Source organism: Cygnus atratus, chromosome 3 (genome assembly GCF_013377495.2).
Source record: "Cygnus atratus isolate AKBS03 ecotype Queensland, Australia chromosome 3, CAtr_DNAZoo_HiC_assembly, whole genome shotgun sequence".
Lineage (NCBI taxonomy): Eukaryota > Metazoa > Chordata > Aves > Anseriformes > Anatidae > Cygnus > Cygnus atratus.
The window spans coordinates 66,790,947-66,857,534 of record NC_066364.1 but is presented as its reverse complement, the minus strand read 5'-3'; the positions used below and the strand labels follow the sequence as shown (position 1 = coordinate 66,857,534).

General features: G+C 38.5%; 1 protein-coding gene across 1 annotated transcript; it reads right to left on the bottom strand.

The window, feature by feature from the left end:
* Positions 1 to 15,613: 15,613 nt before the first annotated feature.
* On the bottom strand, positions 15,614 to 63,304 carry IPCEF1 (interaction protein for cytohesin exchange factors 1). Its single transcript, XM_035538842.2, has 11 exons — positions 63,133 to 63,304; positions 58,586 to 58,636; positions 54,321 to 54,357; positions 53,489 to 53,658; positions 44,182 to 44,255; positions 41,386 to 41,457; positions 38,024 to 38,085; positions 34,739 to 34,827; positions 28,941 to 29,298; positions 19,593 to 19,783; positions 15,614 to 15,979 (listed from the first exon to the last, which is right to left on the bottom strand). The coding sequence occupies exons 2-11, from the start codon at positions 58,607 to 58,609 to the stop codon at positions 15,779 to 15,781; spliced, it is 1,278 nt and encodes a 425-aa protein (XP_035394735.1). The 5' UTR covers positions 58,610 to 58,636; positions 63,133 to 63,304; the 3' UTR covers positions 15,614 to 15,778.
* Positions 63,305 to 66,588: the final 3,284 nt, after the last annotated feature.

Below are 66,588 nucleotides of genomic sequence, written 5' to 3'. Positions count from 1 at the left end.
TTAATTAAACCTAAGCTCATAGTTTAGTGGCTAGTTCAAACTACAAAAAGCTGTCATAGACTTTACACAATGAATTGAAGCCATTGTTTCTTCTGTATTTGGAATGTAATGAAGCTCACTGGTAAAATCCTATGACTCGATAACGGCCTAATATTTTCAAAGATATTTTAGGTTTCAACAGTCCAATAATTAATTGAGCAATCTGACTGTAAATATTTTTAGCAGTACTAATGTTGTTGTAGGCATAATGGTCTAAGGATATGAGGAAGCAAATTTTATTAGCAGAGCATTAGCAAAAATAAGATAAATGTCTTGTTTTATTTTATTTTGTTTTTGTTTTCCAAAAGGCATGAGTGTCATTGGGAGTGCTGTGGAGTAAGTAGCATATTACACAAGTTATGTATCTTTGCTGTGATCCTTTAATAAAAAAAGTTTGTGTTTCCTGTATATTTGCACATACTATATTCAAAACACAGTATACATTGATTAGCATGTCATGCCCTATTTTAATAGCTCAGCTTTAGAAAATGCTGTGTAGTGCACCAATGCCAACACATCACCTTGAAGATTCATGGATTAATTATCTGACTGCTTTAAATATTTATGTTTTATTTTAAAAAAGGGACATGCAGATAGGTTGAGTTTTTTTGGTGGTGGTGGTTGTGGTTTTTGTTGTTTTGGTGGTGGTTTTGTTTGTTTGCTTGCTTTTTTTGTTTGTTTGTTTTTAATAAAAGGCATATGGGCAGAATTCTGTTTTGACATAAACTGTGTACATTCCTCTTGTGCTGAGAGGCTCAGCTCCAGGAGCCAGCTGGTGCAGGAGCCTGGCTCCAGTAACAGAAAGACAAGGTGAGCAGAGGGAAACTCTCTTCCTAGCTCCTGGCAGACTAAGAGGCTTCCCAGGCTCTTGAGTTGTGCTGAAGTATTCTTGTTTTATTGATTTTAAAAGTTCTGCCACAAGGTTGTATTTGAGCAAAACTTACATATTTTTTATTTGTTTGTTTTTTTCATGGAGAGGAAAAATAGTGAATAATGACTCTTAGGAATGACATTTGAGCAAGACAATATAAATATGACTCTGCAATAAGGAATAATAATGAACATCATTACTTCCATGACAGTTGTGATTTTACAGATTTTATTGCAATTGTTTTTTTCCCTAAAATGCTCATTGCCATTTTGAACACTTTTATGTGGAAGTCCATAGCAAAAAATGCTAACTTATCTATAAGCACTGTCAGTCAGACATAATGATTTGGGGAAAAGTCACAAATACCAGAGAAGTAACTTACTTACTATATCCAGAGATTCCTTCAAAATCCTATTTCTGTGACTCCGTGATGTCTTTGCAAGTCTTTGAAGACTATCCCGTAGTCCTCAAGAAGCATATCAGCTGACACCAACAATCCTACTAGCCTAATGACACAAGGCAACGGGATCCCACATCAAGAGGAAAAAAAAAAAAAAAAACTGCATCAATACCTATGTTCCATTTGTTTCAAAGACAGCACCTGGCCAGAAAATAAGTGAGCTTTACAGACATAGCAAACCATGTATGTGTTGGTGTCAGAAAAGGATTAGGAGGTAATGTGGGAGATACCACAGTAGGTTTGGTTCCCAAAGATACATTTGGATGTAGCTGACAGCCAAAATAAGTCAGTCCCCTAGGCCTGAATTGTGGAGCACAACCTGAACTGTGATGCCAGTTTGGGCAGCACTGGCAATTCAGCCAGCCTTCAATCTTTCAATGATTTTGTCAGCTTGAAAGAAAAGGAACCCTGCCACATGAGTTTAGAGCTTCCCTGATATACTGTCTACTGCCCAGACAGGCAGCAGCACTATATTCTGTTTATGATCCTAGGTACAGACTGTACAGACACTGTGCAGCTCCCCAGTAAGACACAGCTGACCTCTGGGATGTAGAGCCACCTGCAATCCCCAAAAGACCCACAGTAAAATGACTCATCAGATTAGGGACAGGACATGGTGTTTTTCTTATCATGGGGATCTTTACAACCATTCCCTATTCCTACTCTCTCTGTTACAATTTACAGTAAGGATCAGCACAATAACTATACATAAACCTGTATTCACCTTCTGATGCAGCATCAAATTAATTTCACTCCAACACACTCACCTGTGGCATTAGCATCCTAAAATGCGATTTTAGGAAGATGCAGAACATTTTTTTGATGTTATTGGACAGTTCAGAGACATTTTTGGATTTAAAATCTCAGGTTAAGTTCCTAAATGCTATCTTAGTGAGAAATATAAAGTTAGTATGGTTAAAGATGAAAGACAGGAATTTATTGTGCATTACTCCAATTAATTCATTCTAATCCAACACCCTTTTCTGAAGTACACACAAATTTGCACGTACCCACAGATTCACTTATTAATGTGCACATATTGGTTGTGAGAGAACAAAACATCTTGAGCTTGAAGAAAGGTGTGGTAAAGTCTGTAAAATTATTGAAATTTCACTTTTTTTTTTCTTTTTTTTTTTTTTCTGTATAACACTTTTTAGATAACGTGCTTTATTTCCACTGTTATTTTCATCATCATGACAGAGGAAAAAAGCAATGCTTCTCTTTACACTCATCAACTTCTCTGCAAAATCCCAGCAACAGACATCAATTGCATTAACAGAAACTACACATTTAAAAAGAACAATTATTTCTAGAAAGGAATAGAAATGGAAAGGAAAGCTTTATGTAATGAACAGAAGATTGCTGTTGTATTGGGCAAGAAGCAGCAGTAGGTTCACTGAGCTTGCACCAGACAGGAGGTAATACAGCAATTACAAAACAAGGACAGCAATGTTAAAGGAAAAAGGAGGAATAGGGTGGGGGAATTGTAGAGGAGAGGGGGAAGCTTAGTAAAACAGCATGTGGAGGTAACCCCCTCCATCATCTTTAAAATTTGCCATGATGGCTTTTAATTCAGTGTAGGTAATCCTGTTTTCATTGAATTTTCCTGCATAAGAAATTTACATATGCTGTTCTGTTGTGTTGTGTTTTTTTTTTCTCTTAGTGTTTCCTTTTTCTTTTCCTCAGTCACTTCTAAATTATGTTTTGTTGTTGATATATGTTTGTTCAAGACCCATAAGAGGTTTGTTGAAGTTTTACAGTGTTATGTAAAATCTATTGCTACTAGTGACCTGCATTATTTTTAAACAAAAACACACTGAGGATTTTTTCAAACAGGGTTTTGCTCATCCCTTACAGGCAGACTTACAATCTGTAGATTTGAAGACAATATGCTATAACCTTCTGTTAGGACTTTCTAACTAACCATTCTGCTAGTCTTTTACCAATCCCAAATAATCCCACTGCATGATGTAATCTCGTGTTGTTTTTGTTGGTGGTGGTGGTGGTGTGGGTTTTTTCTGTTTGTTTTGTTTTATTATTATTTTTATTTTTAAGGGGTGGGAGGGGTGCTATTCTTGATTGAATGAGCTTAGAGGACAGAAATCCCACGACATCCCCATGATAATTCAGCCCAAAACATGTATCCGCTACATATATTTTAAACAATGAAACTATTTGAATTGGCCAATGCTTCACTTCCTGTCTATTCTGATGCCTTTTCCTTGTTCAAGGACTCCCCGCTATCAGAAACCACTTCCCTGCTTATTGGAGTTTTTTTAGACTGCATTTGTAGTCAGGGATTGATTGTTACAGGGATAACTTTGATCTAGCAAATTCACTCTCCCAACTTTCCTTTGAGTAAAGTCAAGGCAGAGAGGCAGGTTCCTTCAGGGCAGTCCAGAGCATTTATCAGTGTATCTCAACTGAACCAAGATAACATTCAGCCTCACTAGGAAAAAGCAGGCTATTACAAAACCTCCTTAATTCTATGAATCAACTAAATGAACCATTTTGAACTTATTAATATTCTTCCTATAAGGCACAATTTTCAAATTTCCACCCATGATATATCAATTACTGTCAACTAGCCAGTTCTCAGTGTCAGTATTGGTGTAAAAATGAGAACTTGACCCAAAGTTTCAGCCATATACATGTCATTTCAGTAAAGTATTCATATACTATCTTCTGTCCTTTCTGAAAAATACATGGGGGGTTGGGAGGGAACTATATTCATCCAAGGATATTATTCCCCAAGGGCTTTATTTACTTTGTCAGCATCACACCAGTAGCTCTTACCCCTGTAATTTTTCACTATTATCTATAAAGGTGTCACAGTTACTTTGGTTTAGCTTTTTTTTTTTTTTTTCTCCCAGACCCACTTGGTATCTGCATGTATTAAGACAAACAAAGTTCAAATGAGTCTACCTTACCAAGATCAATCATTAAGAGCCAAAATAATAATGAACATTCAAACAAGAATTTAAACATGAAGTTGAAGCAAACTCTTCAATCTCTTAAAAAATAATTTGAAAAAAATAAAGTGAGAAAAAATATTTAAATTAAAAATATGTATATATATATTATCTATTCACATTCAAATTTAAAACTTTTACTGCAGTATATCCAGTAGACAGAAATATAGACAATGTGACTGTGAAGGTATAATTCTGCGGCTCCTTCTCCTGAAGATGTATTATACAGTGAACATGGAGTTTCATGGAGATTCTATGCCAACTCTAAGGAATAGCTTTCTTAGGAGAAATAATAATAATAATAATAATAATAATAATAATAATAATAATAATAAGCTTTGTTACTCTATAATGAACTTCATTAAGCCAGAGGCCATCAGCACAGAGGGAGGTTATAGCTATATTGCTAATCCTTCTATATCACTAATAGAAGTTCTCCTGTTCAGAGTTCATGCAGTGATGACACTTGTCTTCTCCATTATCAAAAAACTAACGTCAATGCATGAAATTCTGATTCATCACAAGTTGATGCCACCATTCTCTACTTCTTAATTGGTACATCTTTCAGAGTAAGAGGGTTTGACTGTCCTAGTCATCAGACACCAAAAATATTCTGATCCACCTTTTTCCCCCTCTGACTGAACGTGTAGAGAACTGGGAGGAATGCTTTCTTTTGATGCTGCATACTGACAGCACTACAAGAGAAAAATAGAGACTTACATAAAAAGAGGTTATGAGAGAAGACAGAAGTGCAGAAACACCTGAAGGATGCATCACTTACATGTGAACAAGAGGCCTTGAGCACCTCCTGTTCCATATTCTTTTGTCTTCTGCTCTCTGGAAAATGAGATACAAGGAAATACTCGAATTTAGAAATACAAAAAAAAAAATATTAAATTTAAACAGCCTGTATCACGTCTGCACTATTGACTAATCTAAGCAAATATTCTGTAAAAGAGGTTGATTACATGCACTCGCAGACCCATTAAACAGTGAAACAAAAATTGGGTTATGTATCCACAAATATACTGCTTTAAAAAAGAAAAAAAATAAAAAAATAAAAATAAAAAAACATTAATTTTTAGAAAATTCAGGAGCAGAAAAGGTTGAAAAATATGGTTCTGTGCTCAGATAAAATTCAGCAAAAATGTACAAGAGTACAAGTAGTTTCACCTTCATTTTATTTGTTAAAATGCAAGACAGACATGAGGAAAGAATTTTAGAAGTTCAAGAGAAACAACAGAGGGTTAAATTAGAAGCTTCATACCAAACAGGGGTCAAGTGTTGGCCTTGTTTCCTGGATTGGAGATTTTAGTATTGACATTCCCAATATAATGTATTTTCCAATCAGTTATTGGTCCTGCCGCATGCGTACTCAATTTGATCCTAGGTGACATGATTAAAAGCTTTGTACTAAAAAAAAAAAAAAATCATATATATATATATAGTTGGAATGAGTTTTTCATAGGAAAAGGCTCTCAAGAGAACTCGGTAGAACATTACAAATGTAGTTCTGAGAAAATCAAATATCTTAGACATGAGTCATTGCAAAAATTATTGAATTGTCTTTGGATAAATATAGCTAATCTTTTTTCAAATTAATTTACCAAAGCAATAGCCCTATATAAAAACCTTCTTTTGTTCAAAACAGTGAATAATAAGTAGCAAGAGGGACAGACACACCGCTTAGAGTCTGTGGCTGCAGGCAACCTACACTTGGGCAGGGACACAACTGAGACCACCACAGTAGTATTTGGACCACTGCAGCTGGCACGCTGTAGTTGATTTCCACAGTACCTGTGGAAATGTGTTAATTTACAATGAAGTAAAGAATTCATGAGTCATGACTGGGTTTACACCAGTTCAGCCGTATATGTTCTGCAATTGTACCTTCAATTGCATACAGCCATATTCTGGCTTCAGGAGAGACAAAGTCACACAAGGAGAATCTGGTTCATGGGGTCTAACTCTGCAGTCAGTTCATGGTGGGTATCATCATGTCCAGGATGAACATAATTTCTCAAGTCAGAGGAGATGCTTAAGAAAGAGATCTCTTTAACTTTCCTTTTTCCTTACACACCCTTTCTGCAAGTATATTGCCAGCAGCAACCCACATATGAACTGTCAGTACTCAAGATAAGAAAAATTCATCATTTTACCATTGACTGTCACAGCCTATGTTGGGAACTCTACGTTATCATCTATTTAATCAGTGGAGTGGTACTGCTGGTCTTAATTCACATTAACAGTCCTCTGTAGTATGCACTTCTCATCACAATGTTATAAACAAGGGTCTGAGTCACTGTGTAGGAGCAACTTAATCAAAATCTCATGTTGTCTGTGACTGAAAAATGAGCTTTGGTCCCTCAAATGTACATTCAACATTATCCTCTGAGCTTTCTCTGATGCCTAGAAAATAATCTCTACTTTTATCTCTCATTATGCCAAACCAAACCAAACCAAACACTACAGAAATGTTTTAGTATATCACTGCATCTCCTATCTTGAACTGATCCCATTTGTTTATGGAGGACCTAATAATACAGATCCTAAATTATTTCTCTTCTGAACCCTGAAAGAGTCTAAGCCTAAATTCAATCATGAACATCCCCTTAGCATATACCAAGGCCACAGCTAGAAAGAAAGCAAAGATAGGTGCATGATGCAGTGCTCTCTGTGACCTCTTCTATACCCAGTGTTAACTCAGATTTTCTCTGAAACAAAAGCTCATCTTAACTTTAAAATAATCACCCAGACCAGCCAACATGAGATACCCAAATACCTTCCTATATCTGGACTTTGTTCCCAGGGATAATTTCACCCTCAGGTTTTTGTATGAACAGTGCTGTTGCACAGACCCTGTCTTCATTACTCCTCTTATTCCCCACAGGACTGGCTTCCTTCCTTTGTTTAATGAGGGATATGCTTGCACCCCATATTCAAGGCATATACATCATTTGTGTCACTGTCTCCAAAGTGCTGATGTTTGTTTTCTGCCAAAGTCCTGAAGATTTTCACGTGCTTTTTCCAACTAGCATCAGCATCATCATTCATCCTTTTTCTTGTATTAGAAAGCCTGTTTTAAAACCAGCACATAAAGCACAGCTACCTGAATTGCCTCAACTTGTCATCAGCAAGATAAGCAGAAGAAATTATTCTGCTGTAAAAAAATAAAAAAAAATGATGCTCTTGATGAAATATCACATCAAGCTGGAAAAGTGATGAGCGTGTTTTACAGCAGTATGGAATTTTATTCATGACTCCTTCTGGCATTTGTAGAGTGAAATTCTCAAATTGCACAGAAAAGGACATGACCACCTGGGCCATTTTCATCACAGCTGTAATTTAGGAATTTAAGTGCTAGCCCAGGTGCACTGAATTTACCGTCTATAATAAAAATAAGAATTTAAGAAAAAAATAAGGAAACACACACCTTAGAAATGTACCCGCTACTTCTGCTAGAGTGCAAATAAGCCCGTAGATGACTGGGATATGGTTGCCATTGCAAGGACTAGGACACTGGAGATGCCCCTCAATTTTCAGCTGTCTTCCGGTGTCACATCATGATGGTGGCTTTTGGGTTTTATTAGACTGCACAGACATTTCATGATGGACAGAAATGTGCCACTGTCCTTAACAGCAGATGTAAACATTTTCAACAGAACAACCTCTGACTTCTCAGCCCTGATCTTTCAGGGTTGTCTACAGAACTGGTTTAACAATTTACTGGTTGAAATTCATGGATTTTAACTAATCAGATACTAAAAGTCATCTGCTCTGAGACATCAGTTTAATGGCAAGTTATGTATTTCCTCTAATTTCCCAGGTTTTGTTAGTCTGCACACAATAACTACCTTTTTTCCCCAGATTTACCATTGCTCTCTTCCTAGCACCTTCCTTTGCATCCCTGGTGTTAACTTCCTTTACCTTGCAGAACCTTTTCCCCCCTCAGACAGTACTGTGCTTGGATTTATTGCTGCTGCTTCAGATCTAGAGCAGGTTGGTGTGTCAGACAGCGTCTCTACCTTCCTACCTGCAGCAACCACTCTCCCCTCACTCTCGAAATTACTCTTCTGTAGGCGGAGGCCATCACGCCTGCAGCCTGATATTATCATCACTTCCCCAGTCGTGTAATTTTATATCTGCTTGCTGTATCATTAACAGCCAGCAGGCTGTGCTAAGGGATCAGTTTCCTCGGTCAGAAAAGTTTGCTGAGAACTGCTTTCAAGACAGCGTGTGTCCCCAAAGGTGCTACACAGAGAACCTGTTTCCTGCCAGACTGGCACCCACTCTGCCCAGGAGTCAGAAGAGGGAAGATATGTATTTCCACAACAAAATAAAAGAGCAGTTTGTCACTATGCACAGTATTCTGGGTATTATCATGGCTTGCATCTCACAATTTTAAATACCCCCTCGTAGTGACAACTAGGTTATTTCTTGAGCACAGGAAGATAATTCAGGAATTTTACCCTGACAGCTATCAGTAGATACTTTCTTCTACCAATAAGAAACAGCCCATGAAAATGTCAGAAGAATGACAGGCACTTTCCAAAACATGAAATAATGAAACAGGACAGGTCAGATGCCAGGAATGGGACTGGATAGCCCCATCCCCTCTGTGTCACCAGTAAACACATCATCCTCAGTCTGACTGGGAATGCCTGGATGCCCAGAGAAGCCCAGCACTTTTACAGATTTTTGTATTATTATTATTATTTTTAAGCACATAAAAACCAAATATCTGATTCATGATGAGAAACTCTATTCCAATTCTTATGAAACTTTGGAAATTGTTATATTTTATGCTACCACAGGAGGGTGTATATCAAATACCTGCAAAAAACAAGAGGCCTTACAAGCCCGTAAGGTGCTATTTCGTAGCTAGTGTAAACTGGTCCACCACTCCAAACTACTTTCTCTCCTACGTCTACAACAGCATACCTGCAGAAAGCATGCAAGGAAGGAACCTAAAGAAGTATAGTGTTGTTTTTTGTAGGGTTTTTGCAGGATTTTATCTTTAAGACTAAAAGAGGAAGCAGTAAGATTTGGCTCTGCATGAAACAGGGAAAGCAAAAATACAGTCTGAGATCACACCAAACCAGACATGAAAACTTGTCCGTCGGGTTGTCTTCACAAGCATGTGTTGTAGGGTAAAATGAAAGCACCATTTGCTGAAAGTGAAGCTACAGCTTTGTGGGAGGCTACATCAATCTAATGTCCTTCTCCTAAGCGCAGGAGGTCCCCCTCTTTCCTCCCGCATATGCAGCTCCCTCTCTTTTATGCTTTTGCCCACACAAACCAGCTGCCTCTCTTGTGATGGCTCTGGCAGGCATCAAATCTCTCCACAAGCCAATAAAATCACCATCACTGTAGATAATTATCCAGCTTGCTAGGTCTGTTTCTTGCTGGCTGGCTCTGCTTAGCTGACAGAGGTGCCAAGTGATGAGCAGAATAGCATGAGGCAAGCAGTGGGAGCATGTAGGAGGTTGAGGGAGCAGAGAAGGACAGGGACACACGTCTTTCAGGGCAGCTGAGCCCTCAGATGAGCTCACTTTTTAGGAAATACACCTCTAATGTGCTGCCTGCCTGGCTTGGCCAGCTAAACTGAAACATCTGACAAAGACCCCAGTCCTCTTTTAATTGAAACTGGCTTCTCTGAGAGCTGAAAAAATCCAGCAGTGTCCCACACCTCTTGGAAGAGACCATAAAGCATAGGGTATCCTTCCTTAAGGGTGGGACAGCAACCAATGAAATAAAATTAATTTAACAGCAGAGCTTCAAAAACTGCATTGCCAGACAGTGGAAGTCATTCCTCAGTCAAACCACTCATTGGCTCTTCCTGGTTCCAGATTACTCAGTTTAATATTAATAATAGTCCCAAGGAGAATTTGTTTTTAAGAACCAACAGTTTCCATTTTATTGTATAGCAGCAAACTAAAAAAAAAAAAAAAAAGGCAGTGAAAATTAAAAAAAAAAAAAAAGGCTGAGCAAAATGCTACTGCATTTCAGCTTTTAATTGACAAGTGCAAACATAAGGTTCTGGCTCTCCAGGATGTGTGCATCATTCCATTAAAACGGAGAGTCACACGTGTGGGCAACAAGCAGTGAAAAGGCAGTGCTGAGTGCAAACACTGTGCTTTGAGTATGCAACCAGTGATAAAATAGATTTAGCAGATAGAATACCAAACTGGTACTCTGTATATCTTCATGCTGCTGCAGGCCCTGCCCCTGCGTAGCAGATATCCTAGGAGATACTCCTCTAGGCACGTCTTTCTCGGTCTACACAGAGTCTAATGGAATAGAAACCCCATTCCTCTCTTCAATCAGTCTTCACCATTGAAAGTTTTACACAAGGACACTGCTATTATTATGCATATATGGCATTTCATCAGGTGAGTTATTATGCTAAGCGTTCAAGAAGTACCCGAATCTTTTGCTTGATTAGTGTTTGTCTTTACATGAGAGTTGGAGATGTTTTCATAATCTCTTTTCTTTATTTTTAGGTGTGAGAAGGTAAAGCAATCATAAGCAACTTCAAGAGCCAGAATAATGTATGTAGGTCTCAAGGCATCAAGAACACAGTGAACACTAGAACTCACGTGATTCCTAAGCTATGGTCTAATGATATAAGCTATTTGCCCTATAGAAATGCCTTATATCTACATCCTCAAAATGGATCTCATATAGGCCAGGTAGGGTATATATGACTGATACTGTGGTAACTAGAATAGTTTCCCAAGGAAATAGATTTTCAGCATTGTCGGTCAGTCATCTAAAGCCAACATTTCATGTTAATGCATCAAGGCTGATGACCTATCAAGGAATTACATGCATATTTCATTTTTAACTTTCTGCCAGCTTATAAGCCACTCCCTTTAGATTTTTACCAGGAAAAAATAAAATAGAAAAATAATTATTTTTCCAGAACAGAAAGATTTTGAATCATCACCCATAGCAAATTTCAAGAAATTTAATACTCTCTTCAACACCTGACAATCTTTTTTTTTTTTTTTTTTTTTTTTTTCAGTTTTTAAATGTCTAACTTTTGGCAAGCTTAGCTCCTGTTACTCTTATGCACAGAGACAAGAACTTCAGACTGATCATAGCTCAGAGCTTTTTGGTTCTGTTTTTTACCTAAATTTTTTTTTCAGTTAGTATAGAAGCTGATTCTTGAAAATGCAGGAATGTGGCAGCCTGGAGAAGACCAAAATGGGATAAATCTTCAAGTGTTCAAGTAATTGCTGAATGACATCTTAAAATGTCTGCTGCTTCAAAATGCCCCACACAAAACAGGAAACAGGAAAACTTTGTCTCTATTACTACAAGAAAACCACTTTGGTTTCCTGTTAACAGAAAGACATTTCTCACATAAATGAAGCAAGCCCAAGCTCTTGTTGCAATTGGTCACTCCTGTACCACCAAAACAGTAAAAAAAAAAAAAAATCCCCAAACCCAAACTTCCACCACAGCACAAGAATTTCTTCACATAAAAATTTTGCGTATATGGACTTCCTTGTTACTTTAAGAGACACAGAATAAAGTTTTTATATTAAATCTGTAATAGACATGTAAGTTCACAGACTCCCCTATTAGATACAGCATGCCCATATTTTTTTCTAGTTACAAAATAATTTTAAACTCCAAAATTCTACATAGTTTTAAATCAAACATCACCTCTTTTCTTCCCCTCCCCCTCTCCCTGTTGTCCTAAAAGAGCTTTTTTTCCCATAAGAAGGTTTCCTTCAAAAACAGAATAATCTGTAAAAAGTGGTTGTATCACATCATTTATTCCTGTTTTCAGTGAAGTCCGGGATTAAGTAAATTATCAGAACTACATGCAGAAACAATTTGCTAACCCAGCATGAAACCTTTCCCATCTTAGGAAAAGGAAATGTGATCCCATCTCATGCTGGTAGCTCATAAGATCTACACCACCAAAACAGAGAGAGATTTGATTTCCAGAAAAGCCACCAGAGACAGGCTGCAGAAACAGCTGAAATTAGATATCATAATTAGTTACTCCAAAGTCTGCATAGCTAGACTTACTGCACTAATGCAAAAAGGCTTTACTGATGGAGGAATAGCTGTGTGCATGCACACTTTCTCCTGAAAAGTACAAAAGAAGTCCCATGAGGCAGGCTGTTAAAGATTTTTGGACATTCCAAGGGACACAATTTCCCTACACTATGAGTCAATAATGGAAGCCTTCCAAATTCAGACCAGCAGAATCTATGCGTAGATACCATTTGCCCTAAATATGACTGAGCAGAGCACACAGTAGTCTGAGCTTCTCCTGCTGACGTGGCTCCCTGCCATATCATCTACCAGTTGTAGCTGTCAGATTGTGCACTGTTCTTCTCCAGTTGTGTCTTTCACATGGCTGCACAGCCCTTTGTGATGAATCCAGGTGAAAACCTTCATATTAATTAGCAATGTTGGAAAACTAATCCTATTTTACTACCATTTTCACTTTATGTTTCCCATGCTTTCCATTTGTTTTTGGTCTAAAAAGTAGCTGAAGAGAATGGGGATAGGCTTCCAACACTGCACTTCCATAAAACCAATACATTTTTCTTGAACACACAAGAAATTTCTAAAGAAATAACTGCATTAAAAGAACCCTGTTCAATAATTTTCTGCTCTTTTCTAAGAGGGTGATACAATTCATCCTCAACTGGATTCCAAAAGCTCAATAGCGACAGCAATTACCTACTGACCCTCTGAAAAGAAAATAACTTAAAAGTTATTTTAGTCTATTTAATCTCATCAAAAAAAATAGTAGAGTTCAGGCAGTCTGAGGACGTTTGTCTGCCTATGTATTTGGGAAACCTGTGCTTTATATCTTGATACGAGCACAGTTGTGGGGAAAAAAAAAAAGAAAAAAGAAAAAAAAAAAGCTGACAGTCTATACAGGCTGCAAAGTGCTCTCCTTTGTAGGGTGCAAATCTACTGCAGCAAATGGAGTTGGCTGGCTAGGATTTTACTCAGAACTGCAAGGCACTGACTAGTCTGGCTCAGTTCAACGGAACTCTTAAGCATGTGCTTGTTTTTAAGATCTAAGTAGTGAAGATGCTTTTGAAGAGAAATGGAATTTATATGACAAACTGCAGGGCCTGCACTTGTAAGAATAAATCTGAAGTGTACAAGCAACTTGACCTCCATTATTTATCAATTATTTAGCAGCAGGTAGTTGAAATTGAGAAGGACTATGCAGATCAGTCCTCACTCTCCTAATTTTCAGTGTGTGCTCAGCAGATAATCGATCATGTCAAATTCAGGGTGTATCCCTCTCTCACCTTTGAAAAATTATGTTCAGGAACAGGGTACTTGCAGACGCCCACTGTCAAGAGGGTCTTCTGAGAATAGTCAAAGATAAAATACTTTAAAATAGGCTCGCGTTTTAATGAGGAATTGCTAGAAACCAATTTATACCAGGTATTGAGCTTGCTTAATTTCTATCAATGTCCAGTTAGAATTAATGAAACGATAAAAGCACCACTTGTATGAAGATTTCCTGGAAATGTTAGCTCTTTAACCACCTTGCTTTTTGTGTCTGCTTCCCCATTTAGTTATTGTCACTCACTTCTAAGTTTCATCTAACTTCTGTTCCCCACCAGCAGACCAGCTCCAATTATTAAGTCTAAACCCTTTTATACCTGAGGCAATGATGCTATCCTGAGTGCAGTCCTGCTTCTGCATTCAACAAGGTTTCCCTGACCTTTCCCCTGTGATACCTGTAGCAAAGGAAAGTTGTTGAGTGTCAACAATGCCATCTCAACAATCAGATATATCACTTGGCAGGTGAAAAAGATTTCACATTACCAATAATACTATTAATATTTGCTTTCTTAATCAAGATACAATAAAACATATCATGTATAAAGACAAGTGAAAATGGCTGCATCTGTATAGTGTATTTTACTTTAAAAGATAAAATCTGTTGAATACCAATGACAATATCTTCACAAAATAGCCAACAGAAGTGCAAATTCCCCCAGTTCTTGTAGTGGCATTAATTGGAGAATGGTGGATTAATTCTTGCTTTTCAGAAATTGGCACTCTGCAAAGTTCCTCATACTTGCACACATGCTGAGGATGGGAGAAAAAAAAAAACTGTACCGAGAACAGTGATGCTAAAATGTAATGATCCTGTAGCAAAATCTCTTAACATATTCATTTTTGTTTGTCCAAAGAGAAATTCCAAAATTTTATAGCAAACTTATATTCCTGCCCTAAATTACACAGATTTTCTTCATCAAAATCTCAAAGTTAGGTTGAAAGACAGAAGAAGTTACAGCAGAAGTCCCAGGGTACTCTTCATTCAAGATCCATTACTGTGATTTATAATGGAAAAAAGAACAGAGAAGCATTTCAAGTCACTGTGTAAGTACACTCACATAAGTGGGTCTGGTCCATGTGCTTCTATCTACATTAGCAAATTCAGCATATATAAATATATAAATAAAACATATATACAGTACATAGTCACATTCATATAAGCCATAAAATGACATATATTTACAAAAATATTTGCAGCTATGCCTTACACTTTCAGTTCCACATCAGAAATTTAAGTATTTAGCTTCTTCCTTGCAAACTTGATCACCTTGCTATCTAGGAGTTTGGGGTGAAATTGTACCTTATATATTCATGATTGTTCAAAAATATGAAAGAAGAAAATAGCCTTCCAGGAAGTTCTGTTAAGTCCATCAGAAAAGTTTGAAACTTGTTGAGACGTTATTTGCCTCACTGAAGAGCAATTTACATTTTACCAAACATATTGAGCGACCTTCTGTTCTCGATATAGAATGACAGTACCTTGGTCTGGACTGTAAATAAATGTCTAATTCATAAAACATCAGGTATGACACAAACTGGGTGCCTGAAAGTAGTCTGTAGTATAAATTCATACATAATTGCTACTCGATTTGTCTCAGTTCCAACTGGTAGAGCAGTCAAAGTGAACGAATGTAGAAATGAAAATATATATATCAGGTTACCTTGCATGGTCAAAAAGTAGAGAGTAAACTACATCCTTTTGGAATTGTTGTAGCTTCCTTTATGAGCAAGTTACATGTTTAAAACAACCCCAAGTATCTGACATTTATACAGTTCATATTATATAGCACTGTGACTTCCAGAAGTTGCACATATACAATTTACTTCTCCCAATATGGAAAAACATTTCTTCACTGCTTCATAAAATATTCTTCTTAGATATGCAGCCCAGATTCCAGCATGCTGTTTTAATTTGAAGGATTTGTTCTTTTGACATGAAATAAGTTTTGCAAAAGGAATTAAAGCTTTGGAGAAGGGGCTGTTTTCCTTATGAAGAACACTTGGGGGAAAAAAAAGTCAGAATGCAACAGTTTAAAGTGTCTTTACATGAAGACCTGTGGGGAAAAAAATCTTGCAGTGAACTGTCGATACACAGCCTCAGATAGCACTTTCAGTGATAGCCAATGGTGTTGTCTCTTGTTCCTCACTATTTTCTGTGGACACATCCTGGACCTCCTGTTGCTGATAGATATCTTGGACCAGCATGATGTTTGTGTTCCTCCATTCTCTGTACTTCATTGCCGTCAACTTTGGGTCCTCTAGCAACTGGTTAATTGTGGCCAGGTCATGTTCTTTACACTAGGAAGAGAATAAGTGGTTATTTCCCACAGACACAGTCAAGCTCATTGTTCATAAAAATAAAATTCTGGGAACGTTGCAGAACCAGGGCACAAGGAGATGACCAATTAGCCATCCTCCTGGCAATTTGTTCCTATTTTTATAACCAAGATTATCAAAGTTAAGTCCACAGCAGAAATTCCTCCCAGTTGAAGGCAAGATTATGATTTCAAGTAGTTTTGTTTTTACAAGATACTTAGTAAAATTTTATGAATGAGAAGTCATGAAAATTAGACATTAGTTATGTTGCCTCACAAGTTAGTAGTTGCATGAAACTAGACATGATGACATCTATTCCTATAATTCAGACAAATCCTAACTTTCTGAAAAAAAAATACTTGCCCGCCTGAGCACAATTACAAATTCCTGTTCTCTGGAAGCTAGACAGGAAATACTTTTGGACGAAATCCATGCACTGGCAGTATAGCTCATGGGTAGTTAGATCACGTGTGGGTGTTAATACATCTACCACAAGATACTGTTAACAAATCTGGTCTCTGCTGTTAGACAAGAGCATCTCAGATTGTATATTGCAGGGACCCTGGGTCAATTGTAAGACAGGAACAGTCATGTCATGATACAGGGAAACTGAGAACCTTGAGGTCACAGAATGGGTGAGGTTGGAAGGGACCTCTGGAGGTCATCTGGTCCAACCCCCCTGACTCAAGCAAGATCATCTACAGCAGGTTGCTTAGGACCACATCCAGGCAGCTTTTGAATTACTCTGAGGAGGGAGATCCCACCACCACCTCTTTGGCAACTTATGCCATTGCTCAGTCACCCACATAATAAAGAAGTGTTTCCTGATGTTTGCACAGAAAATCCTGTGCTTCAGTTTGTGCCTATTGCATCTTATTCCGTCATTGGGCACCTTTCAAAAGGGCCTTCCTCCATCCTCTTCGCATGCCCCCCTCAGGTATTTAGTCATGCCCTCACATTTTCTAAGGCAATCCATCTTTTTGCTGTTCTAGCTCTTATTGCCGATCCATGCAGTGGATCACAGGATAGAGAAACTTCAGTTAGCAACTATAATTTCTTAATGGAGGCACCATGCTGCACTAACAAACCTTTACTTCTTCTTGCCTGGCTCCATCACCCCAGGTCTATGTGTGACAGCAATGAGGTTGTTCTTGCCATCCTCTGTACTGCCACCAATTTCATAACACCTGAGAACACTCTGTGCTAGTGGCTGCCTTCAAAACACCATGAGAACACTCACACATCCACAACACTCCCTGACAGTAGCAATAGGCTGCTCTCATATCCATATCCCACTACTACCCTAATCAACCCTCAACTACTCTAACCCCTATGATGCCTGAACCACTTTTCAAACAGAAAAAAAAACTTGTTAAACATTTGGTTTACATTGGTCCCACCCTCAAGACTAATCCTTGTAAGAGGGCTTTTGGCATAAATGCAGAGACACACTGATAGCCTAAGAGCAGAAGAGGAGATAGGGAAGTAGAAGGGAGAGGGAAGTATTTGCAATGCACAGACTTGGTGGCAAAAAGCCATGTTGTGGATTTTTTCTTCTGCTTTAAATCTATTTCCCACATTCATTAAGCCTGTGATGCATTTGCACACAGCTTCCCTCTCTTCCAAACAATCCTAAGCATGTTTTGTTAATGATATATTGTGGCAGGAACATTAATCTGTTGTTAAAGATGTGGAGTCAAAAGGCCAAAATTAAAATTGTACTGAAGCTTGCATAAATCATTTGCTTCAAAACTAAGAGGGTTTTAACTAAAGCAGAGTAAATATGGATCAGATGCAAAACTTTTCTGATTTTGAAATTTCCAATAGATCATTTCCAATTGTCTCATGTCTCACATTTTATGTTAAAAAAGTTGACTTTAAAAGCACATAATCTCACTGATGTAAAGAATATGGCACATTCCCACTGAAAGCATTTGCCTTTTAGACAGGCTAACTCAAACACTGCTGTGCATGCAACTCTGTTCGTGTCTGTGAGAAAATGTCTGTGCTATATTTGTCTTGTCAATTCTCCAACTCCTTGGTTTGAAGAAGGAAAAAAAAATCAACACATTTTATGCATTATGAACACTCCAAAAATGTTTTTTCCATATTAAATACCAGTGTTAGACAAGCCTAAGGTTATAAACACTGCTAATCACAATTTATACAATACTCCTGCATTAAATCAATGCAAAGTTGTCCTCCTTGCTCATGTCTGACAGAAAGGCTTCTAGGCTTGCATTCAGCTCCAGACTAATAAAATGGATTATCCCAGAAGATACAGCTCCGTTTTGTACTAACTGCTTCTTAGATTTATTAGGGAGGCTCATATCAGGGAAAAACATCAAAGTATGCTTCCACATTTATTTTCCTGTGCCATAAAATTGGCATAATTTTTAAAATAAATTTCTGCTGTATGATGGGCTCACTTCATTACTGATGCAGAAGAATAAAACTATAGTCAGTGCCACTTCACTGAAGACTCATTAATACTGAGGAGAGACTTCACTGGGTCTCATACGCAGCTTGGAAGCCCTGCAACAGGCAGGATGCCTGTACACCAACTTGTCTTTTCAAATGTGTCTTCAGGAAGTTTAAGGCAAGCCGGGGCACCAAAGCCAACCCTCACATTGCAACTAATAATCAAATCAACTATTGTGCTGATAGAAGTTTTTACATGTATTCCTCCAGGGTACAATTCCTGAAGCCAAATACACATACTTGAAAAGTGATACTCAATTCCTGCTTCTAATGCATACAAAAAGAATTGTAGAATGGCTTGGGTTGGAAGTGACCTTAAATATCATCCACAAATTCTCCAGGCAATAAACATAATGAAAGAAAAAAAAAATATCAAGTGAAGCCCCAGGTTTGGATTTGTTCTTTCTCCTCTTTACAATTTAAATGTTATGGTTAAGATTTCTGTTTGCCTCAGTACCATTCAGAAGCAGGTTTTGAAATCCCATGACACTCAAAACAATGCTGGCAGGTAAACAGCCTCATAAATCTCCATATTCAAGACAAATTTATTGGCCCTTTCATGGAATGTCCCCTGAACCCCTCCACCCCTCCAGTTCATGATACGCTTCCAACATAAAAGCAGGATGCTTTTGTTATTAAAAATATTTTAGTTACAGGAGGTCTTTACAATAGCTTTGGCACATCCTGTACATTCCCCAATAATCACATAAGGAAAACTTTTTTGGCTCAGGGTCGTTTTCGTGTGCTTTATCATTGATGTCCTTTTTCTGCTCTTCCTGTTTTAAGGCTGCCTTGTTTAGTGTATTCAGCTGAGTTTGCAGGTTTCCCAGCTAACTAAGAGGAGCTTTCTTTATTAAATTTTCCAAATGGGCTGGAATTTCTGCAAGAAGGGTCCCTTCTGAACTATTCCCTCTGTTTCCAGTTCAGATTTAACAACAAAACACAGATCACTATTCTGAATAAAGTAGAAAACAATTTCAAAAACTTATCCAAACTCTCTGGGGCTTTAAATAAATATGTAATTAGAATTTGGCTGATGTCTAGGCTTGCTTCTTTTTTCAGCCAAACCGTTTCTTTCTCTCAGGCTTTTCCTTGGCTCACTCTGTGACCTCACCTTTAATGTGCTGTTTAGCATTCGAATTTTGTGGAGTTTCTCATTAATGGAGGGGTTTTTGCTCCGTTTGATAAATGACTTTCTAAGCTCCTTCTTGGTTGACAGCCGACGATCACCGATGGGAGACAGGCTTGCTTGTTCTAATGACTTGTAAAGTCGCTCCATCTCATCATCATCACATTTTTCCTGATCTGCAAAGCAAAGAATAAAGTGCGTATGAGAATATGAATATGGCAGCAGACAGCAGAAACATTGCATTCAGCTGTCAGACTCTTAGCCAAGTCAAAAAGTAATGGTATTAGAGTCAAAACCAAGGGTAATTTTTAGAGTAATTAGGCGTATGAGAATGATGTACTACCAAATTCAGACATTTTTAAGAATCAGGTTATGATCCAAGCAGATATGAGCATATGTTTCCACTGATCGAGTGCTGCTCTAATGATCTAAATATATCACAGACTTTGAACAACTGTCAGTAACGTTACATTAGAATGAATACATTTTGATAGCATCTACACTTATTCACTTTTCCCTTACAAGCTGCACACGGTTAATTACGTTTCTACATGGCATTTCATGGGTCAGATTCTATTAGGTGTACCAACTTATTGTCAGGCATTGATAATTATTGAAAATACAACGAAATTTTTTTTTGAGAAAGGAAATGAAACACAGAAATGTGTCAGAGGCCAGAGAAGGTCCCTAGAAAACAGATTAAAGCAGAAACCCTTGGGGTACCTGATACCTAAGTCTTGAGTTTCACAGACTGCAGCACAGAATTTGCCTGTGGTGCCACACAGAAAAGCTTTGATTATTCCACTTAATAGCTCTGATGAGCCCTAAGCTGCAGCACCATCTTCCATGACAGAGAAGATATGACAGAAAAAGCTAGCAAGAAGCTGGGAATTAAATAGGATAAAATAAGATAAAAGTTAAAGCAAATGCTTTTTTTTTTTTTTTTTTTTTTTTCAGAATAAAACAACTTAAAAATGAACAGTCAAGGAATGCAAAATATACCAGGCATAGATGGGGGCAACTGAAGGACAGTTTCAGCAAACGGCTGTGCAACTCACTTCTTCCACAGTCCACACTGCAAGCTTTTCTACTTCAACGTCTCCTAAATTTGGTGTTTTTAGGATGCCAATGAGTCCCTCAAGAGCTACTGGGATAACATTCATGTTTATTCTACTGGAGATAGCAGTGGCAGTTCTTCTCAAATGCAGTCCTCCATGTGCTGTTTGAACTTGCAGTACATTTTTTCTTTTAACTGAAAGTTAAACATTGACTTTTCTAAATCATCCCCAGTCAGCAAAAAAAAAGGAAGTCCTCTTGCTCCCTTATGGTGCAGCAAAAAGAATCCTCCAGCATGTCATCACACTTAGGAAGGAGTCTGCTCCTTATCTTTTCCATGTTTTAAAAAGTACAGCATCCACCTACATCCCCCTTCTTTCTAAATATTTAGGTTACAAGAAAGGTTTATGATATGCTACAAATATTTGCCTTCACTCTGTTGCTGGCCTTTTTTTCTCTACTTTTTGATTATAAAAAAGCTGCTGTAACTTGACAAGGACTAAATATAGCTTCCTTCATTGGTACAGTGCAGGGGGAGGAAAAGGAGAACTGTTGTATATTTAACAAGCTGTGGGAAATAGAAAGAAAATGCAAGAGTAAGGCATAATACACGGCAGTAGTATTTCCTGAAAACTGTCAGCTCATGCCATGAGGCTTGTAATTATAACTAGCTTCCTGCCTACTTACTTGTGATGAAGCATCTGTTTGTTTCATTAGCCATCTCTTTCACAAGACTGGCTCAGCTGTGCTAAAGACCTCACCCTTCAGGACTGTACACAGTAACACTTCCAGAGATAAATTAACCTTTATCAGCTAACCAAGAAAGACCATACCAAAAGAAAATGATGTATTGACCCTGTCCATCAACTTTAAAAAAAACAGTCAAGCCCAGGGGAATGTGAAGTCCCTGTTCCAGATACTTTTTGGGTCTAACTCGTGGTGCTACATCTAAAATGGTTACAAAGCATCAAGCCTGAGAAAACACCACTCTGAACACATTTCTTCCACTCTAAGAACTCCAATATCTTCTGTGCAATTGTGGGTAAAGGTAAGGAGGACAGAAATACTCAGCACAGAAAAAGAAGCAGGAGCTGGGGTGAGAAGAGCCCAGCATAATGCTCCCTGGCCATGCACGTGATCAACACTGTGCATTCTGCTCCTTTATCCTTTCAAGGTTGCGTCCTCAAACTCCTCTCCTATTTCTTATTCTTCCAACACTCCCATCCCCAGAAAGATTGATCAGGGCCAGCTAATTTCAGAGGGAAAAGAAAGCATTGGATTCTTCAGATATGGAGCAGATGAAGGGAGTACCAGTGAAGCAGCTAAATGGGATTTAAGGAAACAGTTGTGAAAGAAGAAAGAAGAAAGAAGAAAGAAGAAAGAAGAAAGAAGAAAGAAGAAAGAAGAAAGAAGAAAGAAGAAAGAAGAAAGAAGAAAGAAGAAAGAAGAAAGAAGAAAGAAGAAAGAAGAAAGAAAAAAGAAAAAAGAAAAAAGGTAAATCTAAATCTGCAAGGTTGTGTGGAGCTAGGTATGAGCTGTACAGTGCTCTGGTCTCTACCTTTGTTTACAGTGATGAACAACAACCTTCTCCCATAACAGGTTAAAAAAAAAAAAAAAAAACAGTACCTTAATATTGTGCTTTTGTACTGAAGCAGGTACTGTTGCTATTGACAGAGAGTAGGTCTGCTAATAAATTGAGGCCAGACTATCTGGACTTTTAACTCCACTATCCCTAGTGTCCCTGAGCCAGCCTCAGAAAGCAAAGCCCATCATCTTCCACTGGCTTGAAGCTGTCAGTGAACCTACCAGATTCACACTATAAATGTGGAAGGGGGACAGGTAATGGAGAAAGGGAAGAGGCATTATGTCTAGCAATCAATTAACAAGCCCAATAAAATGATCAGTGATTTAAAAAAAAAAAAAAAAAAGAGTCATATTTCTCCTCACTCGCACAATGGTGTATTACAGTATTTCACAAGCCTCTTTATGCCAGGAAAGTCACTGAAGCACTACCCACAGTTTGCTTTCTTGTTTTCTTCACCAAATGTCTGAAAGAAAATTAAGGCTGGATAACAGAGATAAAGCAAAGTAGCTCAAGGTTTAAGCATAGACTGGCTATTTTCTCCAAATTTAAACATTCACAGTACATTTGCCCACAACTTTGTGGTGCTTATTTCTCTCTGTACCTGCAGACAGAGCACTGACCTGCACATGAACAAGTCTCTAACGCAAGCACAGGCATCCACCAGTTCTGTATTTCTAGGTTTCAATGACTTGGACTCCCCTTATGAAACCTGGCGTGTCTAAACCTTGCTACTAAATTGTTACAAAATATTTGCTTTGCATCACAAAGTAAAAATCCATGCAAAATGCATATAGCGATCAAGCTCAGGCCTTGGTATAAAAAACAAACAGATTGTCTGTGTCAGCCTTGCAAAAATAAAAGAGCCACCTCTTCTCTGAGTTTTGCTAAGCTCAGAATGTTTATAATGATGTATATATTCTGCTAGCAAATAAATAAATACGTAAAATGGAAAGGTCAGCCCCAACTAGTGCTGCTCTGAAGTGAGCCTTTTAAGCCAGGCTGATACAGGTTACATCAGGCATATTCACAATCACTTCAAAATATTGCAAGTTATCTTTTCCACCTGTACACTTCAAGCTAAACACTTTCTGTTTCAGGCATTCAAGTTAGGAATTTTACTACGCCCTACTACAGCACTTCTTTATCTCATTCTATGTTGAAGATAAAATACATTCATTTTTCTCTCAGGGCTACTGAAAGATTATGGGTAAAGAGCAAACAGCAGCAGTGGAAGGTTATTACATGTTGTGTGCATTTATGAGTGTGCGTATGCACACTGGAGCATGTGCATCACCACACATTGTACAATTTTCCTATCCCTTGGCAACATTAACTATAAACGATTCTGTTGGGTGATGCCACTGGAAGGATCAGTGAAATACTTATTTCACCTTCCCAGCACTTCTGGACATATTATATAGTACTGTATAGCTCTCTTAACTTTGACAAACTCCATAGAGGGGAAAGTGGAAAGAAACTAGTCCTGACCCAAAAAAGGGAAGCCCTGCTCTTAGATATTTTAACACTGCAGAGAAAGGGACTGTCTATGTTCAGGTGATGAAGATAAAGTAATACTTCAGGCTGACCCAAACTTCTTACCAACTGTTTCAGGAGAAGTAAAACACAGCTTGGTGGCTCGATGCCACCTATCTGGAATTTCTCTCTACCTAACAGGAGATATCACAGACAAGAGCAAGCTGCCAAAGGCTCAGCACACCACTTCTGCACCTCCTCAGCTTTCAGCTTCCACCTTCTTGTCGGCCAACTTGCCACAGGTGGGAGACATTACAGTATCGAGACTCCCCACCTTGCAGCAGCAACACAGGAGCCTGCCTGAAAACTCTCAACTGTAAGGCTCTTTAAGCTCACAAAAGTGAAATTATCCAGAACTTTTCAAGAAGCAGCTGTGAAAAATCAAGCTGATTTCTTCTCAGTGGTAAAGAAATAGAAATTGGCAAAGTTCTGCAGAAAGAGCATTTTGCATTGAAAACCACCTCCAGCAGAATATATCTTACTAACTCTAAACTGAACCCAAGAAATTTAAATGTTCTTCCATTCTCTAACTGGATCTGATAACTCTCCAGCTGTGCATTAATCCCAAGGAAAAAAATATATAATGTGCTTCTTCCTCCTGTCTTTACTATACTTACAAGCTTATTGTGGCTGTGCTAATATCCCTATTTCTGATTCCGCCAAACCTTTTGATGTCAATGGGGCAGCGTATAGACCCAGGCTGGGGAGAGGAGAGGAAAACATCATAACCCACTTTTGCCCTTACCTACCCTGGCTCATGCTCCCTATCCATTTTCCATAGTAGTAGTGGAGTTTCTAACGTGAATATGACGACACCTCAGGGAAATCACATTTCCCACAGAACTACACAGAAAAGGAAATATTGAATTAGGAAGGCAAACTCCTCACTGGTAAATGCAGAACTACAAAACTAAGAAGTATGATAGAGTGGGAGAAAATTACAGGAAAATTACATTACCACCAACAGTCAGAGGCTCTTGACTACATAGCTGAGTGAATTCAGCAGCGAAGGATGTAATTTTTAACAAGCTGTGACTAAACTGGAAATAACACAAATAAGTATGTCTTGTTCCAAGTTCAGAGAATGTTAACACCATAATTTTCACTGTGATTCCTTTTTTTTTTTTTTTTTTTTTATCGGAAGCAAAATAATCATTCAAATACAGTTGTTCTTCCACACAATAATGCTCTCTATAAGCATGCTTCTTAGCTAGTCTTAGCCACAATCCATTTTCTGTAACTTTTGCAGCAGGAGCAGAGGGACTAGAGCACACTAGAGGATCTGTTTTGGCTATTACTGGCACAGGCAGACTCAAGAGGGGAAGAGGATGTCAATTCAGAAACAAAGAAGGAATTGACTACATCCATCTCTTATTTAACCAACTCCTTCCCACAAAACCAACCCAGATAAAATTCAAATTGTGTGTGAAAAGATTTCCAGGTTTCCCAAAATATCAGCACATGCCAGCTCTTCTACTAGCTACTATAAGCTGAAGTAAAATAAAGAAACCAGAAGTGGTACTGTAAAATTTTCTTGCCAAGACGCATTAACTTCATGTGGCCATGATCATAAAGCACTCAGGAACCGCAAGGAAGAAGGATGTTATTGCTACAGTAGAAGGTCCCCACATAAATACAAACACACATTCCTGTTCACTTACAGTAACCTCTCCATGTCTACAGCTTCCTTTTGTTAACGTTGTTTTTGATGATGGTAGCAGTGGGCCATAATCAGATACCTTCTGTTCCAGCGGTTGCCAGAAGAAACAAAAAGGATGGAGTTTGGCTACAGAGTGTTTCTAGTCATCCCAGACAGGACAAGGCCAGCTTCTGGATACCAAGCACGCAGTCACGTACTTGTTTGTATTCCTGTTTCTTGTTTACCTATCAGCTCCTTTATGTCATCATTGAATCCTTTGTCATTGTACATGTAAAAGGCTGTTAACGCTGAAGTATTAAATATTCCCACTAAGTAAATTTCAATATAATGCTGATTTCCCTTCAAAAGAGAAAAATGTTAAACTCTCCTTTTCTGTATCTTTGTGCTACCCTCTGGTACGTAACCTCTTCCCAAGAGTTGAGCATTAAGATTGAGATTGTTCATAGTGTTAGAGCTGCTGAAAAGGTCGTTAAAATATCATTTGGTACATCTTGCACAAGACACCTACTGTTGCTTAACATTTTTCTTTAAATAATATTCATTAACAAAATAATCTATGATTCTTTGGCTGCATCTGTTGTTTTTCTTACAGAGATTCACGCATTTATCCTCTTTGAAAAATTTCTCTTTCACTGTTTATTTCATCTCTAAAGTTTCTTTACTCTTCTCCTATTTACATAATAAGCTCTTCCCACAAAGCCACAGCTACTCTTTCTTCCTTCTAGGCAACAACATTTGGCCTCCATTTCTGACTTTTGCCAACATAAATGCTCCTCAGTTCTTGAAAAACTTTTCCCTCAGCTCTCAGCTTCTATCAGCTACAGCCATGAGTTCCTCACGGGGTTTTGCTAAGCAGAACACAGCTGCAAAGCAGAGTGCATGACAGGTGATTTTCTATCCTCATGAGGAAAAGGAGAGCATGTACACACGTGAAGGCTCTGTGGGGAGAGCATTCAAAGACTACGGGGCTGTTCTGACAACAGTAGGGCTGGCTTTATGTGCATGGGACACATGCTTTCAGAATACATGCCACTGCAAGGTGGACCCAGCTCCTTCTGGATGCAGTCCCGTTACTCTGGAACACAAAGAGCTGCCAGCCATGCACTGTTCGGAAGCATTGCAAAGCAAATAAGATGCATTGCACTAGCAAATCATTGAGGTATACCTTTTTGTTTCACATCAGATAACAATGGTGTTCTTAAAATTTATTGCAAATTATGAAGTTTTGCAGATAGTTTTCATCCCACAATTAGAAATCATCTGACAGTATTTTGTACATCCTTGTCAACTAACTGGAGATAGAAATTCTTGGGAGATAAGACACAGAACCAGAACTGGATCCTTTTTGACAATTTCCATTTGGAACTGAATTGTTACTCTAATCTTTTTTCTTTTATTTTTCACCTCATTCCCAAATTGAAATGGCTTCATTAATTTCTTTGCAAATTATTTCATGTAGTTTTTTAGTGTAAATTGAAACAAAACAAAACAAAAAAACCACTGTCCATCCCCTCCTCATATATATCTTACTTGCTCAACAATGGTTATGATGCAGATAGTAACTAGTGAGGTTATAAGGTTTCTATAGTGACTGTCTCGTTAAAATGATCTATTTCTGGAATTCCATCACAGATCAGCAGAGTGGTTAGCACGGATGTGTTCTGTGATTAGGGTTGGCCAACAGCTAAGCAGTGAACAGTGAATGAATTAATTTCCCCAGGAACATTTTGGGGGACAATTAAACCACCCTGCAAATGGCAGGAATATACCAAAATGAGGATTAAAATGTAAATCAAGGCAGTTTTGTTGGTAAGTATTACTATATCATTGTATGAGCCTATAAAACTCTGCTTTAAATGATTATGAAGTGTCATGCTAAATCTGTCAACATCCATAAAAGTACTTGTCATCCTTACAGTCATGTTGGAAAGCGTTAACCTGAGCATTGTTGCAGAATTGCTGACCATACCAGAGTAGCATATTCAAAGCAAAGGGTGAAGTTTATACTTCTGAAGAGCAACCACTGAATCTTTCTCAATGGGATCTATAAGCTACTGTGCCCTATATGGCATACAGTCCAACAATCCACCTGAATATAATTAAATATAGGCTCAAATGTAACCTGGGTATCCCTCAGTCCATAGAAAGAATATTTCCCAAAGGAATCACTTGGTCAAATTTAACCCTAAAGGTAAAATTTCAGAATATAATAAAATATATGTGACAATTTCATTAGGGACTCCATTTCTGCCATGCCCAGCTATTTAACTACTTGCAATGCCAAAACCTGTGAGAAACAAAACATTGATTTTCAAAACATATGCTCATTCTCAGTTTTAATTCTTACTGATCTTCATTGCCACAGAACTCTCTAGCAGGGCAGCTTAGATCTCTAGGGATAATGAAGCTGAGTGCAAAATAACCTGAAATTATCACAGTGACAACTTGTGACAATGAAACTAATATGCCTTACACTTACACTTCCATGATTCAGCTCTCAGCTATATTCACCCACAGAGAAAAAATAAATAAATTCCCCATGAGTCCAGTGAAGTTTACTTCCATCTTTGCATTTCCTTCAGCCTAAGCTTTTGGATGCATCTTTGTTTTGCACTGGACTGAGACAACAGTGCTCTCTCTTTAATAGAACACTCTTCAATTCTTTGCAAGGATTTTGAATCATGGGCGAAGCTATTGAACAAGAACGTCATTCCTTCCTTATATATTTCCTTTCTAGTTAGTGGACTGAGCATCTTCTCCTTTCAATGCCTCTTATGATTCAACTGCTCTTAATGCAGGGAAGAGAAGCTTTGCTCAAAAGGTAAGATACGTTGCCTTGCTATGGCTGTATTAACTGTAAAAACAACCAAATTCTGGGACTACAGCACCTTTATAAATTTAGCAGTATATTTCTATAGCAAAATGACAATACAGATACCTATGTGATTAAATAAAATCCAGTCTTTAAGGACTTCCTGATTCAGGATCACATTTGTTTCCCCTTGTTCACAATGAAGTTCAATCAAATGAATAGGGAATACATAGTGAAAGTAAACACTACAATTTACATTTTTAAAGGTGGATTGACCTAATTCCACATTCATTATATGTTACATACAGCATTTTCTTAGGGTGACATACTGTGGTTCCACCCTCATGTCATGAAACTTTCCCAAAATTTGAATTCAACCCTAACTAGTAAATGATAGCTGCACCAAAATAAATAAAGCCAATAAAAATACGTCTATGTTATGATTTTATACAGAGGCTATGATCTTAACATACAGGTAACATATGAGAAAAACTCTAAATGTACTTACCAGTTTGATTCTAGGATGCATATTTAAGGCACAATAAACCACATTTGTTATAAATGATGTGCCACAGGAAAACTCTTCAATAAAAAATATAAAGGAAGAAAGGGGAAAGGAAGTTGAAGAACACCCCAAACTCCCATTTTATGGTTCTGCAGATGTAATCGCCTTTCTCATTAGCTCACCTTTGGCTGGTGATTTCTGTCCTGTTGCATCTGGCACAGTTAGGCGATGTGTATCCAGACCTAAAAAAGTGTTTTGGGATCCACTACTGGGCCAGATCTGGCTTACTTCCGCTTCTCCACAGTCTACTTCTGGTTGCTCATCAGAGTGAATCTGCACACAGAAGGTTAAAGGCTGATCACCCTCTTCCACAGCTGAGCTGTTAACAAGGTCAAGCCAGGACTGCCTCTCAGAATAAACTACTTTGGACGTCAAGGATGATGACGACTCTTGGGAGTTCAAAGTGCTTTCAGGAGATGAGAGAGAGCAAGATGCTTCACTTGACAGAGTCGAGGTCAAAGAGGACTTCTGTTGATCCTGCTTTCCAGAAACAAATGGGAGAAAAAAACAGTTATTCCAAGTTATTCTTCTTTCTAGGCTCTATACCCAATAGATATGCAGCTGAAATGCAAAGTAACCAAAAATTGATGTAATGTGATTGATTATCCATCCAAGCAAGCCTGAAGTAAGGTAACCAATCTCTCACAGAGCAGTAACTTCAGAAACTATGTCACAAGGAAGCTAGAGGTAAAACAAGTTGAAAGCTCACAAGGCTTAGAAACAACAGAACAAGAAAAAATACCATGTTGAATGCAGCCTTCCATGCTAGGTAGCTCACTGTTATTTTCACTCTTTTCTTTCTACTCACTTTATTAGTCTAATCAAGAGTGAAGAAGTGAAACCCTGACTTAGCCATTGAACATGAAGCTGTCTTGAAGCATTCAATAAATCCATCAATGCCATAGCCACAGATAGACAGCCCAAGCAGCTTTGAAGCAGCACTGAAGTGATCTTCTCAGCAGCCAAAGCAATTTTGCCCAGTCCATTCTGGGGACTAATCATTCACCATGCCAAGAAGGCCGACAGGTAATATGTTGGCAAGTTAGTGATAAAAAGAAAAAGCAGGCAGCCATGGGGCAAAGGGCATAAAAATGTTGATGGTGCAAGATTTATGCCGCTCATTCACCTGCCAAGATTCATACTTGAGCACATGAGTCTGAAAAGGGACTCAAACTTCACTAAAGACACATCAGAAATCAGCATATCTTAGGGCTCTCCATGCTGTACTTGTCACCCTGCCTCAACATGAGTTCATACAACTAGAGCAGACTCAGTGACAACTAACAGTCATCCTCAGGAACTAGGAGGTGAACAAGAGAGGGTGCAATAGATGCACAATTACATATAAAGAAAGATTGAGAGAAGAAACAAAGTCTTGAGAAGTATGTAGCTTCCCAGATGAGCAAATATATGCTTACATCTGTCTACACTACGCATTTGCATTGGCTGAGCTGTACTATTGTCTGGTCACCAAAATCAGCTCATACAAGAACTAACATTGCTCTGCTTCCTAAACACCAAACTCCACTGAAAAGATGAATCGAGAAAGAGTCAAATGCACAAGTAATACACACACAAACACACAAATATCCACACAAATACCCAGAAGATTAATTAACAATAATAAACAAAGCAACTGAAGGCATGGGGAGATAAATCTTCAGATTGCAGCCCCTAGCAGAAACCACAATGAGACATAATATAAAAGCATATTTCTTGCATCGTTACTGCAGAAATTTATTCATTCTGCAAATCATCTGTTACTGGACAGAGTCAGAATCAGAATACCAGACTTGATGGACCGCGATTCTGGAAAGTTTATATTCTCAATACATATGCAGAATAGATCTCTGTAAGGACTGAAATAGATGATAACTAAACTGGAAGCACTGAAAAATACTGAAATAGTGTTGCTAGGGAAACCCGGAGGAGCTCCAAACACAAAAGAGAGACTAGCCTGGAATACCTATTAATAATCCACTGGTAAACTAGAATGAAAATGTATTCATATAAACTAAAACAAGAGTGACAATTTTTTGGATTATGCTGTACAAACTTCTGCAATTCAGTGTTACTGTAATACTACTTCCCTTTTACATTAAGAAATGTAAGATTGCCTTCCTGTGTTTCTAATCCAGCAACTACTAATTAGTTCATAAGATGAGGAGACTGTGGGTCACCATTTGTTTGCAGCACTTTCTTCATTTTTGTAAATTTTCAAAGTCATTCCTCCAAGACTGTTACAAACACTGCAGGACCGGACCTTATTTATACCCCTGTTACAAGTACAACATTGTGTTCTAGGTGCATATTTGTTTTTAAAAATGAAACCTTTACAAATTCACCCTAAAGCAAAGGACAAGGTGATGCTGCCATAAACTATATGTATGAATAACAAAAAAGCCCTTGGGAATACAGGTGACCTAAAGCAGTTTATCTGTCTAAGATATCATATAACAAAGACAAATTGTTGAAGTGTTTGTACAGACAAACAGAAAAACTAAAAAAAAAAAAAAAAAAGTGAAAGCTGTTGCTCACGTTGCTGATGGTCTAATTTCAATTACTTAAAGACTTGAGAGGAAGATGTTACATCTTACCTCTATTTTTCTGGCATTTGTCCATAAAAAAGAAAGTGCTGCTGACATGAAAACTGTACCTCACTGAGTGGAATATATTTTTGTTTTTATTTTCATTTTGCAATGAATAAAAAATTTGGGTGAGAATGAAGCAGACTACCAGAATGTATATCTCTTTCTCTACATATGAATATATATTTTTTCTTGGCATGACAAATGTTTACCTAAAGTACTAGAGTGGTTCCTTTGGAAGTTTTGCATTCATGTACATAACAATAAATCTCTATTTGGGGACATTTTAGAAAGTTGCTTGGGCTAGGAGATCATAAGGATTCCGTTGGAGATCAATGAGTCTCTAGGCATTTTTTAGAGAAAAAATTTTAGAGAAAAAATTATCACCACAAAACACCTCGACTGCTCTTTTGGGATTGCTGCAATCTATTAACTCAATATAGCTGTTGATTTTTGAGTAATAAATCTATTCACATGTGGAGAAATGAATGCAGATGGTCAGTTAAGCTTTTGTCCTACAGATGTCAAAATTTATTTGTTCTTCACTTGTTTTTTCTTCAACAATACCCACAAGCACTCATAAACATAGAAATCTCATAATCACTACTCTTGCTTTTCAAGTTCCAAAACAATCTGGGTCAGCAGAGCAACTGAAACTTTGTGCAAGAATTACAGCAAAATGTTTGCTGCTCTAACATGTAACAGAGCCTGCACTTGGGTGGCTGTTAGCTTCCAGACTAATATTTTCCAATCTGGTGTTGATTTCAAGTGTGGAGGCCTTCCTGCTAGCCAGCATATATTTGGTTTTCCAAGATGTCCATAGATTCTAAATTTCTATTTTGGAAAATGCCTTTGGCACTTGGGAGATGATAGTACAACTTAAAAATAATAATAAAAAATAAAAATAAAAATAAAAATAAATAAAAATAAAAATAAAAATAAATAAACCCCAGCTAAGTCCCTGTGGCATTCTTCATTCTTGATAGTGGTCTGGGTAGCAATTGGAGAAGTTGGAAAAGATTCAAGCAGGCCATCCAAACAAGGTGTACGCCCACAGTACCAACCCAAACCCATCACTTGTTTGGGTCCTCATAATTTGGTTCAAAAACTCCACAGCAAATGAACAGACAGTAAGCAACATTTAACCAGTCTTCTCTGAAACAAACAAGAACTCCACTCCTAGAATTCGCTTCCCAGTAAACACAGTGCTTCCATAGTCTTTCCAGAGGTTTTCTTCCTCCAGTAATTATCCGAAGGGAGTGGGGGGAGTATATCAGATAGTTAAAAGAAGACTCTGATTTGTAGTTAAATGCAGCTCTGACAGTGCCTAACAGCTCCCTACCCACCACATGAGCAATATGAGCATAGGGCAGAGCAGTGGCAGCTGGAGCTTTTTCCAGTGGCAGCTCTTGATGTGAAAAGTTGATTAATTTGCTGAGGAGACACTAACCTTTGTCCATGGGGAAGGGATTTTAAGATGGAGGTGAGGAGAAGGGAAATCTGCAGATAGAGGCAGAGGCTTGAGGGAAGACAACCTTCAACAGGAGAGGCTGAGGAAACAAGACCTCTCAGCACCTGCACTTTTCCCTGCATCCCACGTGTCCCCTGCTAAAACATTGAGGCCAGTACTCAAGAAGAGCATATGGGATGAAGACAACCGGAGATCGCCTCTGCAGCAACAGGCTGACAAGCAGCAGGAAGCCAGAAAAACAGAAAACTAAAAAAAATAGCACCTGTTTAAAACTCATCATCTGGAAAAATGCCGGCATTTGCTCAGAGGTGAGCAGACGGGAAAGACATCTACCACCTCTTAAAGGCAAGCCACTGAGGCATAAAATTCAAGACGCTTCATTATCGGCCTTCGGCCCAGAATAACTCCTGGAGATGTATTGTCAAGGTTTCTATTTTCTCCAATATTTATAGCCACTTGGCCACATTTAACTTTCAGTTAATACAGGCAATAAAAAATCCCATTTTATACAGCAGTGAACGCCACGCATCCCCTGAGTGCCAGGTGGGTTGTTTCACGGTGATTAATACTGCACAACTGTTTTAGGAGAGGAAGTGAAGACTGACTTATCTGACTGAAACAGGCAGAGGCAAATAGGTGACAGCGAGACATACGTTCCCAGCTTTATGTGAGCTAATTAAAGATTGCTGGACAGGCAGCTCTGTGCATGACATCTCCTTTTATTATTGACTGTGACCACGCAAGCTGCTCCAGCTCATCTATATTTTTCAAATTTGTTCCTGCTTCACTGCCTATCTGACCACCCCAGCTATTGGATGTCATTTCAAGGCGTCAGTACAGGAGCCTGGGTCACACCAACAAAGTAGTTGTTGCATTTTTTATTCAACCATGAGATGTAATAAGATAATTTGGCAACAAGCATATTACTGCATACCACTAGATATTAACTTTTAGCTAGGAAAGGGAAAGGCTTGAACTCAGAATTTCATATTTCAGCTGTATTACCATCCCCGACTGGATTACTCATTTCCAAACACAGAATTAGGTAAACCTCGTACCTTGAAGTGCATATAAGTGGAGATGAGATCACCGTGAAGAACATCAATAGTAAAACAAGATTAATAGGGCAATAAGTGGCTATTAAATAGGAGAGGCAATATTAGACAGATGAGGATGCATACAACTTATTCTAATTTATGCAAAGAAGCTAGGCAGGAGGGAATATTCTGGACAAATGTTTCACAGCAAGGGAGAAAAACAGAGTAAATTTAGGGAGGATGGCTGCTTTCTTTTTTATAATCTCTTTCTCAGAGGTACAGGAAAATAACTGATTTTATTACTGTTAGAAGATGCCTCTTTCTCTTCACTTCTCCTCACTGGCACAAAAGCAGCTTCAAATTCAGCAGACTTAAGAACAGCTCACTTGAGTAAATAAATGCAAATCTGTTGGATGATGTTACCAAGGTCACAAAAAGAAAGAAGATTTTGGATTAGATTTAAAAAAAAAATGGGAAGAAGAATATTGTGAAAAACTAGGTTACAGTAGTGTGTTAAAAATCTCATGACGAAAAGACTCATCACGTGTATGAGGTAAAGTGACACCTTTCTTTCCCAAACAAAGTAAATATGCCTCCTTCAGAAGGAGACATTATTATTAGTGTACAGCTCTTAACAGCACAGGCAACAATAACTGCAGGGAACATCACAGGGCAGGGACCGTCACAGCTGGTGCATCCACATCTCAGACACACAGAGTGGATGTCTCCAGCCTCTGGTTTAGGTTATTAGCCAATGGCCCACCACCTGGAGAAAGATTTGTTCCAACCAGCTACCAAATAAAGCTAATTAGAGTAACACTTACCAACTGAGGAGGTTGTGACTGGGCCATGTAGGGGGGAGGTGGCGTGTCTGTTATTTCTGGATCATCGTGTTCACTTTCACTATAGCATTCTGAGGCAGACATGGAAAATGAGCAAAAACAAGGTGTTAAAACAACACTCATTTATTCCTCACGGTACTGTGGTCATCGAAGGTCACCAAGAGGTCTGAGGACCATATTGTAACATGCCAGTGTCTATGACACTGAAAATTAACCCACTTATGGTAATACTCCATTGCTTCATAGCAGCCTTCTCTTATTATTTTAATTATTCATTTAAGTAAAAACAAAACAAACAAAAAACACTAGGTGGCAGTGCAGTAGATAGCCTCACGAATAAATTTGGGTTCTTCTTTCCTTCCTTAAAAACCTTTAAAAGAAAGGCTGCATCACCTGTGCATAATTTAGGGAGACCTGTTGCAAGTAGCCGATGCTGTCCCATAGTCTCTGTAACCAGCAAGTTGTCTTGAAGCTGGCAACAGGCTTTGGCTATGATTTTTGAAAAAAAAAGATTGCTCTTATGGTGCTTTGAAAACCATAAAGCACCCTCAGGGGACTTCTGTCACCACACAGTAGCTCACACCAGCATGCCTCATGGCACAGGGGTACACTTGCTGAGCTAGCAATAAACATAGACACGGGACTCTACGACTATACACCCTACTCATCTTTTTCTTTTCAAGTAAAAAGCAAGCTGATAGAGCCCCAGTATCTCTTGGGAGGTAGAGAGGCAGGCACATTATTTAACTACATGTGTAGCAGGTGGAGGTATTTTCCAACACTTCTCAGATGCTTTTTAACAATGGATTACATGAAGTGCTATTCATTGATAAAATGAGACACAAGGGGAGGCAGCAAGTTGCTGGATCATATTCTCAGGTTCTGGTTATAAATAATGGACCAGATCACTTCCCTTTAAATATCCCAGCATGTACCAGCTTTCCAGACCCACATTATTATCCAATCGGCTGTGATTACCACGTCTGTTAACTAAATTAATACTGGCACACTTACTTTTCATGCATGTAATTTTGGCGGGTTAATAACCACAGTGCAAGAGGAGAAAGGAAAAAAAATGTTGTAGGAGAGCAATTTTATACAAGGGAGAGATTTCTAAGATGTTAACAAAGTGAAGCTTTCTCCCAGTACTCTTTGCAGAACTATAGGATTTTTAATAGCATAGCTGCAATTCTGTTTACTGAAAATACTTGCTGGCATATCTTAGCACTGAGCACTGGCTGCAGTACAGCCCATATCAAATTCTAAAGCTCTGTGAATGCATTCTTGAATTACTCTTGGTAAAGAGCTTATTTTTCTATGGCTCCCCTTTCAGGCATGCAGAAGAAATGGGAAAACAAAACAAAACAAACAAACAAAACAAAACAGCTGTTTCTGATACACTAAAGACCCTCCTGAAGAGTTACAATATGTGAAAGAGGGGAAAATCAGGTTGCTGGGAGCAGAAATGACTGTCAGTAATGGCAGCAGTTTTTGAGATGCAGGATGTAGCAGTGCTTCTGCAAGAGCACATCCACACAGGAGTATCAATGGGGCTCTGAACCCCACTCATGACAGATGCTGGAGCACGTGTGACAAAACACATGGAAAGAAACAGGTGTTTGATCACCCAAATCAGAGCCCCTTTTCTTTAAGGGGAGATGGCCCACCAGCTTCAAAAACTGAAGAAATCTTGGCTATGTTATGTTCATTCCAGGATAATTAGATAATCTGCTGCAGAAGTTTTTGATAAATTATTTTGTAATCTTTCTGCTGTGTTTTGTTTTTATTAATATTAGTTGGTCATAATTTTGTGTCAAGTTTTATAGCTATCAACTCAGCCAATGCAACCAATCCACTACAGTTTCTGAGGCTTTAAAAAAAAAAATGTATTTGTTTTTCTGTATAGTACTTTGATCACTTTCACCATCAAACAATCTCTTCATTTGCATGGACAATGTTTGGATACCTCCTCCCCAAGTGCAATTATCTATGCAGGCCTTGCTGTGCAATATGATACTGAATACAGCCCCTTATACTAATTATCACAGATTGTATTTTATGCAAAATTCGGTTCAAAGAGGACAAAAACATTTTGTGCAGGGGTATAGGAATTATAAAGTCTCCTGACAAGAACAAAATAGGAGCCATGAATTGAGAACAAATAAAATTATGAGTTTTGCTGTATGACCAGAAATCAGTGGTATCTGTGTTTATCAGTACAAAGCTGCTTCTTATAGCAGAGTAAAAATAGAGCTAGATGAGGCAAATCAATAACATCACTACAAGTCTGAAGCCTGGACATAAACCACAACCTCATTCTGGGAAATAGTAGAAGGAATATACAGAGGGGCATTTCAGTGCTTAGACAAAATAGGCTGCATCACCTAAGCATGATTCATATTACTCTAAACACCACTTTCTTCTTCATAATGCCTGTTCCTTCACAACCTGTTCTCAAACAAAACAAACAAACAAACAAAAATAAGGAGCGTCAAAAGCCCGGAAGAAGATATATATATTCCTTAGGTCAGAGTCCGCCCCTGGTTTGCTAACACAATACTACCCACAGCACTTCTCATTTTAAATCAGTTCCCAACGTGCACATCCTCACACAGCAGCTTTAACAAGCACTCCAACAAGGGACTTTCTTTGTTCTCTATCTACCTAGATTCATGATTTGACTGCAGTTATCCTCCCACCAAAAAGTACTGTTATGTCATCGTACAAATTAAAACAATAAATAAATTGCTATGGAACTTTATAAAAATTATTCATTCCACAATTAACTTTTGGGCTTGACTGTGAAGAAAATCGTAGACTTCAGTACAACCACCAACAACAACTATTGCTGCTGTTGAAACCCCCAGAAATGGAGAAGATATGAGGGACAGATCTACATTGCACAAGATGTGGCCAAGCTAGAAATTTTGCACAATTGCTCTCATATACCTTACCAGCTCTAAACCCAGAGTAGCACAGATGTTTCTTTATGTTCTTTGTAGGCTTAGCAAGCCAGCAAACTGCCAGATGGTAGTTACACATCACTCGCAAGAACAGCAAGCATCTTTCAGTGATGCTACATCTCACCAGCATATCTTTCACTATGGCTACTTTGTGCTGTGCCAGTGTAGTGTTGCTGAGCTCAACAGGCAGACAGACCCAAGGTGACAATTTGAAAGAAAGGAAAGATCTGACAAAAATTTGGCCCATCAAAAACTGTGAAGGACATTCTGTAGTTACACACTAAAACCAAGATTAGAAACATACCTTCTTCATTCTTCCCATTGGGTGCCTGAGGGTCTACAGCCATCCCCAGCTTGCTTAGCCACCTATGTTCAGAACAGAGAGAATACATCATTAACAATACTTGCATGCTGTTTTGACACAGTTTCTCACTTTTCAGATGTGTTCCGCATTACCACGACTGTTTTCTTTAACCCCAAGTCTGAATGTCAGTTTCTATATCTCAGAGAATTTTCTAGAAAGGCACCAGTTACCTGGATGCTAACATTTCCATTCCTTGTAACAACTGTGGAGGGCTCAGTTGCCAATAGGAGAAATGCACTGAACAGCTCACAGGCCCACTTTGTAATATGCAGTAGACTACCTAGAACTTTATTTTTCTGTGCGTGGATTTCTGAACCACTGTCCATCAGGTACAACAGCAAGCTGTTCACAGTCCCAGTTTTATAGCCCTTATGCTCTTCTCAGACCGTATACGGTGAGCAGGACTAGTTGCTTGGGACATTTTCTCTTCCTGAAATTGGAAAAAAAAAAAAAAAAAAGAAAAAAAAACACCACTACTGATGAAGAAAGAGTTGCATTTCTGGAAGTCAAGTATTAGTGCTATAACACAATGTCACTGGCTTAGTCCCACTGTTGAGGTGTTATATTTCACCCATGGTCAAGCAAAAGGCATAGGAGCCATACAAGATGATGTCAGCTGCCCTAGCCAAAGCTATCATTGCACAGCCTAAGAATCTAAACCATTTAAAACTAGACTTTCTGACCATCACATACTGCTTTGTTCAACTCCCTATTACTTTTGTTTTTAGTAAGTCTCACTTCCTGTGTTGCTTTAAGCTATTAACTGTGGGTTGTTTTTTTCTGGTTTTGGTTTTTCTTTTTTTCTTTTTTCCTTTTTTTCTTTATCTTTAAATTTATTTCTCTTCCTAGGTAGCTGTATTTTTCTAGTGTTAAAAAAAATCCCTGGCTATATTTTCTTGTATACTATGCTTGCTTATAAGTCATTCAGATCTATCCGGGTTTTAAGAAACTAAGAACTAAAAAAGCTCAAGCCCTTCAAATTAAAGCTCAAGGCCTAAATAAGGAATGTAAGAAGGTCACGAATTAAGATTCATGACTCAGAGAAAACATCATGTTGGATCTTAATTCTACTGAAGCAATGGGAATTTGTCTGTTAGATCAGTAGCACCATAACTGGATTTTTAAACTGTCATATAAATAATAGAGCTACATAACAAAGGGAAAAAGTGCCATTTCTATAAGAGTGGATTAATGACTTTCTTGTAGCAGCTAATTGTAAGAGAATGATTTTTTTTTATTCAAAAAAAATCTAAACAAAAGAAAAAATTGCTAAGAAATCCAGGAATTCATTAAATACAAGGTCAGACACCAGTAATTGAGTACATTTTGGCCAGGTAAGTTCATGGAGCTAGCCAGCACAAATCTGCTTTTCATATGTGCACTATTATGGCAAATATATGCTAAATGAATGAAGCAAATGACTATACTAATAAACCCACCATTGACTTAATAGATATATACGCATGAAGAGTTGCAAAAGGTCATGATCTATCAAGTATTTATGCACACAAGTAACTCGACACACACGAATGCCCCAGTGAGTTCAGTGGAACCACTCACACGCATATGTATGTGTGGGACTGGAGCCAAGCGAACAGATGTCTTTTAGTCTGTTTCGACATATGCGTGAGTATGCGTGTACTTTCTGTATTAAATGCATGTATTTTATACTTTGCCAAGCAAAACATCATCAGTTACAACAGCGAGGAATTAGGACTAGTGAAGTACAGTGCAAGCTGCTCTAACACTAGGCTACCTAGCTTTAAGCCAAAATGAAATTTACTCCAGAAGTGGATTTTGAAGAAAATCATTCTGGGGTATAAGAGCTGGGACACCTGTGTAGATTTCAATCACTCACTCACATGAGACTAAACATTTCCAAAGTGTCATTAAGACACTGAGAATTTCCAGCTGGGCTCCAAACTGGCTGTTAACACTCACATGTCCCCCATTAGCTCTACTTTTTCCTTTACCTTCCCCCTACATCCTTTCCTCTTCTCTCTCAGACACAGTCACTTTCTCTACAGAAGTATTTCTGGCCAGCAGTCCTCCATTCTCAGTCCTCCTCAGACCACCTGCCTCAAGAACCTGTTACTGTGCTGAGGAGCTCTTGTAGGAAATGCAGCCATATAGAAATAGATGGTTACTTCCCCACCAGCAGCCTCTGGACTTCTCCAAGTTACAAAGGGCAACACATTTTTACATCTATATTTACATGTATATACCTACAGAGTACGGATTTATGAGTAAATATCTATGCATGTACACTGCTGTACTACAGTACATTTCTGTCTCTATAGCCATTTCAGAAGGTCTAACACATTTTCTCAGCATCTCTCCTTTCATGTTGTGGTGAATAGTTATGAGGTCTCCTGCTTATAGAGGGGAAGAACAGTCAATGCTCTATGAAGAAACACAAAGGTCACTAGTACAGCCATGATTAAAATCTTGAATTACCTATCAGAGGAGCTCTCTTCCCATTTAAATTTTATTGCTTTGTATCTGAATTTTGGTCTTTTTATGCAATAGCATTGTGAACAGACTGCAATCTGAAGTAATAAAGACAAAGAAAATATGAGCTATATACAAATAGGCCCAAACTGGACCAATAGCAAGTAATATCTACTTCTGATAGCTTGATGATTTCTAAAATGGCAGTATTAGTACCCATTTTTATTTCTTTCATTTAAGAAAAAAAAAAAAAGCATGAATGAATTATTGCTCCTACAGACATTCGTGGAAAGAAAATTTCTAACCTGGCATGAGAATTGTTTAACTGCAGTATAGTTTGCCAGGGAATTAAATGCTTGCTTAGATTTAAAAAGCAGCTATTTATATCGCTCTAACCCACCTTGTTAATTGACATGCTATTCTGAAAACAAGCAATATTATATTCAAATACTAGATCATTTCTGGAACAAAACTATGTAATGCTTTTCCCTCTCTTTCGTTTCTTCCTTCACTTCTCCCACGGTGATGAACTTGCTAGTTCACTTTTGTAATGGAAAGGGATTTATATCTACAAATTTCAGGAAGACTAGTATCAGAATTGCACTAATAATGAGATTCCGATTCCAACTTTCATTAGTGAATAAATAACAGTAGTTTCCTTCTACTTAATGATCAGGGGAAAAAAAGAAAAAAAAAAGAAAAAAAAAGAAAAAAAAGAAAAAAAAGAAAAAAAAACAGACTTGGTAATACCCAGAATAATTTCACCAACAACTGCTTAACAGCAAAATGAACTTTCAGGGTGTTCTCAGATGTGAGACAGGATGAAACATGGCCAGTCGCTCCCTACTTACGTGTTCATTTCCAGAACATTTTCTGCCGCAAAATAAAATGTCTTGATCTGTGGGTGGCTGATCTTAATAGCACTTTAAGAAAATAAAAATAAGAGAGAAATGAAGACAACTAGTTTATGTAAGAAAAAATAGCTGAATTAATTATTTAAAATATTTATTCACTCCACTATATTAATCCAGATCTGCTTATCCATCCATATAGTTAGTTCCTTATAACTCAAGATTATTTTTAGCTCTTCCGAGGCTACACAGTATTCAGAGAATATGAAATACAGGAATTAAAAAAGGATGTAAAAAGGAATAAAACTAAGTTCTTCATTTTGCAACCCCATAAGTTTGTTGTGTGCCCACATCTTGAAAACAGTGTGCAGTTTCGTTCTTCTCCCCAGCTCAGAAAAATAAACAAACTTGAAAGAGGTTCAGAGAAAGTGTCAGGGACGACCCAAGGTATGGGGCAGATTCTGTGGGTGATTAATCAGACTAAGATCCCACAGCATAGAGAACTGATGGTAAAAAGAAGATATAATACAATAAAATCACATGTGGCATGCAACAGGTGAATAGGGACTGATTCTTCACTGTCGTTTCCATGACAAGTTTTAGGAGGTACCAAAGAGGCAATTAGGTGGCAGGTTTGACACAAACAAAATGGAGGTCTTGACATGCCAACAATTATGTTCTGCAACTCCACCTCAGGATGTTAGGGGTACCCTCACGAGTGCTGCTAAATCAGCCCTAATTATTTCAAACTGGTGGAAATCTACCATAAGTTAGTAAATACACTGACATACTTCTAACTCAGGAAGCTTCATCAGTAAATTGTTTGAAGTCTGAAAGAACATTTTAAGGAAACAGCACTATATGTTTTTCTTCTTTAATCTTTGCTAGGCACCCACTTTGGGCCACTTTAGAAGGCAGGATACAAGGTTAGACTGCTTTGGTCTGACCCAGTGTGCTTGTTCTTAACACTGCCTTGAGAAGGAAACATCAACTTTGAAAAAACACTTTCACCTAAATACCAACCAACGTATATTTCTTACATGTCATTCTAGCAGACTAACAGTGTTTTGAAGCTGTCTTTTCCAATGGAGAAGAGGAATGAAAAAGGGAAATTTACTTATGCTGTTCCAATGATATCAACCACTTGGTAGTTCACCAACTACTGAACATACTTGGAAGCATACATTGACAGTTGTAGCTGGCATATCAGGGGGGAACACACAGGTTTGAGTTCCTTTAGGAAGCAAGCTTCCCATATCTCAGGAATCCACCCATAGTCCTTTTATCCTTTTGCCACAACACACAAGCTTCTATCAAAGTGCAAGAGTGACTCTCTTGAGTAAAATACAACAGGGTCCATAAAGGTGGGAGCTGCCATAAATGATTGACAGTGAATCCAACCAGCTGATTCTTTATTGCAGTATGTAAAAATATAATATGTAAAAATATGTAAACATCAGTGATCTCTGTCTGCCTACTGTGTCTATATTTAAAAATAAATAATAATAATAATCATCGACAAACAAGGAAGATGGAAGACACTGGAAACTGAAATAGCCGACTCAAACATTCTGGAAATGCAGAATGAAAGAAAAGTCATCAACTTTTCTTATTTTTACTGGCAGATATCCACTGGTACATGATCTGTTCTGACTATGCTATGTCACCTCATTAAGACAATGCTACTTTTGAATTACATGCACCTTTCCTATAGTGAAATGTGCTTTCTTTACATGAAAAAAGCAATTCCAACAGTATCCTCAATGTGTAATGACTATAACCAGAAGAATACCCTTTCCAGTTTGTCACTATCGATCATGAACTGCAGCAATTAAAACCTAAAACCAAGAGCTTTTTTTTTTTTCCTCTCCCCTCTTCTGGTATTAGTCACGCTTCCAGGGGTTTAGAAGGTTGATGACATATTTTACTTTTGACCAACAGAGTCCTCTCCTAATTTACCCCATATTCAGTAAGTGACAAGCATGTGTTTTCCTCCCAGTCACAGACAGTCAACAGTTACAGAAGTGAAGGGCAACATTTTCTCCTGGTCCTGTGTTTAATGACTCAACCACCATTCTTCTGAGAAAACAGATTGGAGCTCCCCATATTCAAAATTTCTGCCCCTCTTTCTTTGGAGGATTCAAATGCACAGTTAATCTCAAGAACTCCTACGGCTAAGAACAGCATGCAAACAGAACAAATAAGTTTTTCTCTTGAGGGACAAAATAAAAATCATGCTGAGGTTTATAACTTTGAATAGCAGCAACACTCCTCCAAACCCTTGAAGTGTGCTCAGCAGCAGCTGGAAGTCAATGCTGCACATGGAGTTTGGAGAGAATATTTTTAGATGTGTACTCTGCTAAACAAGGTTTTAACTCCCTGCACAACCAGAGGCTCCAAGTACAGCCCTAAGTTGCACCACAGCAGTTTAAAGAATAGTCCCAACTGAAAGGGAAGCAGCATTACTTGCATCACTGTTGAACTCACCACCCAAGAGAAGGCATCTAAGATAGACTGACACTTATCAATGCAATGACCAAAAACAAAACAAAACAAAACAAAAAAAAGCATACTGATTTACTTTTTAATTGCAGTTTTAGTAGAGGACATCTGACAGAGAATTTTCTAAAGCATATTTACTGTATGGTTTTCTTTCAGTAACACATTTAAAATCCCATTATTTATACAACACAGAAGAGCTCCCCACAGCTCCATTGTCAGGCACTACTGAGATCCAATTCTTTGCAATACTGTAAAAAAATATCATGCAAAACCAGGGCTAAGAGATAAACTTACTGCTTTTTTTTGCATTCTGTTGCTCGGTCCACACTGAAGTCTGGAAGTCTGATAAATCCTTCTGCTTTTTCAGCCTGCAATGAATAAACAACTCAGATCAACCAATTGGTAAACTACCAGTCTCCAATGCTTAACGTTATTTAACATACAAGTGCCTGTTTTTGACAGCTTTTTTATACTGTAAAATATATTCTCATCACCATGGGGACGCATTAACACCCAAAGTTTTGGCTGATATTTGGAAACAAGAACTATTCCTACACAAGCTATTATTTGTGCAAGTCCTGGATGCAAGAAAGCTCAGGAGCTTACACTCCCGTCTATGTAAGCAAGAGAGTGTGAGCATAGGATTTGTTGTAAACTTCCAAATAACACAGAACCTGAACAAGGAAAGATCCTCGGCTCATATAAGAGTGCTGAGATAGATTCCCCTGCCTCCTCACTTCAGAGTTGTTTGTTGTTGCTGTTTATTTGTTTTAAAATCAGAATATCTTTTTCTAAGATTCATGATTAAGTCATAAGTCAAGTCCAGTCTAAAATTGTCAAGGGCAAAATTTAGGTTTGGACCAAACAAGGACTAAAAGTAGCATGGAGGTAGAGGAACCCAATTCCTTTTCAGCCATCCATGATCACACAACCTGGTTCAACAAAGAGACCAGCCAAGCTTTGTGCACATAGCATGGAAAATGAAACTACTGAACCACAGCTCTAAAAACAGCTCTAAAATCAGAAGTCACCCAGAAGAGATGGGTGACTAAAGAGAGAAGGAATAAGAGTTATATCACCATTTCTGGTGTGTCTGTTACATGCAAGCTCAAACAAGCAAGCATATGTTCCATTATACAGCATGCATGTCTGTTATACAGATGCTTAACAGCAACACATATAATGATCTATGCATATTCAAAAACTAAATGTCTGTAGCAATAGGAATTCAAACGTTACCAAAATGACCCAAGGAGGGTGGAGGAGGGTCTCCCCTGGGTAATTGTAACATGGACTATTTTGTTAGGTCACCTATCTACTCCTGTACATGACCAAGGCAGAGAGAGGCAATAGGGGCTGCTCCCACTCCAGGAGGTGGGAAGGTACCAGCGCCAGGGGGTGTTCCCAAGCAGATGAGCTGCATTGGCAGACTGTGTGAACCAGACCCAGATGATTTTGACCACCCAGCAATCACTCCCTCCAAAAATTCTCTGCCATGGTTCAGGAGGTAGCAAAAGCCAGGCAGACATTTCAAGTAAACTATTTAGACACAGTTGCCCCTTTCTGTAAGGGAGGGCATTTACTGAGCAGTAACATCTCTGTTCCAGGTCAGCTGGACTCTGTACCAGAGTGGCTTCAGCAATATTGAAGTTACCAGTTGGCCCCAAATCCCCATTTTTCCTGCCTGCAGCTGAAACATTTCTTTTACTATATCTATCTACATTTACCTGATCAGCTGCAAGAGACTAGGACTGCTCCTAAGAGGATCAATAAAGCAGGCAAAAGCCTGTAGCATATAACATCAGAAAAAAATGATAAATGTACTTTTCAAAATATAGAAAACATTCATTCCTGAATCAATTATTTACAGCTCCCAGGACTTATCCCTGGCCATATTACAACTCTGAAAATGTACACTGAATTAAAGCAGGTAAAATATACACAATAATTACAAAGACAGAGAATAAATGGAGATTGATGACTGACAGCATCTCAAGCTATATTATGCATGAATATGAAAAGACTATAAAAAGATGTTCATCAAGACAAGTCTTTGAGCTTTAATGTTTGAAAGTATAAATCTCTTAGAACTGAAATATGGATACAGAAAGGATATTTCAGCGGGCGGCTTCCCTGCACCTCTGCATATCTGTTCTTTTGTATACGGTAAATCACAATATAACCATTATTCCTCCAGTTTACATGCATTAAATATTCAAATCAGAGGTTTATATTTTACATCTTCACCAGTAAATGGTTTTGCCTGCTCCAAGACCAAAAAAAAGCAGTGGAAGGGGTATTTATTTATTTATTTAATATTTTCTTTTGGTACATGAGAAACAGTAATGTTCATCAGCATCTGAGCTGAAAAATCTTTGATTTTGCAATGTGGCTTCATTTGTACAGAAAAATGCTTATTTGTTATTGTGGGTTTTTAACTTTCTCTTTTTATATTTGTACCTATCAGATTTGTTCAGAGCCTGTCTGGGGATCTTTTGTTGCCATTCCACAGACTGGAATTTAGTGAGACTAAAATCATAGAGACATAATAATAATTGATTAAAAAGAAATAATTACAAGATTAAAAAAAATACAAGATAAAAAGAAAATGTTTGTTTTTCAAATATGTATGTTTCAAACAATTAGACCTTAAGCTAATATTTCTACCTCATAGTACAGCAAGTATACAGAGATGAGTAAATGAGGAGCTCTGTTCATGGGCTGCATTGTACTGAAGATACTAAATGTACTGTCCTGCATTCCTGTACCACAAAGAGTGGTCATTTACTAGGCCAAGTGCAGCAGGGACACTGAAATTCTCAAGATCAGTCTATAAACACCAGAGACTGACCTTAAAAAAAACTGTTAATGTGGTATCAAAGCTGTTATTGCACACACTGTTGGATAAGAAACTTCTACAATGCTAGTTGCTTCTCTGTAGTATCAATCAATAGTGTCCAGTATAAAAAATAAAATAAAAATAAACAAAACAAAACAAAATAAAATAGGAGATCCAGAAGACACTTTGAAAAGGAATATATTGAACCACCTTCTCACCCACAATAAACCATCCTGTGGGAGACTGGGTGACTAGTTTTTGTTTTTTTGTTTGTTTGGGGAGGGGGGAGGAGGAGGGGGGAAGAGCTGACATGTTATGAATGCTATCACCACTCAGCCAGTTTTACTATTGGTGCACTAGTCTAGATGGCAAGACAGCACCCTGTAAATTGTTTAGGATGCTGCACAGACAATCATGAGGAGATTAAAACCAAGCATTAGATAAATACTTTATACAAGCATTTGAGCATTCAGATTATGTTGGGCCACTGAATCAACAGTATGCTGTTACTCAGCATGGGGACACTCACTTGGAGTGCTCCAGCTCATGCAGAGATGGAACTTAAACTTGAAGGACTAATATATTCCATGACTATGTAAATTAAAGGAACAGTCTCTAAATTTCTCAAGGAGACAGAGCTGTAGGCTTTGATTTCATTTACCAGTTTTACTATAGAGAAATCTCATCTTATGCAGTATCTGACATGTTCCAGTTAGTAGAAGATGATGTTCAATGCATCACATTCTGTCTTTACATTATTTCTGTCAGCGATTTCATATACATTTACAAGAAAATTTTAATGTTTCATTTTATGTACAAGTGAAAGGAAGGAAGATAATGGTGTGAATTTTAGGAACAACTTTTTGTTGTTTTTAATGCACTATTGGTTGCAACTCAGACGTGCCATCCGTGTAATAGAAAACAGGTGTTTGATGGACATGTAGTTCCATTTTCTAGTATCAGAAAAAAGGAAAGGAAAAAAAAAAAGGAAAACAAAACTTAACAGCCAAACATTATGAGCTTATGAGTGTCATTGCAGTCAACAAACTGAATTCCAAATAAACATGAGGAACAGAACATATGGAAATCATTTTGGTCATCACTGGGATAAAAATGACATTTTAAGACAATAGAAATGTATAGAAGTCCTAAATATTTTCTTTTCTCTGAAATGTTATTGCCAATGTAATTTTAAACGTGCCATTATTTAACTCCCCCATTTCACTCAAGCTTCCTTAAGATTTTAGTGCAATGCTGTAAAATAGCCCTAAAAACTCAGAGCCTTTGACCTGTTTCCTATTTAATCAGGATGGTTAAAAGAATAAGTTGCTACATCTTGTGTTTTTTACACAAGTTAGACTAACATACAAATCTACACTTTTTTTGCTATGCTCAATTATGGGAAAATATTTTCAATAATAAAAACTGTCTCTGCAAATGCAGAGGGCAAAAAGAAAACAACCACAAAAAGAAAACAACACATACATACAAAACCTTTTAGTCCAAAAAAAATCAAATATATTTATGAAACATATTGAAGGAACCCAACAAAAAAAAGGCTAATGCCCTTTTTAGCTTGCCTCTCAAAATACAGTACAAATTTTATAACTTTAGCAGGTTTAGTAAATCATTTGATAGATCTTTCTCAATATTTAAAGTGGATGTCATAATGCAGAAAGGTTAAAAAAATAGTGCTGTAAAGTGAAAATATTCAGTTATTGCAGGACAGCTCCATTCTGCATCTCAAGTTACACCTGATGGCTTCATCACAGTGTTTAAGCACTACCTGCAGAAGACCTCAGGGATGCTGGAGGAGCAGTTCAGTCCTCAAGCCTATTTAGTGGTTTTGTTTTGTTTTGTTTTTTCTGTGTGTGTGTTTGTTTTTTTTCTCTCTGACAAGTACTCCAGTGGGGTGACCTGTAGAGCTGTGAATAATTGGTGTAGCATATTAGACCAGAGGTTCCTGAAACCCTTGACACAATCAGCCAACATCAATGACTTCATATCATGCGCGCAAGCAGTTACTATAACTCAAAGGTGAAAGATTCCTGTTTTAAAAGACTGCAATTATACAGTTCCTGGCAAAGCTCTTGGAGTGTGGACCAATTTAAATGCAGTGAATGCAGGGAAAAAAATACAAAGACAAATAGTGACAGTAGATCACAGCCTGAAACCCTTTGATTTTATACTTACATTTCTTTTCAGCTGAATCCCCATGACAACCATCATTAACACATCCTGTAAAACTGTATTTCAACATTACTTTGAAAACCAACCGAGCTATCCAAAAGGCCTAACAAGACAGAGGCTTTTAGCCCTCTGTCCCTTTCCAGACAACATTATTCACATAGCTGCAACAAGCACAAGATGAGCCAGAAGCCCAGGATTATACATGCCGATCTTCCCCCTGAACCCCTCTTCATATGCAGAAGTACTGATTCCCTCAAAGGTTTCGGTATGAGGGGGCAGGAAAGAACTAAAACCAGTAAAGGGTATGGCAGGATCACACACTGTCCTCTTCAACATATTTTCAAGACACGACTAAGGAGAACAGTAGTGAAAAGAGGGAAGCAGACATTGAGAGAGCAACTCTCCAAAGAGTTTGGTATCCCGAATGAACTCAGAAAGTCTGACTACTCAAATTCATTTTCTGAAATTTTCTCTGTTGCCATTGCAAAACCAGCCTCTTCCCCACCCCCACCCCCCCTCCAAACAGCTTTCCCTCCCCAGACTGGGGGAATGTCCATGCTACAAAAAAAGTTTCCCTGCCTCATATGATATCCGTGTGTCATAAAAAGAGCAAGTACATATGGGAAGATGTTTCAGAGCAGTCTGTCCAAATGTGCTGAGACCACAGGTGCCCTAACTTTTGTCTCTCAATACTTCAGCTAGCCACTCAAAAGCTAATTTGGATCTGATTATCTGCTCATGTTTGCTTTCAGTAGGTGAGAAGCTTGACTGCTAAGGTGTCTGATTGCTGGCCATTCTCAGTATTTTATTATTTTTCCTTTTGAGCTGTTACTTTCACAAGGTATTTTACACTAAACTGAAGGAACAATTGTCTGCAAATGTCAACCGGAGAGTCCTACTTTGCTTCCTCCAATATGCCTGGTGTGAAAGACCCAGAACTGGAGTGACCTGAAGGCAAATTAAACCTGAGCAACAGAAACTTCGAGAGCTTTGGAGGCAGCCTCAATACAGACTTCACCAAGAACATGATGTCAGCTGAGGTTACCTACCCAAATCCGGGATAATGCGCATTTGGTTACAAATTCCACCCACTCCTTATTTTCTCCAGCTCTGCTAGAAAAAAAAAGGTTAGGTCCAGCACCCTGTTGCTATGTTACAGTTGCCAATGTCTGGCTGACTGCATTTTCTACACGGCCACTAACAAAACATACTTTTTTCTCACAAGAACGAAACCAGTCAGGCAGAGCTACAAGCAGTCAGCATAACCCAGTTCATTTGACCTCAGCCCCCGTCCTCCATCACTGCCTTTCACTTCAGCCTCTAAGAGGCCCATCATGGGACATCTCAAGTGTGGGAGAGGCAAGGCTCATTCTTCTTCAACACACACACAAACTCAATTGTCACGTTGGATGCCCTGTTGTGACCAAGGATTAACACCACTGAAGATGGAAGTATTAAAGCCAGGCCATGTAAAGAAGTAAAAAGAAATATCAAGTAAGCCAGTGAATATGTTACTGATATTTTTTCTTCCTAAATACCAAGGTGAAGATATCTGTGAAAATACAATTGGTCAAATCCATCTCAGATCTAACTCAAGGGGTGGTACTAAACATGTTTCTGGTCTCATCATTTTAAGCAAGCATATTTTAGCAAAGGACACCTCCCCTCCTTTCAACACCCTATAGTTATTGTGATTCTGAAAATGTTACCTGAATCTAAATTTATGCAGAAGTTGTACTCTAAGTTGTCCAAAGAAACTTCAGATTTTTAACATAAAATAGTGTAGAGGAGTCAGCAGAAGTTGAAAGCAAAGAGGCTCTACCAGCTAGCACGTTTACAAGAAGTACTGTGATAGGTGAAAAGTCAGGACTGATATAAGCCAGAAGTATTTTGAAGCTGTATGAACTCTTTAGAATATATGAAATGAATCTGAATGAGACTGCTACCTGTTCTTCAACCTTGTTTATTTTGGGGCAGTCAATGACAATAGGAAAGGAGGCATGGACTAAAATGACAAGCTCATTCACATGGCAAATGCTGTATGGGAGCATTGGGATCTGTATGACCATGGTTTCTCTGAATCCTGAGAGAGGACTTTAGCCAGACCACTCAAGTAAAGGAAGCGGACAACTTTGCACCTTCTCTCCTCCCCCCACCCGTCTCCCCTCCCCCCTCCCCCCATTCTCCAGAATGCAAAATTTCCCTTATCTTGCCTCATTTTGATTCTTCTCAGGTTGATTACTCCTCAGAATAATTTCTTTCCAACAATTCTCATGTCTAAAATGCCTGCTAGCCATCCAGCTCACTTTTCTTAACAGTGCTCGGCCAGAGGAACAACTACAAGCAGTGGTTTAGAATGGTCAATGGTTTTGCAGGATATTAATGCCACTGAGGAGTATCTACCAGACCAAGTCTTTCAAGCAAAATTACAGCAAGCATTGAAAAAACACTCTTTTTTTTTCTCCTATTTTTCTACTCTTCTTTTTTCTTTTCTTACTTTTTATGTGTGTATTTAACTTGGTTTTGAAAGGAAGCTAAATCAGGCTACCACAACCCCACAAAAAAAATAACAACCCATGACCAGCACAGTTGTTTTCACTTTTGCCTAAAAAAGAATATCTAATATCATTTTTAAAAGTCATTTAAGAAAGGTCTGTTAAAGTTTTTATCTTGTTAAAATCATAGCTGAAGAGAAAATGGGAAATAAACTCTTTATCAGAACAAAGATTTGTTTCATAGAATCATAGAATAGTTTGAGTTGTAAGAGACCTTAAAGACCACGCAGTTCCAACCCCCCCCTGCCATGGGCAGGGACCACTAGACCAGATTGCTCAAAGCCCCATTTAACCTGGTCTTGAATATTTCCAGGGATGGGGCATCCACAGCTTCTCTGGGCAAGTTACTCCAGTGCTTCACCTCCCTCAGAGTAACGAATTTCCTCCCTATACCTAATCTAAATCTACTCACATCTACTGTCTTTTAATTTAAAACCATTATTCTTTGTTCTATCACTACAATCACTGACAGTCCATTTTCCCGTAGGCAAATTTGTTTAATTTATATTTTAATATTTTTTTTTATTTTTTTTAATTTTATTTGTAACTTGAAGGAGACAGCAAGAGCTTTAACAAGGATTATTGCAATAAAAATAGTCCTGTGAAAAAAATCCAAATTGTATTTAATTTGTTCAAATGCTCTAATAATTAAGACAGTTTTGTTTTTTTAATCTTTCATCCTTTGCTGAGCTTGAGACATCCTGATTTCCACAGCAACACATTTGCATTTAGGAATCCTGATGACCATTTGCAATCCCACACTGAATCTGTTCAGTTTCACCTGATGTTGTTAGCATCCCCTAATGTTCTGCATGCGCCAGTTCTGGGCTTTGCCAGCATCATTATAATACAACAGAAGCTTTCTTAGAAATAGCAGTGCAAGAGAGTAAAGGGAATAACTATGTTAGAGTCTTCCTAGGACACACAAGACACTCTCTCTGCTGTAGCAACAGCCTGTAATAAAAATCAGCTGTTCCCTAGGAACCATTGGCTCTTTGCACTCAGCCATAACCTTCCATTAAAAACCCAGGTAGCACATCTGCAGAGTGAAGTTGCCAGATGCAGAGCACAGTGATCTACAAAGGGGATTCCAGGGTTACTCTGAATTTCTCACTATGATTTCTTCCCCCCTTTTCAGTTTTTACTTCCTAGTTTTTTCAATTGATTACATAAATCCAGGACCTGCTGTTCTTTGTCTCAGAGTATTTCCCACTCACACGGTAAGTGGAGTAGGCTATTTGGGTTGGATTGTCAGGAAGAGGAATGCTATCTATGCCAGCTGTCCTGAGGAAAGCTCATCCCCTGAACAGAAAGCTGGACCTTGAATTCAAAACACTGTGTCCTCTTGCAAATTTGACTTTCTGCATTGACTCATCAGAGCAGGAAGTTAAAAATCAGCAGAATGTGAGAGACTTTAATCACAATGCTATGGAGCATCAGCCAAACAAGGAATAAAATCATCACAAAGTGCCAGTGCACATACTTGCAATCCTACCATTTCAAACAGGGGAAAAAAAGAAAGAAAAAAAAAAGGGGGGGGGGGGGGGGCGGGGGGAGGGAGAGGGAAGAGAGGCAAACAAAACCAAACAAATAAACAGATAAATCTTAGTGTGGAAGGGAATGAAGAAAGAAGCAGGAGAGAGAGTTCTAAAATTTTAGCAAATTAGAAGTGAGGAAGCAGTACTGCTTCAAGCCTTGATAGCAAACTGCCTGACCCAGGAAAACCTTTACCAGATTCAAATGCCAGCAGAGCCTGTGAAGAGCAGCTCTTCAAAGGGCAGAGCAGACTGCAAGTTAACATTTCACAAGTACTTACTGAACTAGAAAACACAGTTTTCTGCATGTTTCACATTCAAATAGACACTTTCCAAATTACAAGAAATGTCAGGGCTGAGAAATAAAGCCAGTCATTAGTACTTCTCCAGGGTGCATTTAAACTGTGACCCCAGCTCCCCTAGTCTCGGTCCCAGCAAATGCCATTCATCCATCCCTGGGGCTGGATGGACGCTGTACTCACCAGCTGACTGCTGTACCAATACAGCGATGACTCCTTCAGCACGCACCAGAACTTCTTCCATTTGTTGCCAATGAAAGCTCCTTTTTCCTTCTTTTTGTAGAGCCATCCTTGGCAATCGGCTTGCCCCAGCTCCTTACAAGATATCCTCCGTCGGCTCATTGTGAAGAACCCTGTGCCATTAAAAATACAGTGTTCTGCTTGTTTAAAAGTACATTGCCAGGAAAGATGTTGCTGTCAATTAAAGATATCAACCTTACTTAGCAATCTTAACAAGTCATCCAAGCATATCTTAAAATATACTTAGAACTCACTCTGTTTTGTAATGGCTGTGACAGTAACACATGCCTTTGAAAGCCATTCTCATGTGCAGAAACAAAATAGTAAGCTATAGATAATGCAGATACTAATTATCATTTAGATAACCATACACAAGATTATTTTGTGAATTAAAAATATATCCTTGAATCCTTTTAAGAGAAGCATGCATATATTCCTCTTCACATAGCTGCACTGAAAAACAATACATCTATTTAAGTCAGCTAGAGAAAACTATTATGACAAGTACATGAAAACCGTCAGTGTGTGTGTGTGTGCATGCATCTGATTCTACCTCACTGATTTCCAGCTTTGAAACAATTAACATACCACAAGGATTTAGTCCAAAAGAACAGCACGTTGTCATTTTTTTCAGAATTGCTTCAAGAAACAGTGGAGTTAAAAAGCAGCCTTCCACCAGCTGAGCAGCAGTATAAAATCCTCACCCTCCCAAGATCAAGACATACTAAGAAAATAACAAAAGAGGAAGAGAAAAGAAAAAAAAATATCTCATTACCTTGACTTTTCTTTTTTGTCTTCTGACGCAAAGGAACCTGTAAGAAATGCAGGAAGGAAAGAAAAGAGGAAATTTCAGATTGTGTTGCAACATTTGTCTAGAAAGGGGAGGGGGAAGCTAGAGAAGGACGTGGTGGTGATGCTGGTGGTATATGCAGGATGGAAATGCATAACCCACTCACTGCTGAAGGGACGTTAGTAGCTGAAGCATAAAACGTGTTAATTAGAATTGATGTATGTGGAGTTGAACCAGGGCAAATCTAACTATTATACATGTGTCTGTCTACTAGTGCTTCCTGTTTCACACCCACAGGCAGCTTCTACTTTGCTTCCCTGAATCGCATTCTGTGTTCAGAAGTTAAAAAATAAAAGTTAGAAATCCAACATTTTAATGCTTCCATGAGGGGGATTTACAAACATAGGGTGATTAAAATACATGGCAGGTGTTTTATTGTCCTTTAGCATATTCTAAGCACCCCTACCCCTGAAAAAAGAAAAAAATAATTTTCTGCTCTTTTTTTTTTTTTTTTTGTTAGTACGGAAGAACATAGTTCCCCCCTACATAACTAAGAGTTTCATATTTTTTAAAGAAAGGTAAATAAATCACACAAGCTTGGAAGATTATCCAAACTCTAAGATATAAAAATACCAGAAGTTTCCCATGCCATACATAAGAATTTTGGGTCTCTGCAAAAATAACATAATTGAATTATATTTTCATTATCAGTATGCATATTTCATCCCACGTAAACACACAGAAAATGAAAGTAAAACAGAAGACCAGGGACTGAGAAAGAGGTCATCAGAAATATAAGGTCTGGGTTTTAGAGTAAATCCTCCACAGGCAGGCTGGCTGGCTGTGGACAAAGCACTTTACTTCTCTTGGCCTCAACCTTTCCATCTCTAGCATGGGAACAAAAACATTCACCCCCTATTTTTTAGGAAGGTTTTGAAACCTCCAGCTGACAAACGCTGGATAAGGTGATGTATGGTTTAATATGCTTGGCCACAATGTTGCTATGCAAAGCTGGTAACTACCTGATCCGCTGCAGAGCTACGCTAGAAACATTACTAATGCAGTCTCCGGACCTAACAGGCAGCTTTGGAGGAAAACAAAACCCCTTTTCATGTTCTTCTTGAAGGATTTGATGCCTCTTCTCACAGGTAAATTAAAGGTGAGTAAAGCTACGCCATCTGGAAACAATAACACAAGAAACCACTGCCACCAGTACTTACAAGAGCTGAAGCATTCTCTAGCCAGTTATCCTTGCAGCATATATCAGAGTGCAGAACTGCATATCGTAACTCTTGGGCTTATCTTGTGCTTATTTGAGATGACCTGAGCGACACATTTGTGGGTGGCTTTACCAGGAATGAATAATCCCAGATTCCTGCTTAATCATCATGTATTCTTCCCCTCTCTACACCATTTTTTTTTTTAATTCTACCACGGCCTCTCAGTCTCCCTGACTATTCTCCATGACAACAGACAAAGAAAAGCAATGAGAAAACATATCAGCTATACTGAAGCTCCAAGATTTCCCCGTCCTGTACAGGCCACCTTTCATGTCTTCATTCCAAAGAAAGTAACACCCTATTTAGGACACATGGAAATAACAGACAGCCACAGCGAATCAATGGGTCATGCAATCACACTCATTATTTTCCTTCAGTGCTACCAAAGTGGTGTTAAGGAAAGCAAATTTGAGTCAGCTACCCATAAGCAAAAACTGCAAAGCAGGGTGATAGTGCATCTTTGCCATGATACTGTGGTGCGGTCATTTCATCTTTACCCAGCATAAAATTGTACAATGACAGGAGCAACACTAACACAGGATGTGGCTCTCTGTAAACAGCTGAGGAAGAAGTAGATCTTTCCGCTAACCTTATTGATGATCAACATAGCATCTATGGCCTATGGCTCATCTGTCAAGAGAGGGTTAGTATCCATATTACCTAAATTATCTGTTAGGGCCTGCTCTATATACAGACTGAGGTGGGAACTGATTACCCAGTAAGAGCTTAGGGTAGCAAAAAGAATTCACAAATGTGCATTTATTATTCAGTAGCAATGATTGTTTCCTGCTGCAGGTTGACAGGGGTAATGGATCTCCATATCTTCATATTTCATTGGAGTCATTGGGAAACTAATCAAGGAAGGAAGGGTAGTTTTCCAAGCCAGCATTACATTTAGTTTGCCTGGATAAAAATCAGTGATGAATCCACAATAAAATTGTCATTGAGTGAGATTTCATGAATTAAGTTACATTTCTGTTTTTCTTTTCCAGGATTCCTGAAAGCTGACATAAATTTCATCGAGTTAATTCTCAACCAGGAATTCAACAACTTTTAAATGTTTCTAGTGCTGCACGGAAGCCCAATGTCAACCCATAAAAAATAATTTGTTTGTTCTTCACAAGAAAATCTTCTAGTAACAGAATACATCAATGGAATATGCCAAGAAAACCAGGGTTGTTCAACAAATTGGTTTCCCAAATTTTGCAGATCTTTGAAGAAACAAAAGAAACCTCTTTCCCCACAGCACCAGTTTTTGCAGTCAGATATTTTATGAAATTATTTAATTAAAAAAAAAATCAATGAGACTGTTTTCATCTTAAAACAATAGAAAAATCTATATTTACTTTAATCTACCATAAAATTTACGTAATGCCTCACCAGCAGGATTTCAGTTCAGTTTTCCACAAGAATATAACACTTTAACACATCTCCAATTGTAAATCTTTAATCAAAAAGTAAATTTAAGTTTCCTCCTCTGAAAACTGGCTTATGCGAGTCGGAAATCTTTCATTTCATTTAACCTGGATGAATGCTGATTAAGAGATACTTTTAATTTTCAGTCCTAGCAGACTACAGCACCAGTGCAGAACAAACAGAAAAGTCTGACTGTGGAAGGCAGTTATTACCAGTAAAACCAATGGTACTGACCAGGGGCATAACAGCAGTTTCAGATGTGAATATATCGTAACTACTACACATAGTCACTGGAACAACCTGAAAGTGAACAAAATGTTCAGTTTGGCTCATACTTTTCTATTATTCTGATAATGGTGAATGTTCCTCTGTAAAGACAAATTTCCTGATGTGTATTTCAATATCACAGGTTCAACTAGGAAGAATAAAATTAAGAAAAAAAAATATTTCTAGCTCCAGGGAAAATCTGAGGACAACAATCCTCAGGAGAGTCTGAAATAAATGCAAAACATCACAGCTATTTGTAACTTTAGAAGGGTCATAATTTTTCTTTGAGGCTGGCAATACAGGCTAGCTTTTCATCTTTTTTGGGGGGAGGTTTTGTTTGTTCATCTGTTTAGTGAGATCCAAGGGTTGAACAGGATGGGATAGGGATGCTGCATGAAAACACAGGCTTCAAGCTTGCTGTCCATTGCTCCTCCACTTGGCAAATACAACAGTGGGTCAGCTGCAAAGGGAGCTGTACAACTGAGCATTGTTCACAACCACTTCTGTGCCAGGCTGGCTCCACGGATAAGCAAAAACGAACAAGAGAAGTGATATCTTCAGTGAGAGACTTCCGTCAGCATAGAGATCCCATGTTTGATTTAAAAACATATAGCAGGGGTGCTACAAACTTCCAGCCTCCCTTTCAAATGGGTGGCCTTGAGCAATTATTGCTGGGAATGAAATCTAGTTGGGCAGCATCCCTCTGGAGAGTTGCCAAGAAGCAGTCGGGTTTGTCTTTGGGATGTTTCTGCCTAGAGTCCAGGTGTACTGCAGCCTGCGAATGCTCCCGAAGGAAGAAGCGGGGCAAAATAGGTGTATGAGGCTCTCTGAGGGGGAAGGAAAAGTTTGTTCTACAAGCAAAAGCAGTCATTGCTCTACTGCTAAAGACCAGGCTTCATGTCTCCTGAAGTTTAACTCACAATTCATGAGTTTGAGGTGGTATCAAAGGCTATAATCATCAGTTTGTCTTCTACAGAGCTGTATTTTCCTAAAACCTCAAGGATTAGATAGATGTGCGTCTAAGAAAAGTCCTTTGCTAAGCTCATGTATCCTAAATTACTCTTTTCTCATCCTTTGAAGAGTAGCTCTTGGAAGTGATGGGACCCCTGGCTTTGGGTCCATACAACAGATTCAATTTCATCCCAAGAATAGAATTGGGGCAGCCTGTAACAATCTCACCACTTGGCCTGACCAATGAGCAAGATCTTTGGATATTGATGCTGTCCTCAGTCTTCTATGATCTCTTCAACTAATCAGTAACTGTGCCATAACTTCAGATATACTTACAAGAGCATTGCCATCAGCTTCCATGAATGGTTTCAAAGTTTAGAGGGAAAGCTGTAAAAAGAGAAAGTTTTGTTTGCTTGAGTTCTGCATTATATTTTCATAAATTAGTCCTGACAATAGATGAAAAAAAAGTGTTAATGTGATTTGACTTGCCCACTTCACCCTCCCATCTTCTTCCACCCTCTCAAAAAAAGTATCTTTTCCAAAGGTAATGCCATATTATGTGAAAAGATTTTACTGATGTAGAAGGCAATTATTGATAAGGAGTACTAACTCAAAGCTATCCAATTCTTTTCTATGAAATAAACACATTAAAATTCACAGATATGGTTGGTGAGGGTACTTTTTGTTTGTTTGCTTTCAGAGTTTTTCTGTTTGGTTTGTTGGGTTGTGGCTTTGTTTTAGAAATGAATAGAGAATAAATAAGTAAATCCTGAGGTATCATTTTTTTCCCCCTACTGTGAAAGAAATCAATAGGATTTTTATTCCTACTAAGAAGAAATTATTTCCACTCAGCTGAGATATTCCCAGTGTTTTCTGAGTGTTCTAATCAGCTCATTTGCTCCCCTCTCCTGAGCACAATGAAATTTCATAGCTGACTACCCTATAATGAATTATACTCTTCCCTTTTTGGAGAGCAAAAATTGTACAGTCTGATAACATATGGTAGGAATTATATCCCAAGGATATCCAAAACTACTAGTTACCCATTTATGTAATTTCATTCAGTATACACAACCAATAGTCAACTCCTTACATGACTTTCCTTGGGCTGGCAGAATGAACACATAACAAAAGAATCTGTGCAGTACAGAAGGTAAAGCAAACATACCGACTTTGTAATGCCTACAATGTTCCTATGAACTCCTCATCTCTTTATGTATGAAAGAATCACTCAGTGAAATGGGAGAGAGTACAAGACTGCTGAAGTGAGCAAGATAGGATTTCCGGAAATAGAGCCACACTTCAGAAGAATTTCTAACAAGAACTTTTTCCTGTTACTAAAACAAGTAATTTAAGATATATGGCATTCCTCATACATAATATTTGTTTCATTTTGAAAATAAAGACTTAGAAAATAAAAACCCACCTACTGGTTTCCAGCAATTTCAAACCAAAAATAGAAATGCAAACAAAAACATATTTTTCTGGCTCCCAACTGCTTCTGTTCAAAAACAGAAGGAAGCACTTTCTAAAAGTGGCTCAAATTGAAGTAATATAAAGATGAGGAGAGATGTTATAGCAAATAATTTCAAGGATGTTTAGAAATAATAGCTAGTGTAAACAAGCAGAGGAAACACCTTTAGTTATACAAGCAAATTAACATCAAGCTTCAAATGCTGAGCCAAAAAGCAAGGAAATAACAGACCAAATTATAGTAATTATTGTGACATCTGGCCTTTTTTCCTGTCAGTTCTCCATTTCATGCATGCTTTGGGGTTTTTAGGGGGGTGGGGTGTAATTTTACAAACTGCACAGATCTGAATTAGCTACTATACAAGGAGAAGCATTAGTTAATTGGCAAGGAAACATTTCCGCCTGTGTGATTTGTGCCAAAGGAGTTGGAGTGGCTTTCAGCAGATCCTTCTCAGTGACTTTAACTCAAATTTTTGTTTAATTTCCAGAAACTGGCTAAGCAGTCTTTGAGCCAGCATCCAATTTTCAAAAATAGCATTGACTTCTGTCTCATTCTAGTTAAGTGTAAAATTTATTATTCCCTGTGTATGGAAAGCTGTAAAAATACGTTTACTGCAGACTGGCTCTCATACAGATAAAATGAGTTTATTTCTCCTAAGTAAACCCAACCTGAGTGAGATTAGTCGCACTGTGAAACAGTGTTAAGATTTTTATGCCTACTCAAGTGTACTCAACTGTTGCAAAACCAACATTTCAGAAGGGCATGACCTGTTTATCTCTGCACTGCAGTAAAATAAGTGTTTCCTTTCAATTCTTCACAGCTGTACAATAGGACAAGTCTATCCTTTCTGAGCAGACAGACAAAATAGGAGCTGGATAAATACAGCCTCTCATGTAGAGTTATTCTATAACCACCCTATTGGATATTGGTATAGACAAACCTACCAGGGTTGTCTCTGGAAACTGTAACCCCCTGCCCCAAATATTCCCCTCCCCACACTGCAGTTAGGATCCCCTGCCAAGCCGTGTCCATCCCATGCCATGTGTGTGACATGAGGTGGTCACACCATTCCACGGGCTCCACAGTAGCCCAGGAGCACACCCACAGCTGGTGCTTTGGCTGGCAGAAGAGCTTTCCAGCCCATAAAGGCTACATCTGAGCTCCGGAGCTTGACAAGCCAGTAAGAGGTTAGTAGGAGACAACACCTGAGTTCGTACCGCCAGGAGGGTGTCCTGATTCCTAACTGGAACAGCTGCAGCAGGAGAACATGTGTCCCAGACCATCTCATTTCATAGCTCACTTTACAGACTAAAGACGGGAATGTGCACATCCTTGCCCTCACTCAGATAGACTTTGAATTTGAAGCAGGGTCTCACTTCCTAAGCACCAGGATGAGGATGTGGCCTTCCAGCCTTCCCCACAACCTTCTGCATTTGCAGCGAGATAAGATATGGGAAGAGGAGAGGAAAACCCTCCAGCCTACAGACTGAGGCACTCACACCGAAAATGTACACCAGGATTGCAGTCTGCTGTGGTGGATGTTCAATTCTCTAAAACTGGAAAATGGGATAAAACAAATAGAGAGGGAAAATAAAATACAGTGGAACCTCTCCCAGTTCAAATGGCTTTATAAAGGAGAGAACAAACTTTAATGTCTCACATCCTGGAATGTAAACTACAACAAATCTATTGGATAAAAGCAAATGAGATGGTTTTAGATTACCAGTTTGTAAACCTACATTTATTTGTCTTTTCTTAGAGGTGTCAAAACCAACTCATTTAATTTCAGTCTGAATCGAATAATTATGTCAAAAGTGGTTTCAGGTATAAGATTTCCAATTCAAATTTCTGAGGTTTTTGTTTTGCTATGTTTTGATTTAACAACTGAACTATAAACATCACTTTGCATATCTTTATTTATTTGTACCGCTTCACTCCCGTTCTTTCAAGAATAATTAACAAGTAGGTACATGAGTAATAGCTGATGCAACAAATGTGGAAACACAGCAAGTGACTTATCAGAAATATCTTGCAATCATTTCCATTTGACTGCATCATCTCTTCTGAAATAAATAGAAATATCTCTGTTAAAGATCAAAGGTAATGTTAAAGGTGGGGGGCGGTGGGAGTCAATGATTTTCATTGGAAAATATATATATCTTAATCCATTAATAATAATACTCTAGTGGAAGTCAAAATCTACATGGCCTGACACTGTCATACTGGTTGCAATGACATTGGTATAAGCCTGCCACACATGCCTTCCAAGCATCCCTCAGATGCCATCCAAAGTGGGCATATGCCTTCTGCTTCTGAGCAAAATATTTGAGATATGCGACATGACTCAAATCATTTGTATTGCAGAAACACCCATAATGTGTGTAGCTCAGATCCTGTTCAGATGGCATTGACACAAACTATTCGGAAAACTTCTGTTTTACCAAGTACCAAGTCAAGGCTGTAAGACAACCTGGAAGAGAAACTCTTTGCCTTCCTTCTGTCTCCATTCCTCATATTGGTCACCAGCTTTGACATCTCCGTTGGCTTTCTGTTGTGTGCCACTATCTGCACTTCAATGGGCAATGAATTGACAGGCAATACGAAATTAGCAATAGGGTTACAAAAATTTGCCTAGAAAAATCAATGATTACTTAATCACAGATCGCACTTGCAAGCATTAGGAATAGCATTGCCCCACATTATAGCAGCGCTTGAAGCACTGTCCTGTGTCAAGGAGACAGCCTTATATAACAGTCCCAAATTATCCCATTACCTCTAACTTGGGTTGTTGTAACAATGCAGGGGAAAAAATAATCACAGTGATTATAAGCTAATAATTGTCCTTTGGGTTTCCAAATATCAATTTAATCTGACAGAACCTTACCATTAGCTACTAATTAATCAGATCTGGTCAGTTATTTAACTGGTTAATTAACTACCTAAATCAACTGTCCTACTTGTACAATTTGATTTGTGACCTGCAGATTTTCTTTCATTTGCTGTCTCACCAGGAAAGCCTGGTAGTGAGCTGGTGCTGTGCCATGGGGCAATGACAAACAGACATGGATGCTCTTTTCACAAAAGCTCATGGACCATGTCACCCCAGTTATGTTCCACTCTCCTTGGTCTCCATTACTCCACATTCCCAAATGCAGATAAAATTCACCATGGAGATTGAAAACAAGTCTATTAAAGTACAAGCATTAAAATATAAGTCATAATTGCCAGAGAGTACCTTCAGCTTTGGCCACAATGGATAAATTTAACCATACTAAATAGAAATTAGCCTTTGAATAGCCACAAGAATTCTCATAGCAGGCCCGCAGCAAGAAAATCCATCTGCCACATTATAACCCCATCAGTTATAACCTTATTTTCAAAGGCATTTGAAACGATTCAATCCCCTCACCTGCAAGCAATTCAAAAAGACAACTTCTGGCTCTGTTTGGGAGAGGTCCAGGAAAAACTGGAACAAAGTTCACTGCTCCCGCCTCGGAGACAGAAAGGGTCTGGAGACATCGCTCTGCTGGGATCGCAGCCAGGGAGTCAGTCCAGCCAGGTCCAGCCAGGGAGCCCAGGAGTGGCGGGTGACAGGCGCCGACAGCTCCACGAAAGCAGCTGCAGGAGCCCACGCTCGCTGCCTTCCGGAGGAGAGCGGCTGGAAAGAAAGGAGAGGTTCAACAGAAGAGAGATGCTCCAGCTGCCTCTGGGGCCTCAATGGCAAAAATAAAAAAATAATTAAAAAAAAAAAAGAGAGAAGAACTCAAAATGGTGTGCTTAGCTAAGTGCTTCTCCTCCAAACTTGAATTTTCATGCAGACTCCTCATAGTGTTGTGCTGATTCTTAGTGCTGTTCTGCTCCTTGAAGGCCAACAAAGTCCCAAGTTAAAAGTGGGAATTTTGCAAAAACCTCAAGTACAATGCTGGAATTACTGCGGCCTCCTAGTTGTCTCTTTCACTGTGGCAGGCAAATAAAAGCAAGCAAAGCTGAGAAGGTGGCTGCAGAAATGGATGAAAACTCAGTGCAGTTAAGGGGAAAAGAAACACTTCAGATCTAGGGGAGCACTTCCTGGGTGTTTTGCTGTGTTCCAAAGATGCACAATTCCCTGTTAGCCCAGAAAATGAAACATAGAGAGGAGACCTAGGAAAAGAAAAAGCCCAGAGCCTATAGACCCTTCTGAGATACTGGTCTAAAGGAAAGTAAGCAATAGCTCTCTTTCTGAATAGGACAAGACTCAGAGGTCCAAAGAAAAAAGAAAATGTATTTTCATCCAAATGAACCAAATTTACTAAAACAAAGTTAATTAAAAAAAAAAATCTTCCAAGTGGAGCTGACCAGTTCCCTTGGGCTCCCCTACATCCTTCAGCATCCTTCCACCAGGGACAGGCAGGGAGGCTGCCTGGCACACCCTGCCTTCCACCTCTGCCCTACGCCACCCCAAGGACAAACCATCTTTGGGGACCTCCCCCAAACGCACACAGTGGGACTTTTCTATTTGGAGAACCTTTAATTCCAACAGCAACACCACCCCTCAGTCACCATGCGAATGTAAACCAGCCTCAGAGAGGAGCACTGGGGAGGGCATCTGCAGCTGCTCCTGCCGTGATGCTCTGCAGGACTTCCTGGGAAAGGCATAGCCCCTCTCAGGTACTGGCAGAACCAGCAAGTGGGCAGCTAGCCACCCCCAGCTAGTTTTCTGATTTAAGGTCATGAAGCTAAGACTAGAGCATAAGCCAACCAGCCCATCCTATGCTTAGAGCTGTCCTCTCTCCAGGCACTGTGAATGGAGTTTTCTCCTATGCCCAAAACTCAGAGAGCTACCTGAGCAATATGACGCACCCTGACAAGAGGTGCAATGAGGACATTGTCCTGTTACGGCTGGCCACAACTGCAGTGCAATACGTCAGGATAACAGGAGCACACTTTTGGCTCCTGTGTTTAAGAACAAAAGCCCACAGAAAGTTGCTACTATTTGCACTCTCTGAATATTAGGTGTGAATTCTCTCCTCCTTCCTTCCACCCAGGCAATGTTCACTACATTGACAGCTCTACACAAAAGGCCAGCATTCACTTTTCCAGAGAAACATTGAGAGAATAGCTTTTAAAAAGTAAAGCAAAATAATTATGCTGATGATTAGCAAGAAAGAAGCAAGAAAGAAACAGCTGGGAGAGTTGCTGCTTCTTCCATCACAGATTTCCACTCAATGTTCAAAGTTCACCAAAAACAGAGTTCTTAGGAGTCCTGTTTGATTTTTCATTAAACAGTCAGGAGCATAGAAGAATTTATGTTCCTTCCAGCCTTCACAGTACACCAAGTACGCACATGGTACTCAAGTCTCACCACTGCAATACTTGGCTGCACCAGCCCTTTTTTACTTTATATTTGTAATGAGCAAGAGGAAAAAGCCTGCTACATCACACGAAAAGATCACAGTAAGAAATATCTACTAGAAGATATCCTCCCACCACCATGAGAAAGGGTTTTGTCCAAGACAGGTAGTGTAACCAACTAGCCCTGGGAACTGAAATAAAATTTACAAAAAAAAATATTGCTGGTTGCAAAAGATTGATACAATGCTTTTCTGCAGCCATCAGCACCTTTAGCATACAGGATTTACTATGATTCTTGTTTTTAAAACACTATAGCCTTTGCCAGAACATCTGCACACAGAAATAAATCATTAAAAATAACAATTTGCTACTCCTGCAAATGTAGATTCTGACTACATTAGTCACTTGCTTTTTGAAACTTACAAAAGTGAGTTACTCCTTTTCTGAGGGGTTGTCTTCATCGTAGTAAAATCTGGAAGCAAAGCAGCAAGCATTTTTCTAAAGGGGAAGGTAATGTAGCAAAACTATTTGCACCAAACTAAAAAATGAACTTGCTCTTTCACAAGAACAATTTCCATGTTTTCTCAGAAGACCTGGACTTTTTGATGTCATAAGCTGTATTTCATGAAACATTTTCCCTCTAAATTCCACCATGCTGTGTCTGTCCCAATATTTTGGGACAATTTCAAGTCTCTATCTCTCTCCTTCTAAGGAGAGATTCTCTCTCTCTGTTTTTCTAATGAACTACTCCTCTGCTGTTTATATCCTTTTATATTTGGATCAGTGTATTCTGATGTAAAGTACCTCCATTTTTAACCTAATTCCTATGCATATATCTTTCAAGTTTTATGGAAGAAAAGTAAATAGCCAAAATAACTACCAGACTATTCAGTGATAACAAATTTTAATAAATGTAAAATAAAATTAATATTATCAACTATTTCATGGCAGTTTATAGCTCACGGTAATTGCAGCCTCAATAGTTAATCTTACTTTTATGATCCTCTTTCAATAAATTATTTGTAATTGTTACTCGAGTTTTCCCTCTCATGTCATGTGCCATATTGGCAACAAAACACCCATGGTAGAATGAATAATTAACGAGCAGTAAATGCCTGGAGAAAAGCTACCCTACGCTCTGGATTTCCAATTGCAGCAGAGCTATAATTTATACCAGTTAAAGAGTCTGAGTCTAATACAAGGATTGGAAACACCCGTAATTTAAATTGTCTCAGTTTAAATCAATTCACTTGATGACACAACTTTCAGCACACACTTTTTCTGACATGGGGAAGCAATGGTGTGTATTTGTCTTCCTAGCTGATCTCTCGTGCTTTCCTCAAGTGCTGCAACACATCCTGTTTCTGTTGGCAGCTAAATAGCTTCTCATGCCTTTTGCAATCATTATCAAGCCCAATGAGGTTATAATCCTCCTGCCCTGTTAAAGACATTGAAAAGATTTGAAAGATTCAAAGATCACCAAAAGATTTGGATACAACTCCTGTATGTGCATCACTGGCACAACATGACTGAG

Bases quoted from the DNA above. Each gene is read 5' to 3' on its own strand.
- IPCEF1 (XM_035538842.2), bottom strand. From the start codon at position 58,609: ATGGAAGCTGATGGCAATGCTCTT. The intron at 54,358-58,585 runs GTAAGTATATCT...CATTTCTTACAG, and splicing joins AAGCTGATGGCAATGCTCTT to GTTCCTTTGCGTCAGAAGAC. The intron at 29,299-34,738 runs GTAAGTGTTACT...GTTTCTGGAAAG, and splicing joins AGTCACAACCTCCTCAGTTG to CAGGATCAACAGAAGTCCTC.